At 44.2% G+C, this 72,089-nt stretch overlaps 1 protein-coding gene across 1 annotated transcript; it reads right to left on the minus strand.

The window, feature by feature from the left end:
• Positions 1-8,539: 8,539 nt before the first annotated feature.
• Positions 8,540-43,329, minus strand: rtn4r (reticulon 4 receptor). The gene is made up of 2 exons (XM_062543971.1): positions 42,983-43,329; positions 8,540-10,679 (listed from the first exon to the last, which is right to left on the minus strand). Exons 1-2 carry the CDS (start codon positions 43,002-43,004, stop codon positions 9,265-9,267), a joined length of 1,437 nt encoding a protein of 478 aa, XP_062399955.1. The 5' UTR covers positions 43,005-43,329; the 3' UTR covers positions 8,540-9,264.
• Between the last annotated feature and the right edge of the window lie 28,760 nt (positions 43,330-72,089).

The following is a 72,089-nucleotide window of genomic DNA, read 5'->3' on the forward strand; positions in this document are numbered from 1 at the left end:
GTACAAACTCTGTGCATGTATGATGTTGCAAAAAAAACATGTAACAAAAACACTGTTTGACATCCCCTTTCACAACATCGGCTGATACTAAAACATTCAGAGTGTGGCAGAGCTCCCTTTTAACACTGCAGTGTCTTGTCATGTCTGTTCTGTTTGCATAAATACGTGGCAAGCAATAATTTTGTTTGAATAGTAGAAGTGAGGAGGGCGTCCTCATACAACTTCCTGACAAAGAAAAGCAAGGATCATCAAGCACGTAATTAAAACCACTAGTACCTCTCAGACCTTTACGGTTCTGCAGGGGAAAGAGAAGCAGACTCCGTCATTAAGGGCTCTTCACACCTCCACCTCCTCTATTAGCAGCCCTCGTCAGGCAAACGGTTCAGAGCACCTGTGGTCAGAGAGAGAACTTAAGAAATAAAAACGGCTCCCACTGCTATGGTAAACAGGGGAAACTGACAGTCATTACCTGATAATTGCATCTTAGCACATTTATTTATGGATGGTTTTGATGTTGTTGTTATTATTCTCCCTATAACTCACATCCCTATGAGTCTTTCACCCAAGAACATGTTCTATTGGCATGTGATAAAAAAGAAAATGAAGTTATTGAATCCATGAATCTTTTAAGTATTTCAGGAGTTGTTAAAAATCATTTAAATATAACTGTTTTGACTTATTCTGTACTTGATTGTCCTCATTTGGGTAAAATGCATGTGTGTTATCATCATGGTTAAACATTCATCTTTTGTCACTAATTTCATCAGCTTAAACTGAAGAACCGGTCAGATACAAAACTGTTGAAGAGTTGAATAGTTGAATAGTTGCCTAACTATTTCATAACTGTGCATTCATTTTTTATGTACTGTAATAGGAAAGGAAGTGAATGTTGTCATGTAGCACAACAAACCATCTTTCAATCCATGTATTTGTCAGGCTGTGTGGCTGTGTGGGTCTGTGTTTGCATATGTGCAACTGCGGTTGTGCGGTTTCATGTGTGGCCATGTGTTGGTGTGCATGTGAAACAATTACATGCATGTATGTGTGTGATCATTTTTTTCTATTCTTACATTCCCTTTAGCAGGTCCATTGAAGGTCAATTAGCAACACCCTACCATGAGACTGATTGCTTTCAAATGTTAAAGATTTCTGTTCAGATGTTTTAGTGTGACTCACAGAGTGTTTTTTTTGTTTCTGACAAGGTCGATTTGTCACGGCGCATCACAAACAAGGCCTGGAGAGCCCAGATAGTGCTACGGGTTATCTGACTCAACGCACATAAGGTTATGGGAAATCACTAACCCTTTCAAGAGTGAACATTTGGAAGGACTTCACAGCAGAGATCCCAAACCTGTTGACTATTGGCAGATAGTGAAACGCTCGACTTGCCATTTGGATGTCTTTCCTTGGGGATTTTTTCAAACTAGCCATGAAGAGACAGACAGGGTGTTATTGACATGTAAATAGGGCTGAATGACGCTTAGTAAAGGAAGGTTTTAAGTGAAACTCCCTGTGTCAAATAGCTGGAACATGGAAGGGAAGGAGTTTGTGCAGTGTGCGCATACCTTTCTAGTGTTAGCTGCCACAGCCATGTCAATGGGAGCGGGAGCTGGAATTTGGTTATTCTTTTCACACGTCCCGAGGGAATCTTTCCGTGTGATATGTGATGAACACATTACAGCACATCAAAGGGATTCCTGCTGGCATCTGAAGTATTTGTGTGGTTATGCATAATTGATGACACACTGCATTTTATTTGCTCTGACTACTCCGTGCGTAACTTGTTGGCAGCGCCGTGTGAACGTTCAATGCTCCGACCGCACATGCAGTCAGTTCACACATAATGTAAGCTTTCGACACTTGAGTTAAGCATCGTTTAAGTTATGGCGGATGTTTTGATCCAAACGTGGCACAGGATGATTTTTCAAAAATTAGCATTTAAATGGGACATTTTTGTATTTGTGTTTGTGTTTATTTTGAAGATGGCGAGAGAAGAGTCTAATGGCGCTGCTACCCCTTTTCCCTTTAAAATGTTCCATTACTTTGAACTGAATGTTCAAGACCAGCATGTGGATCTTCTCTGCTGTAAACTTAACTAGTTTTTTCTCCTAATCTGTTACCATTTAGATTGATTTTATTTTTTTTTTCAAAACATCTTAGGTGTTTCCTAAAGCTATAATGATTGTCATAAAAATATGACATGCATGGTATGAATAATCCCAATACTTCAATCAAAATGTGTATAACCCACAAGGCATATTTGATGAAGTAGACCGTCTTCCTTACTGTGAAATGACAGCAAAGTTATAGAGCAGAAACAGATGATGACCACATATTCAGCAGGTCCTTATAGATCATGACCGAAAATAAAATATGCATTTACAAACTCCACTGCTGCGTTTTCTGATCAGTGTTCTGTCTCTCGCTGTTAAACCACTGCAGAAACAGACATATCATTTTTGGCTGCTGTCCCCTGCAGTGTCCTGTCCATTTTATGGAAAATGACAGCAATGCTCCCATCAGCTGGTCTTCCAGGGGATTGTGGGATTGCTCGTGGTGTTATTATGAGGCTTATCTGGACTTACGGCTGGTATGGAGATCTCTGCCAAGCTTCATTGATCTGTTGTGTATTTGGTAGGTATAAATGCCGTTGGTGTGTCCATGTGAGTTGGACATTTTGTACAAAAGGACATTTTAGGACACGAGTTCATATTTAGCGTGTCAAATCAAGAGTAAAGACACTGTTTTTATGCATAGATATTTTCCCTATCTCTCAATCCTATTGGCCATCAGCCTAATCTACTCCAAAATCTCTTTAATCATGGTTTGCAGGCATCTGTTTGGGCTGTTTTCCACCTTCAACAATGCTGGGCCCCTGCATTCCATCTCTGGTTGGCAGACCTGAATGATAAGTAGTTATTAAAACCACTGTATGAATAAATACTGTACATACCATCATACATACCGACTTGAGATGTCATTGTCTGACCATTCAGAGTTAGACCGCCAGTTGCTGTGGCAACCTTGAACAATTTAAATAAAAATGCTGAAATGGGCTAACCTGGCTACCCCCCTAGCACTTCTCAAATGAGACGTGGTCTGGCAACCAGATGTTCATTTTCTCATATTTGAAAAAAAAAAAAAAAAAAAGCCCATCCGTTCATTGGGCACCACGGATGTCTATCAAATGCGTCTGTGCATAGCTCATCATGGTCTTGCTTTCTCCCCTGTTCTGTGATTGGTCTCCTATCTCAGTCAAAAATTAGGGCGGTAGTTTCCAGACTGCCTTAGCAGCGTGAAGGAAATCACCGCGCAAGGCAGGATGGGAACACCCAGGCTAGAAATGGGCACATCTATTGGAGTTTTAAGGCACTGATTCCTTGATGATCCCAGTGGAGCCTGTCATTCATGTAAATATCTTAAGCTGTTTGTTTTATCTAACTGTGGCTAAGTGCAGCCGGCCTGCACCCTGTCAAAACTTGGATGTCAGTATCAAACATACCTTCTTGACCACACTTAAGAGTGTTAAGTAATTCCAATGGACTCATTTTAGGTTCTTCATCTATTTTACCACAGGCTACAGGGCTGTCATAATTTGTTTTTGTAAGGCTAATCTTTATTGCTCCCTTAAAATGAAATGTTCCTGGTGTTTAAAATGTCATGGCTATCCTTAGCCCTGGCTTAAAGTTAATCTCTCTCTCTCTCTCTCTCTCTCTCTCTCTCTCTCTCTCTCTCTCTCTCTGTCTCTTTTGTTTCTCTCTCACATACAGAATTGCCTTCAAGTGCAGGTACCTCACAAGTCTTAAACTACTACCCATTTTCCAAAAAATGATTATAAACACTGCTTATTTTATCCTCAGTGGGGCCACAAATTGCCTCAAGTTATCGTAACGACAAAAGCACACTTTACCGGACTAATCTCTCCACACAAGGCACAGCAAAACTTGCTCACTCTTTATCCCAAACTGATTGAAATGACTAAAGGTTAATGGGTTTACATTCTGATCCCTACAACCAGCAACAACAGAATGCATCAGTTCTCCTAGTTATTTTAGAGTTAGCAATTTTTCCACAAGCCTCCGTGTTCAAACACCCCGGTGACATTGATGAACCATCTGTTCCGTCTGTGTCACCTCGGGCAGCCCCAGTGATGGGCATGGCTGCGAGCCCTTTGACACCCAGAGCCCTGTGATAGATGCTGACTCAGCGATCGCCACCTGATAATTATGCTCGGGCCACGACAGGCAGGCACATCTGCACACACTCTCTGTAGGTCAGAGCACAACACCTCTGGACTGGACACAAACTCTCCTTTCTCTACGTTCAGAATACATAGCCATTTTGTTTAAATTATGCTTTCTGGGTATGCTAAAACATGTAGCAGGTGCATATGTGGTGAGTGTAAATTACAGGTGATGTATGTAGCGAATGTAAATTACAGGTGATGCTTATACAAAGCCTATATTTCTGTCTATACGATCTGCTGGTTCATACACATACATTACCATCAAACCTATTTTGTATTAATAGCAATCGAAAGAAATCCCTCTGCTGGGAGTGGTTGTGTTGTGTGTAGTATATCAGCATGGCCTGGATGGATTATTACATCAGGCGCCTCTGGGCCCTAGAGCCCCTCCACCCCACCCACCTCCAACCGACGATTCTATCAGGGAGCTTATAGCCTTTCCTGAAGTCCCACTGCCACTGAGGAACACTCTGTAAATATTCAAAGACCTTACATACAGTATGGTGCACACTGCACAGCATCCATTTAGTATCATAATGGTTCTGGTTGAGGGCCCATTTATCTCTTTGTAAATTGCTGGGAGCCTTTTAGGGTCAACCTTGTAGTCAGTGGAGTTTACTTTATGTTGGTTTTCCTGGACCCTGACCCCCTGTCATCTGTGGCCCCCCTGGGCCGATGACCGGGAGGCCCCGTGTATTAATCCAGGCCTGAACATGGCTGTCATGTGGATGAAGGCATGCACCAGCAAACAATGTCAAAGACAATCTCTGACAGCTAGTCAGGCTTACATGTAGCCCCGCTAGTCAGGCTTACAAAGAGCCCCTTTGGATATTGTTTTCTTATTTGACATCATTTAAAATATTTGTTTAAACAGTTTGCGTTTCAGCCGTTCTCTCTTACATTCGTTTTTGCTCTGCATCTTTTTTTGTTTGGAAGAATTTAATTGGCAGGCTGTTGTGATTGTTGTAACAGTCATAATTTGTGGTGGCGTGGGGCCTCTCACAGCCCCTGAGGACTCTCGAGAGTTAAGAGGCTGAAAAAAAAAGAGTCATGTTTGTCATGTGACGTGGGGCCAGAGCACGGGCTCCCCTTGTCTTGCTCTCTGCAGAACACTTATGTGATGCTCTTGTGCCGAACCATTTAATGGCATAACTGGTCAATGTGTTTGCTGTGGTTTCCAGACCGTTTGCCATTGTCACTTCACATGACGATAATTGGTCTTTGAATCTACTTGATAACTTGAGAGCCCTTTGGTTAGTCATGCATGACCCTGGGATTGCAGCACGATGTCACTTGGAGAGGCTTGTTTGAGTGGAAAAGCAGTCGTATGTTAGCACTTGAAATAATCGGCCTTGGCTTTCTGCATGGGGAGGCAAATGTGACATGCCACTTGCCAAGTGAGGCTGATGTCTGTAGAATGGAGGGACTGCCACTGTTTGCTTGCCATTGACAGCACTGACTCAGGCTTCTCTACTTTAATGAAAGCTCTCTAATGGAGTTATGCTACATGACTGATTTGTTTTACCTGGTCAAAGGGTTGGGTATTAGATCATTGATTTTGCATTTGTAATTGCATAATTGTTTTATTGGAGAAACTGTAAGTACCCGTATTGGTGACAATGTGAGAAATATACAAACATGCCCATACACTCCAATCACATTTTTTTGTGCAATCCCACAATTTCCGCTCTGTCAACTTAGAGATATATTCTTTGATATTTGAGTTTACTGAAGCACTATACTTAAATTGTGCAAATGATTTTCTTTGTATGTGCAGTCATTAGACATAAGATTAAATGGTGTTTTGTGCTGCCGTATTAAATCCCTGAAACAGGGCCTGATTGCGCAGATGGGGTAGTCTATGATTGAAGCTATTTTTATTCCTTTTTTTCCCATTGTGATTGAGAGATAAAAGTGCTTTGAACCAGAACCAGACGAATTGAGTAGCTGTGCCTTTGCGGCAAGAGGGCTCCAGTTCCACAGGCACGGCCCAAGCAATCGCATGTGGCTGTGGACTCACTGGGTTGACCTTGCCGTTGCCATGAAAAGATAATCAAGGAGACTCGGAGCATGTTTGTGTGCCATAATCATAACCGGATATATTGGTGTGTGTGGGCACTGGTGTGTTATGTATGTGGAGGGGGGTTTCGATGAAGGTTTTAGCCTCTGGGCCTTTGCATGAATAACATCAAACTCATCTAAAACAATTGGCAAAACCTTAACATGTCAAAAGGCATCTGCCTTGAAGTATGGAGAATGATGGTCTATTTCTGACACAGAGAGTGTCCATTTATTTTCCCTCTTTGATTTCAACTATGCTCATTCACACCACATTTCCTCGCTGTCATTGTGACATTCCCCATGGTTTAATTGGTAGCAATGAGATGCTCCGGGGATTTGAGGCAATCCGGGGTATAATCCCTTGGCATTCTGTGAGATAAATCCAGGATTTCCGACAAGATCTTGACTTAATTTGCACTGATAATCTGCCCAGGGTAATTCTAGCCATCAGATATGCCAACAGCCGTTGTCATGTGCAGCGCTGCATCTCCAGCCGAGGTGCAGATAATGGAACGTATAGCACAATCATCTCCATTAAAGAGAAGAGTTTGAGCAAAGCCTTCTGAGGACATCTGCAATTATCCCACCACTTGACACTCGCCCAAAAAAAAAAAAAAAAAAAAACACACTGGACACAAGAGTGTTTATCTTTAGATGCAGATAAATATTCCCAAATGAAGCCAATCCCTTCCGGACAAATGTTTTAGTATGCAGCGAGGGTGCTGTAAATAAAATCAATTTTAGCCTTCCGCAGATCCCCTGTCAGGTGCCCGTGGCACAAAATGCAAATATCTCCGCACTGCACTGTACCAGCGCTGTGAGGGAACTGCTAAGGGTAAAAGTGCAGTGATTACCGGGGCCCAAACACTCTCACGCTTTATGGACTAAACTACCAACGCCATTATGCACTTTCACCTACATATTTTTGCACAACAGGAGCATCTTCCGTCTTCATTATAGCGCAGATATCTATCAAAGTGCTGCTTTCGTATGAAATAAAGGTCAGTCCAGAGAGCGTTACATGGAGTTGGCGGCGTCTGAAAGAAATAGAGTTGCTTCCTGACTCACCTCACCTTTGAGGGGGAAAAATCCATGAGGAATAAGACTTCCTGAATGTCAGCGCGAGAAGGTGGGAGAGCACCTGTGACTTTGGAGATGGTGACCTTTCCTCTCCGGTAAACATGAAAGGCAACGTTTGCCGCACAACATGCCACACAAACACACACACACACACACACACACACACACACACACACACACACACACGCCGCTTAAATTCTGTCTGGAAGCACTGGCGGCCTATGCGGGCTGGCTAAACCACGAGGTGCTGGCCAAAGCCATTCATACTGGAGTGTGACAATCTCTGGGCAGCCAGAGTCCCATGGAGTGAGGCGGCAGAAGTAGCTAAATGTGGAGAACTGGGATTTGATACGAGGCCAGATTTGTCAAAGCACTGGGTCATCATCCGCAAACAATGAACATATCACAGCGGGCTGACCATCTGCTAGCGAGCTGAGAGGAGATTGCACGCCGCATATAGTAGGATAGTCGGTGGTGTAAGGCAGCGTGTTTTCCTCGTCTACATCGGATTACATGGGCATTTTTTTTCTCCCTTTTTTGGGAAACTACAAGTCTTGCCATTGGTAATGGATGAAGTGGGGGTGGAAACCTCCACTCTCTGCTTCTGTTGTATTTGTCTACGTATCGACACAGTTCTCATCACTGGCCTCAGCTGCTCTTCAGAAACCCATTGTGAGACATCAAAGTGAATTTTTGAAGCAGCTCAGCCTAAATGGATTTCAAAATAGGTTACACAAGTGTCTGCTTTCTAAGCCTGACTCCCAAACAATGAACGGCATATGTTAATAAATGACTTGAATGAAGACAGCTGCTGAATAAGATAAACCGGGTATCAAAGCTGTGTTTTACAGCTCAACAGGTCCGACAAGTATTTTCAGAATAAATCAAATTTTCCCAGTGACAGGAAATAATCACCAACTTTCTGCACATCATTTCAATTTATGAAATATGTCAGCAACTGAAATATTAATCCTGTGTTTAACTTTTTATATATATAAATGTTGTGATGATCAATATAAGGCAATGACCTACTGAAAAGTGAACTACTATGTTTTCCGTTGTAAAGCTGCAGACATCAATAGGGGGTAGCTTTTATAAATACCTATTCATTAGATATAAATGAATATACTCCATAAAACATCTCTAGAAAATGAGATATTTTATTTATAATATATTTATACTTGTACAACACTAAAATAAAATGCATATCTATAATTCCATCGCAGTCTTGGTGAACATTTAGACAGCATTCCTCAACAAATGCCATCTTTAACCATGGTGTGATGAAATCAGAACTCATATTTGGGGAGAATAAACTTTTCTTTTCTTTACTGAAATATTTAAAAACATAAAAAAACGCAACAGTTTTGAACAAATGCATCACTTTGAGTAAAACGTAGGGAACAGAGATCCTGTCACCTCCCAGCTCTTACAACGCCAACATTCTCTGTGTGCATTCACTACTGAAATCCTTTTTCTTCATCTCCGTCGTGTGCTTTTCCTCTGGGCTGTCAACTGTCGTCTTTGTCTTCCAGTACAAACTTTGCGAGGGAAGTGGGGAAGGGAGAACTCTCCAAAGTGTTGCTTAGACACAGTACAGTAAAGTACATACGACAAACATGTGGGCACCAATTCTTTTATATACATTAAATCTGATGGGTTCTGTAAAGGCATCCATTTCTTTGATTTATCCTCAACGTCGTCGCCGTCGTTGTTTGTTTTTTTTTTAATTCTTTTGTTCTTTTGTCAGTTTACGCAGCTGTGGCTCAAGCCCGCATTCCGTCTCACAGTCTCTGCCTGCGCGTAGAGCTTCCTGCAGGTTCGCCGTCATGAGCATGATGAACAAACGACTTTTTTTAAATTTTCTTTAGCATTAATTAAGACATGGTCACCAGGAGCCAGAACAAGGGCAAAAGGACAAGGCTCAGGGTGTCCACTGTAGATCCCTGACCTTTAAGACACTGAGTGTCTGATTTGGGCTTCTTCACACATTTCTTTTTCTTTCTGGAGGGGGCTGTGGAGGGCTCCAGGGTGTCTATCAGCTCAGGCTGTACGTTTCCGAGAGACTGGTCCAGGCCGTTGGATAATGTCCCCAAAGGCCCATCATTCAGGCTCTGCTTGGTGCGGGTGTCGTTTTTTGTTCGCTCGTCTCGCGACTTAGTCTTTGATATGTTTTCCTTGTCCTTCAGGGGGTTGTTGGTGATTTGGCGACTGTTGTAGGATGAGGGGTCAGGGATTGTTTTGCTGGAGATGATGGACGACTTGTCGTAGCCGGTCAGACAACACCTGGGAATGGGCTCCCCCAGTATGTCGTCTGACGAGAAGAACTTTCCAGAATGGCTCTTGGTGCTGAAGATACTGGTTTGGACCTGGGACGGGGAGTCGACACATCCCTCCAAGTCGCCTGTTTTCAGCCTTTTCAGGTCCTTGCCTGCCAGTGTGGCTGGCACGTGGCACTCGAGCTCAGAGCTCGAGCCTTTGAAGCGTTTGAACCACTCCCAAAGGGTTCTGGCACGGCAGTCGCAGATCCATTGGTTGCCATTTAGTCTGAGGTATTGGAGGGAAACCAGGGGATCCATCGTCTCCCCCGTTAAGACAGTTAAGTTATTAAAGAAGAGGAACAATGAGGTCAGTTTGCTCAAGTGGCTGAAGGCCCGCTGCTGTACAAAGGTGATCAAGTTCTGGTGCAGGAGCAGTTGGTCCAGGTTGTTGAGTCCGCGCAGCATGTGGTCCGTCACCACTTTGATCTTGTTGTTGTACAGGAAAAGGATGGTGAGGTTGGCCAGGTCGAGGAAAGTGTCGTCGTGCAGGGCGAGCAGGTTGTTGTCCTGGAGGTAAAGCTTCTGCAGGGAGAACAGCCCCCTGAAGACACCCACGGGCAGCTGCGACAGGCCGCACCGGTGCAGGCGCAAGGTGTGCAGCTTGGTGAGGCCCTGGAAGGCGGTGGGGCTGATGATGCGCAGGTTGTTGTTGTCGCTGATGTCCAGCTCCTCGAGCCGCTCCAGGCCGAAGAAGGCGCCGGCCTCGATGTGGCTGATGTTGTTCTTGAAGAGGAAGAGCACGGTGAGGTTGCGCAGCGAGCTGAAGCTGGTGGAGCGCACCACCGTCAGCTTGTTGCTCTCCAGGTAGACGCGCTGGCTGCGCACCGGCATCTCGGCGGGGATGGACGGCAGGCTCTGCTGCTGGCACGCCACGGTGGGACGCGGCTCGCTGAAGCACACACACTTGGCCGGGCAGCCCTCCAGCAGTGGCACCAGATTCAGCCACACCGCCAGCACCACGAGCCTTCCACCTGGAGACAGATTAGGGCGGAGAGAGAGAGAGAGAGAGAGAGAGAGAGAGAAAAAACACACAGTGGTTCAGTGCTGGGTCAAATAGAAGTCTGTCCATTTTCTCACGCAATCTATCCATTTTAATAGCTATTAAGTGTCCATGAAATTTAAATGCTTATAATCACTGAAGATATAACTAAATTACCAACTTTAATTATTGTGGAGCAATTATGAGCTGAGAGATGGCGGATTATGATACATAAGACTTCACAGAGACAGTCTTCACCCACAGATAAAAACGAAAAACCTGCTAATTGACTTTTCAAAATGTGAAAAAGGATTAATCTCTAAGGCCTAAGTTTCATTTATGAAGATTATAAAGAATCCCGAATTTAGGTTTGATTCTTACATAGGCTCTAACACAGCACATGTGAGGAAACAGAAATCTTTCATTTTGTACGGTTCTTTGTGATATTGCCACAATTTAAGACAACAAAAAACATTCTCCATTTCCATTCCAGCTATGGATTCTGTCAGTTGGAAGGACAGAAATGCCAGTCAGCTTGGACGCTAACATAAAAAGCGTTTCAAGTCAGCGGATGTTCACCATTGCACTTTATAATGCATCCAAAATGGCCGTCTGCAATCTGCTCCACATCATAGCACTAAAAGCCGTCTCTGTGCCAGGGGACCTATTTCTACCGCTATACCAGCGAAAGCACGAGGAGTTGAGAAATCGCCCAGAGTCCCCCAGAAAGTGATTAACTAAACACGGGGAGGGTGCCTCGCGCAGAATTAGCTACCGCTAATAGGGTGGACGGAACTAATCTCGTTCCAGCATGGTCGAGGGTTGACATTTAGCCTGTTGCGTCAAGATAAGTGTGGTTGGTCTTTCATGCTTGTGTGGTGCAATGTGTGTCTTTTTTTTTCCATTGGCGAGGAGAGAGGAGGAGAGGGAGATGTGAGATGGGAACCTCCTGGGAGCCCAGCCTGTGTGGGCATGTCGTCTGAAGTGCTTTTTAGAGTGTTGCATGGAGATAAGATGACCCTGCCCTAGCTTTGGACAAGACGTGTGTGTGTGTGTGTGTGTGCCTAGAGAGAGAGAGAGAGAGAGAGAGAGAGACAGAAAGAAAGAAAGAAAGATATAGAGAGAGAGAGGGAGAGAGAGAGAGAGAAAGAGAGAGCCCTTCTTTGATGCGTTGGGGTGAAAAGGGATAAAGGGATCAGCCCATGTTTCTTGACCATAATTGCAACTAATTTCCATGGTCTCTGTGACCTAATATGAGTAAATCATGATATTTATCTCTCTGTCAAAGGCCTTATTATTCACTCTGCTGAAGGATCTGCTGGCAGGAAACATGATAGAGCTTCACGAAAAAGGGGGGAAAAAAACACAGTAAATATTCAAAGTGAGCCAACGAAAAAAAAAAAGACTCTTTTTAGATTTCAAATGACACATCTAAACACACCAGATCTCTTGAATATCCCACCCTCCCTTGTTTACTGTACCTCTCAATATGCTCTACCAAAAAAAGTTACTCAAAGAGCACCAGTAATTTTTTTTGTTCCTTTCGCCTTGACTTTCATCAGCCGTCATAGGCTCCCGCGTTTCCTGTCTCTGTCGCTCATTCTGGAGCCTTGTTTAATGGAGCCTGGGCGGGCGTATGACAGCACCCCTCTGTTGCACATTCTCCCTCCATACCCACTGTCACGCAGCTGGGCTCCTCCGCAGCAAAGCTGTCATATATCCCAGTCATTTCTGCATCACAGCCCTTTTTTTCCCCCCTCTTCACTATTTCCTTTTTTTATTTTGTTCATGTCCCTTCTTTTTTATATACAGCATGCTTCACGAAACCTGGGATCCAGCCTCTACCTTTCTTCTCTCTTTTTTTCATATAATGTATATGCCAGCTCCCGTAAGTGCGGGCGCGGTGTTGGTGCGAGGGGTTTGTTAAGCGCCTCCCGTCTAGCTGCACTTCAACCCTTTGCACCCGCTCCTATTGTCCTCTATTGGGTGCCAGTGTAATCCCCCAAATTGCCTGCCAATTATTTCCGCGCACCGTCTCATTCTTAAACTCGTGCCCGGTGCCTTGGCCTCCTCGTGCTCACCCGGCATCGTAGACCATTTAGCTGTTATTGACCCCGCACACACACACACACACACACACACTGCATGGTCTTTTTCAACTTTTTTTTGAAAGACTTCACTCTTCCAGGGTGGGACTTCCTCGCTAGCAATTTCTCTGGGATCAAACTGCATGGCCTCTGCATGACTTCACACTTGTCTTCTCCCTCGGCGTGTCTGAGGCAACACAGACGATTTCGCCACACACTGTTCCCACATCCTCACGTGTGTGTGTGTGTGTGTGTGTGTGTGTGTGTGTGTGTGTGTGTGTGTGTGTGTGTGTGTGTGATGAGGGGGAATCATGTGACAAACCCTATTTGTTTTCAGGGCCATGACTGTCAAGACCCCCCAAGCTCTACTCAGTAGCTTCTGATAAGTATGGCACTCTGCGCGACAAGACTATTGGAGGAACAATCTTCGCCCACACCGAGTGAATTGTTCTCTTTATGTCATTACAGGCAGGCTTAACAGCGTACTCAGTTTTGCATGAAATGCATTGATTGCGGCTCCCTCCTCATTTGAAAAGCACTCAGCCATGTAAAAAGAGACAGGGGGAGGCATGCAGAGCCAACAAGCCATTGATAAAAAAAATAAATAAAAAAAAACAGTCGAAATTGGGGATACCTCTCTCTGGCGTCTCCTTAATTATTTGTCGGCATCGAACAAACGACTCCAAAACACGAGAGAAGGCGTAAAAGGCACGGGGAGGGGAGGTACAATGCAGCAGCCACACACTTGAGATCATTGTGGAAGGAGAGAAACGAGAAGCGTTGGGGCTCCTGTTAGCACAGCGCAGCAGCGTGTGACAGCTTGACTAAGAGCGGATTTGCATACGCCCTGGCAGAGAGCGGAGTTGCATACGCCCTGGCAGAGAGCGGGCAAAGGGTGAGAGCCGAGCGGCATCCGGAGCCCGCGCCAACACCGCGCTCCATTGTTGATGGAGACAAGAACAACGCTTGTTTGCGGACCTTTTGGGGGGTGGTGAAACGCGAGACGGAGGCTACAGGGGGCTTTAAATGTCTACGCTGCCGTACATTACACTCATGACAAACGGTTGGATTTACAAGAGAGGGGACCAGACAAGAAGAATGACAAGGGGGTTCTGTGGAGCAAGCAGGGAACTGAGGAGCCCAACTGAAAACATCCAATGGCAGTCCAAGAGGAGGATGGGATCTGGAGTTTACCAACAGCTCATCCAATGGCAGGGAAAGAGGAGGATGGGATCTGGAGTTTACCAACAGCTCATCCAATGGCAGGCCAAGAGGAGGATGGGATCTGGAGTTTACCAACAGCTCATCCAATGGCAGGGCAAGAGGAGGATGGGATCTGGAGTTTACCAACAGCTCATCCAATGGCAGGGAAAGAGGAGGATGGGATCTGGAGTTTACCAACAGCTCATCCAATGGCAGGGCAAGAGGAGGATGGGATCTGGAGTTTACCAACAGCTCATCCAATGGCAGGGAAAGAGGAGGATGGGATCTGGAGTTTACCAACAGCTCATCCAATGGCAGGGCAAGAGGAGGATGGGATCTGGAGTTTATCAACAGCTCATCCAATGGCAGGGCAAGAGGAGGATGGGATCTGGAGTTTACCAACAGCTCATCCAATGGCAGGGCAAGAGGAGGATGGGATCTGGAGTTTACCAACAGCTCATCCAATAACACAGAAAGGGTTACTGCCAGTGCTGTAGTGATGATGGCCACAAGTACTGGCTGCTAGCCTAGGCCTACATGGGTATGCACATGAAATAATAACTCAAAAATGATTCTGTATAACATCACATCCAAACAACATTCTGAGTGTGGTTAGCAAAATACCTACAGTAGTTTCCTGTGTATTAACCTCATTAACCCTTTATAAGCCGCAGGACAGTGTTTTATGGAAGTTAAAAGAAACAACACCATATGAATACAATAGTAACTCCCCTCTGTGTATTAACCTCATGAATGAAGAAACTCAACGTATAAGCCGCAAATAGTTGGGAAATTACAACACAAACACAACACAAACGATGCATCTTGTATTTACAAAAGACCTACAGTATGGTTGAGTTATGTACTACCATATCACCAAGCCTGGCTTTGCCATGGTGATCAAGCTGCAGGTGTAGCACTCAGGCTCAAGGCCAAGTGTGGTGGTGACTGCTCTCTCCCTCCACTACAAACTCCAATCAGCTATCAGCTTTTCATTCAGTTGACCTCCACTACAAACTCCAATCAGTGATCAGCTTTTCATTCACTTGACCTTTTTAAATCTCATGGATGGGATAGTTTTCAGCAAAGATTTTAGAACAGAGCTCTGTTCTAGAATCTTTGGTTTTCAGTGTCTCAGATGCTAGTCAGGCTACTGGTTTCACTGTCAAAACCAGATGCTCTTGAAACATGCCAACATAAATACGGAATGAGATATTATAAAACATTTTATGCTATGTCACTACTAAGTTATATAATATGCTGTGTGCTGAACTGAAGTACAGAAGGAAAAACAGAGGAAATGAGAACAGACTTCAATTATTCAACTCGCGCTGACAACGACACAGACACGAGCCATAAGCTTAATGCAATAACGGTAACAAATACCGCACCCCTCTCGGGTTTTAAATCGCCTTTTAGCGCAGGCCACTGAGAGCCACACTTTCCCTCTTAGCATGAGACAACACCTAATGGATGTATAGCCCCCGGGCCCCCGCCTCCCCTCCCCTCTCCCTCCAGCCACCACAAGAGCGGCCCTGAAAACCTCTCCCGCCCCATTAGCGGACACCGTATCTCTGCTGTTGTGCGGAAATCAGCTGCACTGCTGGATATGCGCCGCGCGCGTCCATTATTCGGTTGCAACCTCGGCACGAGGGGGGGGTATCCCCCCTTCCCCTCCACCACCACAACCAAAGGGACTACAGATGAAAATGAGCTCTTTTGCTAACTCTGGCACATTTACATTTTGAGTGTAAACAAAGCATGTTAATTGATGTGCATTGTCCCTTTTAAATAAACAAATAAATGAAACCAGCACCAGCACCAGCACCAGCACCTAAGTTCTTTTTTGATTTAACAGGGCCTGTTTCATTCATTTAGTTATCTATTTATTTTATACAGTAGGAATGGCGGGGCGGCGTGTGAGATGGCTGCTGACGCTGCAAGGCTGTTGGTCCGGACTGCAGACGAGGACACTGATCAGCGCGTGGAGTGGAGCGGAGCAGGACGAGGACACTGATTGGTGCGTGGAGCAGATCAGGACGAGGACACTGATTGGTGCGTGGAGCAGATCAGGACGAGGACACTGATTGGTGCGTGGAGCAGATCAGGACGAGGACACTGATCAGCGCGTGGAGCAGAGTGGAGCAGGACGAGGACACTGATCAGCGCGTGGAGTGGAGCAGGACGAGGACACTGATTGGTGCGTGGAGCGGAGCGGAGCAGGACGAGGACACTGATTGGTGCATGGAGCGGAGCAGGACGAGGACACTGATTGGTGCATGGAGCGGAGCGGAGCAGGACGAGGACACTGATTGGTGCATGGAGCGGAGCGGAGCAGGACGAGGACACTGATTGGTGCATGGAGCGGAGCAGGACGAGGACACTGATCAGCGCGTGGATCAGAGCGGAGCAGGACCTGCCGGCCTGCTGTCTGACATCACACTCGTCCCGGCAGATGGCTCATACATAACACAGGGAACCGGCCGCACGAGGGGGGGGGAGAAGGGGTGGTGCTACAGGGGTGTCCGGAGATAATGGGGTGGGGGGGGGGGGGTAAAGAAGGTAGATAAAGAATGAACAAGATCGAGATTAGGAGCTTTGAGATCGACCACCAATTATGACCGCACTTTTTTGGACAAGTTGTCTCGTTAGAAAGATCAAAGTTTGGAGGATGAGAACAGGGGAGCTGGCGGTGGTCCAGATTCACGGGAATCTCGTGGCAGAACTGGGGGTTCTGGGGTAACATTAATCGAAAGGGCATGAAAATAACTGGGGATTTTGGGGCAACATTAAACCGAAAGGGCATGAAAAGCCCAATGTTGATGAGAGTGTGGTTTCTGTCTTGATGAGCTGCTGGGAGAACGGTCTCCCTTTATCTGAACCGTAGCCTGCCAACTCTCCACACCTCTGGTGTAGCCATAGCAACAGGGAATACAAAGCTATTTAAAAAAAAAAAAAAAAAAACCTTCCAAATATTTTGATGTCCTGTCTTCTTAAAACTTGGCTGGCAAGACTCTATGAGACCTCTGTTACAGTAATTTGTTCCTGAATGCTCCACCGCATAGTTCAAAAAAAACATTAATAGACTGGTGAAAGCAACAGAGCATCATCCATGTGATCTTTCACTTGGCAAAGACGAATGTGTGAAGTAAGTACTGTAAGTGAAAGAAGGGAGGAAAAAAAAGAATACTTTAGAGATACGGACATCTGCTGAGTAAATATGAATGGCTAATCTAAATATATCCCTGGGCCTGCTGAGGAGGGGAGATGGAAGTGTCCTAGTTTTGTGCACTGTGCCCATAGCTCCACTGCAACATGGTGGGACGGATATACTTCTTGCCTTTTTTTTTTTTTGTTTGAAAGGGGAGCACAGGGAGGAGAGGAGGTGGCTGCCTAATTAATTTTAGCTTGTGCAAAAGCTTTCCCCTTAATGTGTGCCAGATGTAGAGAAACGCACACACAGAGACACACACACACACACACACACACATAGACACAACCACACATAAACAGACACGCACACCCACACCCACACAACTGGCTTGTTGGAGGTGCCCAAAGCACAAACACGCCACCTTTTTTTGACTTTGCAATTAATTGTGTTCCAAATGAAGCCATCAAAATGTAATCTCCAGCCTACAAAAACAACGTACTCCCATTGCCCCAGACTGAAATATAGTGCATGTTTTTAAAGCCTTTATTAGCGATGGAATTCAATTGGAAGTTTGCGGGGTTGCCAACCTTTTGAGGGTAAAAAAAGGCATTACCCTAGAATGAAAGGAAATAAGCCCCTAATGATTCACCGCGGCTTCAGCGGCATGCAGCTTGAGCTTCATCATCAACACAGGCTTTTTTCAATGATGCTATCATCTCCCTTGTGAAGTGCTTTGTGAAGAATTGAGAGTGATGATTGTGTGTGTGTGTGTGTGTGTGTGTGTGTGTGTGTGTGTGTATGTGTGTGTGTTTTTGTGTGTTTTTGTGTGTGTATGCGTGTGTTGTGTGTGTGTGTGTGTGGGGGGGGGGGGGGGGTCTCTGGTGCAGAGGGCCAACATCTGATGTGAAACATTCATTCATACTGATAGGACTTCTTTTATTCTTCGCTCCCTGCTTCGGAGGTAACATAAATGTGACAGGTTCACTAACATCGAGATACGTGACATGCCCCACAGACTATTATGGCACAACGCATAACAAGCTTCCCCCATCTTGATCCTTTATTGAAATAATTAACCCCTCAAAAAGTCTTGTTTGTAAATAACAACGCTGTCAAAAATACTGTATTGATCTTTCTGGTTCATGATTCTCTGTTTTCACCAACATCTGCTATACGCTGCTGAATGTATATATCAGCATACTTCCTACTTCCATTATGAACGCCCACCAACTACACATTATAAGTCATTTCAATGAGGCAGAAATATGAATTTGTATTGATTTAGGGGTAAACCACCACTGACACGTTCCTTATTGCCTTGATGTGTCAAGTAAGCTCTCCTCGCGTCGCCTCAGGTTTTGCAACCTTGCACTCTGGCGGAGCAGCACGCTGACTATGCTGACAGGCGGCAAATGTGTGTCATCCGCCATCACTTCAAGTTGACGGAGATTGGGCTGGACCCAAAAGGTATGCTCCGACAAAATGGAGCTTAATGCATTTGGTACAGCGTGTCGGCTCTGCCCTTGGAAGCTAATCTATATGTTGGGTGCGAGGAGGAGGGCACAACTTCCTTCCTTCGCCCTGCAAGTTTGTAATCATGCAAAAGTTGTCCGCGCGTCGAAATTCAACACACATCCCTCTGAGGCTGGCAGAGTAATGAGTCTCTGCACGCAGAGCAGAGCAGAGCAGCGCACCTGATTAAAGCGTCATGCGGAATGACTTCATGTTCTCTTAATTACCTCACGGTGAGTGAGTGAAGACTGTAAAGGATAGAATGAGGAATGTTCAATGGTATTATTCATGAAGTACTGAAGGTATAGGCCTACAGTTATCCACATTGCTCTTCAAGGCTGAATACGGGAAATGTGCAAGTCATGGCGCCAGCATAAGTATGCTGGAGGAGAAAGTGGATTTTGTCTGCTGAAAGAGTCCTTTTCACTCAATGTTATTGACATGTGCTGTCTTTCAGGGGTTTAGTTTCTGGTTGGTGTGTCTAGTTGGTTCTACTCAGAGATTGATATTTGAGCAAATCAAATGAAAGCCCTCCATTCCACGCTCCTGAGACGAAGTGTTGATTGCCTGAAAGAGGGAAACCTAGTTCAAGCCCCATTGCTTCCCACTCAATGGCGTCATGTGAGGTTTGGTAGACTACAAGTCGTCTTGAACACAGCCACACAGCACTCTTCAAAGACCAAGCCGCTGCTATTAGCTGGTTTGTACGCTAACGTTGGATTGGAAATCACACACAGACACAAAGCACTTACAATTCTTCGCATTATGTTGCTATGACAAGGTCATTTTTGGATGTTTTAGACTAAAAGAAACAGTGTATTTAAAAAAACAGGAGTGACAAGCTGACTTCTTAAGCACATAACCTACACTAGACAAATAACTGTAGGAATGAAAGAACAAATAGCTGCATTCAACAAGGTGTAACAGATTATAAGCAAGGATAAGGATAACACATTTTAAACAATGCTGATTGGTTCCACGTCAACTAATACAACTGAATTTGGACAAATTATACTGAAAAACAAAACAAAATACATTGCTAAACAAGCATCCCCTGCACACTGTTTACAAAGAAGCTACAAGCATAATCAGCAGAGAGAGAGAACAATAACCTATTTTATGCTGGAATCAAAACAAAATAACGTCACAGACATGAAGAAGAATTGGAAATGTAGAGAAAAGATGGCGGTTTCTCTCACACCAGCATCACAGTCAGTGAAACACCACAATTCTCTATAGGAAGACTGTATAGGAGGGGAGAGAAGAGGGCCCTTGATGCCCAGGGAGGACTGAGGTACCCCACCTCTCCGCACTCTGAACTAATTCTGTGCAGCCTCTCAGAGATCTATCTAGTTTCCATGTGTAAACACCCTTGAGGCGGTTTGACCTGGAAAGAGAAAAAAAAAGCCTCAGCAAACTGCACTGCTTTCATCTCCCTGCATTCACTACATGTAAATCCTGCTTAGGCTTTTTCATCTCAAGAAAAGAGAAATGGGCTCAAGCATTTGCAAGACTTCTACCTTGAAAAAAAAAAACATGCTGTACTTATCAACATTAGACTGTGATGAAGCACTTTTAAGCTACTCTCAGAGTGCCACTTTATATGTACACTCCAGCGTCATCTGTTCACTTTGGACTGTTTTACTTCGGATGGTAATCTCCCTGCACCTATTAGTCCCCACGAAAAGCGCTTTCTCTCTGGCTGGATTGGTAACCTCCCACGTCACTGATGGAGCAGAGTCAATCAGCTCCATCAAAATCCCTGTCTGGGCAGCCTCGCAGCTGCGAAAATGAGTGTAAAAAATGAATTGGAAGGATCAGATAAAACGATGACCTCTTTATGCAAAACAGCTCTGAGAGCCCAAAACTGAGCGGGTGAGTACGGGAGGGGAGAGATGTGGGGTGGTCAGGGGGGAGGGCGGATGGGGGGGGTAGAGAGAGAGAGAGAGAGAGAGAGAGAGAGAGAGAGAGAGAGAGAGAAGAGCTGTGGAAATATCCTCTTCTCACCATGTATATGGCAGCCAGAGAGACAAGCTTGAAGCCCCAAACTTGAAGGCAATCAGCGAGCTGCTGAATCCCTTCCAGAGAGGGATGTGGACGTGTGTGCCATCTGTTCGGCTTTTGATGTTTGCTGCTGTCAACGGCGTAAGCCAGCAATTACAAGGCAGAGCACAGGGCTGGACTATGTTGCGGGAACAAGACCATCACTCTCCTGCGATGGGTTTTTAAAAACGCCAACATCGCGGCTGGGGCCATCTTGGGTTTTTTTGGGGGAGAGGGAGTGGCAAGGGATTTGGGCATTCGGGGAACGGGGCTGAGTGTGTTATGGTGCATTTCTGTTCCCTTGTAAAAAGGTTCCACCATTGCCCAGGGGAGAGAGAGTTTTTGAGGTGGGACTGTTTTTCAATGCCATCCACCCCCCCCACCACACACACACACACACACACACACACTCCCCAAAAAGAGGAAAGGAGGAGGGAGTAAGAAAGCAGAAGCTGAGTGTCTTTAATAAGTGCACTTCAGACAATCTCCTGGGCTGCGCGCACATCTTGAGCGAAATAAAGAGAAAAAGCCTGTGCATTATTTACCACCTGCGTCTGCTCTGCGGCATCCACACCGACGAGCTCCCGACTGCAGAAAATGGATTTGCTGCAAAGGGGCGGCAGAGAGAGAGAGAGAGAGAGAGAGAGACGGCCCCGAGGCAGCGGGGGCCCTGTGCCCCCCATACGGTCTACTGTACCTCCTAAGCCTCTGTCTGCCTCGCTGATAATAAACTGCTTTACATTGAACCTCTCCCCGGATCAGCCACCACTCCTATTCTTCCTAAAGGTCATCAGCTGCCTGCATTCAGTAGGCCTGCGCTCACAGGCAACGATGCCCATCTGTTTTGCTTCCCCCCCCTCCTCCTCGTATCTTGCATGTGACAAGCGGGCGGAGAGAAAAAGACGTGAGGGTGACGAGTGGTGCCACAACAGATAGGGGGCGGTGACGGATGACGGGGGGGTGCGGGTAGGGGAATGTTCTGAGGCACATTGCGTCGTGGGGTGGCCATCTGATAAATGGAAGATACACCCGCGGAGTCGTGTCCATGACAACGGCGGGAGCCAAGCGACGTGGCTGGGATGAGTTCCCTATCAGTGGCCTCCCAGTGAAGGAGCCAGCTTCACGGGAGCGCAAAAGAGAAAGAGAGAGAGAGAGAGAGAGAGAGAGAGAGAGAGAGAGAGAGAGAGGGAGAGAGAGAGAGAGAGGGAGCTCCAGCAACATGATGCTGATAGGAGAGAAAGATAAAAGCGGTTGCCTGCCTCCCTCCTTCCCTCCCTCCCTCCTTCCCTCCCACCAGAGAGCCGGGATTCGGAGCCACTGTTTCTTTGCCCTCCAGCATTTTCACAGGGGCGCACAAAGTGCACAAAACCCCCCCGATATGCATTTAGCCATTTGTCACAACTAAAATGTGATTACAGTCCAAAACATCATGGGCCTCTTCAGGAGCACCAGTCAGTCTCCGACTCTTTTGTATCCCGTCTTGAGAGTGTGCCGAGTGAGTCTCCCCTCTCATCCTCCCAGCTCTGCTGTAATTTGCCCTCCCCATTGCTCTCCCATGAGTGTGTGCAATATGTGCGCAGTAATGACCCAAATGACATGGGACTTTTCCTGCTTTGTTGCCCGGCTAATGAGTCACATTTTGCCCAGGAGAGCAACAATCTGCCTGTTTTTTTTTTCTTCTTTCCGTCTTTAAAGGAAAAAAGAAAAAAAAGAAAACAGGCGGCATCCATCAGTTCTCCCTCCCCTTCTCCCGGGAACGGTGTGCGCGTGAGATCCTGTTTCCTATGAATTAAATGTCAGTTCCACTGGTGGGGTTGATGGCTATGTGAATGTGAACCCCACCATGTCCTCAGTAAGCCATTAGCTTTGCTCATTAACACCCATTAAACCGGTTTTTAGTCTTTACCAGAGCGGGACCAATGCTAGTCCTTTTAGCTTCAGGACTGTTATGATGTTATGGCTCCTTTTGCTGTGGTGGGGTTAAGCTGATAGTGAAGTATGATCACCCATGTCTATGTTTTAATGCATGGATTAAGGCCTAGCAGTACACCGCAAATCCCATCAATATCGCCTTATACTTTTGATCCTGATTCGCAACATATATTTTCCCATGGGGAACAAAATCTAATATTTCCAGTCAATTTCAGCAGAGATTAAAATAATTCAGCATTCTTGACAACAATTCCGTACGACCGTATGCCAGCAAAATAGCAAGGAACATGATACACAATCCGTCGCTTATGATCACGTCTCGCATGAGATCACACTGCAGCAGACGTCTCAGGAACTCGGTGGACATGAACTCGCCTCCCAAACAAAAGCACTGGGGCTGTGGCAAAGTCAACGGCCATCTTTGCCTTCCCCAGCACAGCAGCACACGACAAAAGCCATTCTGGTTACACTGCTGAGCCTGGACGTTTTCCCATTACGCGGTGAGTGTCATCATCAAGGACTGTCACGCTAATTGCCTACTGTGTCAAAGGAAACGCTAGCACAGTGCACTTTGTCGAACCTCCTCCGGCCTGTGTTTATTGACACGCTTACACGCTCAGACGGTGCCCTTTTTTTAATTAATTCCCAGTGACCTTCCCCACACAATTTAATGCTTCTAGAACACAGAAGGCCAAAGACTTAAGGAGCTTTAGTTTCCCATTCCAGGTACTGTTAGCTGGGTCATTCCCACTATTGTTTCTGCTTTGTTTTCGTGGTCGAGTCTCGGAGGATGTGAAATGAGATTTTTAACACTTTGTCCTCAACCTTGTAGGTTGTCAGGGCATCTTGACTCCCTGTGCTTTAAGAGCGTGAGCTCTTGCCACCGCTGGGGTCAACAGACAGGCATGTTCTGTCCTTTCACACCGGTGCCCCTTTCAGTAATAAGTCATGGATGTTTGATCCCTGGCAGGGAAATGGAACGACATATTGCAAAAGCAAAAAGGAGGAATACGGGAACAAAATAAAGGTTGTCGGCTACTGGAGGTGTCTAAGCAGCACGGCACCATTATAAGCTCATTACACGACCCAGAGCAATATCCTGCAAAGACGGGCTTCGCTCCATTCCAACGGGTGCTCAGCTGCACCGCCGGCTCCTTTTTTTAGCATACCGCGGAGCCATCTGCCTTAAGCATCTCGCTGGAGACGACAGGCAGGCGCACGGCAAGCCACTCCTGCTGTAGCTAGGGATCTGGGGGGGGGGGGGGGGGCACAGTGGCGCAGGTACAAGGGAGTTAAGCATGGGATAAAAAGAGACTGTCGCCCCACGAGGATTTGATCGGAGGCCTGAACTGACACAACCGGCAGAGGGGCTGATGCAAATCGAAGCAGTCACTGCCTTGTGATGCCAAGCGCCAGGCATCATCAGCAATGCATTTTTAATCCAGACGGAAAGATTACGCTCCAAATGACTTCCCTCAATCAGAATGCTATCCTACTGCCAAACATTATTTATACATTAAGATTAATGTGAGAAACTTTCAACCCTCCAGAGGGATCGAGAAAAGAGCAAAAGAGAGAGAAAGGAGAGGAGAGGGAGGGAGATAGAGAGTGAGTCAGAAGAAAAGGCCAAGTTTAGAGGTCTTCTTTACAGGGCTATGATGCATACTATAGAAAAAAGCACAAGCTTGCCCCCTAGTGTTCACCATGATCCCCCATGACTTGTAATCAAATATACATGACCTCCTTCTCTCACAGTAAAAGGGCCTAAATATAGCATTCTTTGTACATGCTAGGCATAATTATATGATTTTTCCCCCGCCTTGCACCTCCCCAAAGTCTTGGCTTTATTTCTAATTCAGCATGCTGCCACTGACAGCCTACACTATTTATCCCAGACTGGGGTAGTCAGCCGGATGGGTGCAGGACTCATGGCCCTCTCTCTCTCTCTCTCTCTCTCTCTCTCTCTCTCTCTCTCTCTCTCTCTCTCTCTCTCTCTCTCTCTCTCTCTCTCTCTCTCTCTCTCTCTCTCTCTCTCTCTCTCTCTCTCTCTCTCTCTCTCTCTCTCCTCGGTAACAGATTGGTCTTGGTGCCGCTGTGTCACTCGCGGAGTACACAACCACAGTGTGTAATCACACTTGCCGGTTTGGGGCTGGTGGTCTTTCCCGTGCAGAGCAGCAACACGTTTGTAACACTGTTCTGAGGTTTCTAAAAATAATGAAAAAATAAAAATAAAAAAAACACACAGCCACTCTCAATAACCAGATGCATCTGCAGTGTTGAATCATGCATCTGTGGTTCCTATTTCTTACAGGGGCAGAATGAGAGCAGGTTGAGAGGAGGCGGGTAGCGTTGCGTTGCGCTGGGTTAGAGTGGGGGAGGGGAGGGTAGGAAGGAGTCGCGGGGGGCCGGTGCAGGGGTGGGGGTGTGCGCATGGGAGGGGCAGTGTGGGGCGTGAAGAACGGCCAACGCTCATTAATGAGACCAGAGAAACCAGCAGGCATCCTCCCTCCCAGCCCTCGCCCGCCCGCCCGCCCGCCTGCCCGTCCGGCGCTCCACACCATTTGCATTCACTGGCACATCTCTGAGAGGCAGCGGCGCCCACTGGAGTGAATGAATGAGCCGCGGCTGCAGCTCACTCCCGCCATGCGCCGCATAGAGAGAGAGAGAGAGGGACGCACTCACAGAGCAGACGGCTCCTGCCATCTTATCCAAACATCTGCTTTCTGCTGTCTCTCTTCAGAGGAGAGGCGCTGTTGTGTACAGTAAACACAACAAATAAATAATAAACGAATTAAATAAATAAACGGTATACATTATATAATATACATAATGTATGCCCACACACAATGCTATGCCTATAAGACATTTGTTTCTAAATGAATCCACAAGCATGCCTGTTAAGGAGACTATTCAGTCTCCAACGGAGTCACTAAAGAAAGAAATAACATGCCTCTCAAAATATACCAAATGATGGTCCCTGGGAAAGAGCAGTGCCAGCCTCATAAGTCATCTTAAATACATAGGCAACACAGACACTTCCTGATATCCTGCTGAGTGATGAGTGGTTTCAATTTGACCGAGGAGGGGTTGACATCGGAGCCATCCGCTATGTGAGGGCATGTCCTCCAGACAGCATTTATCATCATCTTCACTGCGGCCCTAAAAAGATTTTTCTTCTCCCCACTGGCCATCAACTGCCACCGAGGGTGATGTGGAGGAGATATATGCCGTGCTCCGTATTTATTGAAGTGAGTCCACACGTCAGTCTCCGGCCACGGGTCAGTAATCTAGCAAGATTAGAAAAACAAGCCCTCCTCCTCTAGCTCGCTTCCTGGCATGGCTGTGCACTGTGTCGTTTGGTTAAGGACCCCTTCTTAAACCTGACAGCGCAAATCCCCTTTGCCGTTGGCCTGTTACACTGATGAGATTTATATTTGTCCAGCGGCTTTTGCCATCAGGACGAAGGCTATTGATGGCTGTGAACGCAAATCAATGGCGAGGCTCAATATTCAAATGAGCAGTCACATTTGTCCAGTGTTTTTTAGCTGCGGGGGTCAGATGTAATTTGGCTGGCATGCTCCTGACATTATTTAAACAGTTCCCCTCGCATTGCAGCAGCGTTCACAAGCCCAAAGCCTGACACCATTTTCCTGTAGTGTGAAGAAGTTGTGCTCACAGTTTGGTTTGCCACTGTGGCTGCAAGGAGTGAAAAGAATGAAGAAGAAGAAGAAAAAAAAAAAACACCACGGTGGAAAAATTCTCCTCAAATCTCCTCTATTTGATGTCATCCCCCAGAGATAGCTTTTTGGAAATTAGTTTCCAGCCCTGGCTTGCTTCACACGAAGGCAACGATTTTCCTTTCTTATGACGATCACCTGTAAGCATTGATCACAGTGACTGAGATAACAGCCTATCCCGTTTAATTTACAAACAAAGCCAATAGTGGTATTGACAGACAACATTGCAAAATAGAGAAGTGCATAGTTTAAACATTAGCCTAATTAAATCAAGCCAATGCTGAAGTGGCATTTGTTCGGGCAGTTAGCAGGAAACCACAGACCAACCTGAGACACGGCTAGGGCAGCGATAGGAAGAAGAGGACAGCGTTAACATGCAGCAAGCCTTTGAAAGCAGGCTGCCCTCCTGCCTCTGCCTTCCAGCCAATCTCCACCTGACGGAGGATAAATCTTGACAGAGCTTGAGAACTTTAAAGCACAAGAGAGAGCCGGCTTCAAAGTGTGGGACTGCCCCGAAGCCCGGACTACTGAGAGGTTAGACCAGAGGCAAAGACCCCCCCCCCCACACACACACACAGATACATACACACACACACACACACCTCAAAACGCTCCAAATATTACTGACATAGGATGCACTGGAGAGAGCTGATCTCTTTAAACTCGCTGCTAGCCACTCAGGCTGTCCTCTCATCCTTCACAGCCTTGGTGCATCTCGGGGTGTGGACAATCCCCATTCAGTTGCTCATAATAGCAACTCAACCTTCACTTCCCTTCCAAAAATATGACTGTCCTAAACCCTGTCTGCTCATTATGATTTAATAAAGTATGGCAAACAATGCTGACAAACCCCATGATACCCAAACCCATTATCTAAGCATTTCTGCTTTCCCTAGTGGAACAAATTGGTCTGCTTAAGTGCAATCCCGATACAGGTTGCTGTAAAAATGGAAGAAGCACCTTCGTAATATATTTCCTCGTCTGAAAGTGCAATTTAATACCCCTGTGTTTCTTCTTTGTCCCACTGGACTTTTATGGTCTACATTCACATCAGCAGCATTGATCTAACAGGAACAAATCATTCCCTGTCCCAGAAATGACCAGTTAATTAGGGCCTGACATGAAGGTCATGTCTGTCAACATACAGCCTCAGCTTAGTGTACAAACAGACAGTGGAGACAAACACAATGATTGGCTGCCCTTTTCAGATGAAGTGGGATAGCCCGTTCGCTATGGCGAGTGTTGACCTTATACCATCTTCTGCTCTGCTGTTGAGCAAACGGAGCACGACCACAAATCCCGCTAAGCCGTGCTTATATTCCATATTCCATCAGGCATGCTTTTCTGCTAAAGAGATTTGTTTGTTTTGTCAAGGTATGCTCGCATAAGCATGTATGACAAGGGATTTAACTTGGTACGACATACGGACCTCGTAAGACAAAGACCAACATTCAGCTAACCTGGTGAGAGCGAAAGAGAGAGAGAGAGAGAGAGAGATAGAGAGAGATATAGATAGATAGATAGATAGATATAGATATATAGATACATAGATAGATAGATATAGATAGATAGATACATACATACATAGATAGATAGATAGATACATAGATAGATAGATAGATAAGATAGATAGATAGATAGACAGATAAAGAAGACAAGTTAAAGAAGATCTGCTTGCAAACACTTCTGTTACAGACAGTTGCAGTTTCAACTATCCTCTCCACCACCCCTGCCGATTAGTGTCAGGTTAAAGCATCCCAACTTTGTAATGGGATAAGTCACCCTCTATTCCACCCCCAAAGATAAAGATTTTATCACATGTCCTCAAGCTTTGTTATTCTTGGAGGGTATGTGGTCAAATTGCCTCTCTGAAGATAAAAGGTTTCAGAGCTTGGTGCCAGTCCAGTCCCCTGCACTTCAGCTGAATAGCGGACGGGGGACTCGGCCCAACCTGGACAGATAAGATATACGTTGGCCCTCGACCCCTGCTTTCATCGTGCGGGGGAGAAAGTGACGGACTGATAAGGGAGCATCAGTCAGCGCAGCCTCCATCAGTGGTACCCACAATATAGATAGCAGCCAGGGAGGCTGCAGGGCAGCAGGTGATGGGCAGTTGCCAGGGCTCCTCAAGAGGTGTGGAGGAGGAATTAAAGGGATCTCATGCTGAGGGGGTTCAGGAGCTTTCCCTCACATCTCAACGGCCTCTTTGAACAAATGAAAGGCCTTCCACATTTTCTTTCCCTTTTTTCTGAAAGAACATTGCAAAGGAAAATGAATCTTTTCTTGGCCTTGACTACAAAGTCTTTTTCCAAGTAAAGGTTTATTATTATTATTATTACCATTATTATTATAAAAAGACATGTTTGGCCACGGCGCTAGAAACAATGACATGAAGAGCTGTTATTAACTATTAGGTATTAACTATTAAGGTAATACTGTGAATGTAGCCTACCCACAATTCCTTAAAAAGGACAATATAGCCCAATGCAAAAAAACAAAACAAAACAAAACAAAATTCTTTTTTTTTAAACGCACAGTATTATTTAATTACATCAATAATAGTTGTGGAAACCAAAAATGTCCTATCCATGCAAGGTCTTCACCTGTGGTGAAACCGCATTATGGCAAAAAGCAATTGCTTCACTTCTAGTCCTGAATTTGATCTAACAGTGAAGCACTACTGTTGAGCTAAAAGTTCACCCAAAGGCTGTTACCTTCACTTTCAACATCCTGACATGGTCAAATGTGCCTGGACGTTTCATTGTACTCAGCTCAATTTGTCAAGGCCTTCAAGAAAGTAGAGCCACTGGAACGGTCACATCAGTGAGCCAAGACATGGCTTCTCCTCTTCAACGACATAACAATGTGCCAGAGAGGTATAAAAAAAAAAAAACGCTTTATGCTCTACTGCATTTTGAATGTAACCAATAAAGCCTAATATTGAATGTGCTTATTGTGAAATAATATCGAGGCTGGGATGTGGTTGTGATTATTATTGCTACCGTATGGCTAGTAAACCATCAATTGATTAGCACATTTTTTTCCCCCCCAGAATACATCTTGTACTGATATTCACTAATGATAAAAACAGTAAAGCTTGTGGTAACTTGCTATATCACAAATCAACAGTGTAAAAAAAAGCATAGATATTGTTTCCCTGTCAGCATGCTGTTTATTAGTGAAATAAAGAACACTGGCTTAGCAGTAAAGATCAAGGAGAGTTATTTCACAATCTGATGTGACCAGAACTAATTTCTATCTTCAACACTATTACAATGAGAGGTTAAAAAGTTGTTGCATCGCAATTTTCCTCAAATGATACCATAACAGTCATATAACAACAACTACAATTCTGAAAGGATATGAGTGTAGGTTGGATGGTGTGGTGTCATTACATGTTTTTGATTATGTGTTGATGCTCTAATTAAACAGCACTCTAGCATTCAAGCTGTGCACTGTCAGTTGTAATTTTAGCTGTTATATAGCACATTAAACACTATAATTCCTATGCCAATCATTAATTTGAAGCTTATTTCAAAACTATATTTGCATATTTAAGCATTATAAACAGCCAATGATGTTCACCCCATCTGTGTTAGATGTGGTGCCTTTCCGCTCAGCTCCCACAGACAGTACAGTACATCTGGGTACAGTTCAGTAACACAACAAAAGCATAGCGTTGGAATGAGGTGAGATACATTCCTATGTGCATCTGTCAGACAAATAAATCATGGCAAGAAATTCATGTGCAAATGTTATTGCAATCAATATTCAGATCAATGATATTGTGGGATTACTACACAAGTGGGAAATCTCACCCACCGTATATATCATAATAAACTGGCAGATTGACATCTTGTGGAATTAGTTGAGATATACTGTATATGTCTGGGGATCCATAGGAGAGCTCCTCCCGTAGAGGAGAGGCCATCTCCTTGTAGAGACATGAGATAAAAGAGCGGACGAAGTGCAGGGGAGGCCATCAATATTCAGCGCACTCTTGCTTTTGACTTTCCTCTTCACAGCGTCTCTTTCAGGGCCTTCTCTTGTGCAACACGCGCCATCTCATCCTGCTGTCTTGCTGCTGTAGCTTCCCAGGGTCTATTTCATCCCATCTTTTGTTTGTGTTGGGGTGGTGGTGGTGGTGGTGGGGGGGGGTGGGGGGGGGGGGGGGCTGTGAGGTACTGAAACAAGGTGGAGGCGCTATGTGTGTGTGTGTGTGTGTGTGTGTGTGTGTGTGTCTGTGTGTGTGTCTGTGTGTGTCAGGGGATGATTGAGAACATTCAGTTGTTGTTTTTATGAGACAGTGCAAATCTGCTGTTTAGAATGTGAGATGGAGGATGACAATTACTTTAAAAAAATAAAAAAAAAACGGGTGGCCGAGACGGTTCTGTTTTTCCCCCCACAGAAATGGCACAGCTATAAAATATGGATGGCCACCGCCAACAAGAAGGCATTTGTGAGCAGCTGCAGCGAACTTGTGTTTCTCTGTGAGGGGGCGCGCGCTTTGCCAAAATAGACCGTCTCTATTTCCCAGGATGATGTGGGAGGCCGGGCACCAGTTTACAGAAGCTGTTTGTGTTTACATTTGATATGCGGTTTCTTAGCCCCTCCACAAAGCGCTCCCGTCGTCATGCCTCTCCATCCTATTTGCAGACCCCTCCGCCTCCTCCTCACACAAAAGCCAAGGCTCCCCCAGGCCGCAGGGCCCATTCGCCCCGATTAAACCCTGACCTAATGCTCACAGCTCTGTCTGGCTAGCCTCACAGCAGTCCTGAGTGCACGCCTTAACTATGCCTAAAAAGCTGTGGCCAACTCAATCACACGAGTTATCCAGAAATTAATGTTGATACATAGTCTAAAAGATGACATCGAATGAATGAACGGAGCATTTCACCTTGTTGTCTGATGTTAACACAGGAGGTATGCAGGTTCTGTATAAAGGTCTGTCACGAATGTGCTCAGATGCTATACAGATATGCAGATTTGAAGTCCATTTCCAAAACAAAATAATTAGGCTGGGGAATAAAATGGCCCATTTTAGCAGACATCTAGCTCCCCCTCATGGCACCCGCATGAATAGTTTACTGAGCTTCACGTTGATTGGTTGCCTTGCAGAAAAACATCGTTCACAACAGACTCCAGCTACTTCTTCCTGAATCTCCAACAACGTGACGTGACGTGCAGTATAGCGTTGGGCGGTAAATCAGAGGAATGATTCCCTCCACTTTTTAGTGGACATTTCAAAAGTACGAGATTCACATACAGTATGATGGAGGTTGTTCCCAGTCTATGGTAGCTTTGTGGCCGTGAGACAAACTCTCCTTATTCAACAAAGCCTAGGCCTAAGTAAAAAAGCATTTCCATTCTATATCACCTTTAACACGTACACCGTACCTAATCTTCCACTAGTTTTCTGTTCTTAACCTGTTTTCTGCCCCCGACCCCCCCACTATCTACTTCCTTCACTCCCTGATTTTCCCTCTTTGCGAGTCTGGTATTTTTAGACTGTTTTATTCACTCTGAATTTTAATTTTGCCTGGCATCCTTGAAATTACAGGGAGATAAAAGAGATCCAGAGCTATGTTAATATCTCTTTGAAGATGGAGTCAAATTGGCCATAGAATCCCTGGCTTTTTTCTTTTATTTTGCCTCCTGTGTTGAATACACTATGAGGCGAGAATGCCGCGTCAGCTCACCGTCGGGCAGAAGTGAGAACAGTCCACATCTCCATCTTGTTTTCCTCAGCAGGCTTGTATCTGAATTCCCATTACCACACATCAATCTAATCTCAAACACAGCTCGACCTACCCAATCCCACTAAATGGAGTTTTTCATAAGAGGCGGAGAGAGGTGCCACACCAACCCAATAACTACCAATGAAAAAAAAAAACTAAAAAACACCCACATATTTCGTTTTGCCTTACATTTCACTCTTTTCCCAGCATCCCTTGTATTTCTGATGGAGCAGAGACTCGAACACAGCACTGCAAAATAAGGTTATTGGACATCAACTCAAGACTCTGAGGCTAAATTGCAGTGTCCTTCCCTCCCAACTGCATCCTGTCTCTTTTGATCAGAAAACTGTTTCAAAGAGTTCTTCAGTTGAGGACATGGCACAGTAAACTGGGGTGTTTTCTCTCCTTTTCACCCGTTCCTTTGATGCACACAGGATTATATCTGCCCAAATGTGAGGCTTCTCATTAACAGGATGTGGGACAAATCACATCCCATGACTTCGTTATGCAATAAGCTATTGATGCTGCCACCAAATATCAATATTTTCACTAAATCTTAAACTGTACATTTTGTATTCTAAATGGACTCATTCGCCAATTTACTTCTGCCTCGCCAACTCACTTAATGCATAAACACACGCATAATCATTGAGGTGTGTCTAGAAACACTGAAATATGCATTTCAAAAAAGACATGTTTGTTATTTCTTGAGAGAGGCATATTTTTTCAACCATTTGAAGAAATAAAAAAAAGATTTTTAAGAGGCTCTCAGCTAAAAATCTATTAACTTTTTAAACTGTTTGAAATTCATTGTGAAATGCAGTGAATAAATACGAATAAATACTTCAGCCTTCTTCGTTTACACTGATGTCCTGACTGTAGATTAATCTTTTGCAGTGTAGCCTATTGAGTATTGCAGAATCACCAAATTGTGATACTATCGTTATCATGGGCAAAGTATCACGACAGTATCGATTCGTCAGTTCCCATCCTGTGATTCCCGCCTCTCCTCAATAACCGAAGAGGTGTGCCCTTCTGAATGTGATCGGTGAAACCACGAGCAAAATGTCCAATTACACAGTGTGAGTGTGAGGAGGCTTTTTTACCAATACATCTACCCTCTACAAGCAGCTTGAAAACAACGCTCCCGGTGTTTTAACTACCTGGTATTTTTGTACGATGAATATTCAACCGTCAGGCCCTTTGATCAGCAATGCTGACAACCAATTCTCCCCCACCTCTCGGCCCACTCTTCACACTCTCCACTGTAGTGTATTAATTTTGCAGTATCTGATTGCCTCTCAGATCGCCAAACCTGATTATTATGGTAATCTCCGCTGTCTGGGCCGATAAGGGATCAGACAGAGACATCCCAACCTGGAATGTGATCTGTATGTGATCTCCTGTTCTTTTGCATCTCTGGAACACTTCAAACTAACATGCAGCAATGCAGGGTTTGAAAACAGCCTCAACACTGTTTAATATCAAGCAACTCCATGAGAAAAAAAAAAAGCTTCCTCCATTTTGTCTCTTTACTTCACTTCCTGCTATATCTCTGATAGAGATGGAGTACAGCACAGTACAGAGGTTTCGCTGAACCTCCCTTCTCCCAGCGGAACAGTCTGTGGTGCTACAGCAGAAATAGAGTCGGCCCCTAAACTCCGACAGCCTGACACTATCAGTGCATGGCGCGGCACCTCAATCTGCCTCTCCCATCCGTCTGAAGAGCCGTTAAATGTACCGTGCCGCGGATTAAATAGTGAGTTAATTACTCTCCTCTTGACCTGCGAGTAAAACGAACCACAGAGTCTCAGCTATCTGCGTAAAGCGCATTAGCTCAAGGTTTCCGTAATAGCTTTAATTAGTCATAAACCGTGCCAATCCACTGTTAATTGACCACTGTTCTGATACAATGTAATCAGCGGAGCTTGTGAAATGTGCCAAGCACTCCATGCAAATGTGGATGAATAACATGTGGAAACAAAAGGTGTCAGATAAGAGAGGCAGAGCCTCCATGCCAATGGCAAAAGCAGGATGTTGTCAATGCATCATCTACAAAGGGCACTATAATAAGCACTGAGAACTGGGGGAGTTTTGATATTTCATATTTCAAGTCTCCCTTTCTTGAATTGGTAGCTTTGAATTCAGACTCTTTCCCTGATTGTAGCTGCGAGCAGCGTGATACTCTCGAGACCTGCGATTGCATGATGTTGCTGCATTGTTCCACCTTGTTAAATGTCTCTAATCACTCCATTAGGCAAGCTTGTGCTCACCCTGAGAGTCGAGGCCTGTCTGCCCTCTCTCTGTCTTTCCATCTCTCTGGCTGTCTTCAACTGACCCAGCTGAAGCTAAACCACCGCTTTACTTTTTAGTTCGCTCAAAGATGCATGAGCCGGCAGCAGGGCACTGACGGAGTCTTAAATGGAAAGCGGATGATGACTAAGAGCATCTCTCCCCCATGCCGTGGTGGGTGTTCCCTTTGCATATGTATTCCTCCTCCTCCTCCTCTCTCCCTCAGAAATTGCTTAAGACGCCGTGCCATCATGGCTTTGTTATTTACAGCGCCCTTTGAAAAATGTCTTCGGCATCTTATGCACTCTAAACCTATTTGTGAGTCAGAGAGTAGATGGGTGGGTGACAGTTGACTACATGTGAGCAAGTGTGTGTGTGTGTGTGTGCGTGTGTGTGTGTGTGGAAGAGAGGAATAAACACTGAGGTCCGAGAGGAAGACTTCCTGTGACTTTCCACTCTGTTTATCTCAGCTTATTCACGTAACGCCTTCTTCAAAGCGTGGTGCGATATCGCACAGCAGCTTGGTACGAAACCCGGCTTGCTCACACCTTCAGAGGAGGCGTACGGGGTGGCATAGCACACGACCTGCAAACCCGTCATAGAGCAAACAGAATCAAAGAGTCGTGGCCACTGGGAGCAACATCAAATTCCCCATCCACATAAGGAACAGAGGTCATTATCATCCAGGCTTTGAGGTCTACTTTGAAATGGCAGACTGCAAGATAACAAAAACAAGTGACATACTCTTATTATGTCTTAGTTTATAAGATGGAGATGGAGAGAGACACGTCTGAAGGTCAGCCACACATGATGCCATAGAATAAAAATTGTACTTTATAGATCTTTCTGTTAGCCATAAGATTGTTTTTAGTGCCAAGTTGTAGCCATTGAGAACATTACTTCTCAATTGTTTATCATCTCTAGCCTGGAATTTGGAAGGATAGGATGGAACACAAGCTATGAGTCTGGCTATGGACACTAGACGGTTCAACATAAGCAGTGGCCTGCTGGTCCAGGGCGACTAAAAGGCAACGTTGAGCAAAGTAAAGCAGGAGCTCATCATTACAATGTCATAAATGAACAGTTTTGTGCAAAAGTGACTCTTCTGAACTAGTGAATATACACAAGGGGCAAGCTCAAATCTCATGTACTAGCCAGTGGGGGCCAATGCTGGCCAGTACAAGGGGCCAGTGATGGAGTAAATGTTTCGCTGGACACTGGACAGTGGCTCAGACGAAACCTCTTAAATTGGTTCTGTCCACACAAAACGGTCCAGGCGGTTATGATCAGTGCAGCATAGAGTAAAGCATGCATCATTGTGAAGTAGGAGAGCGAGCCACCTTGCCTCATCTCAGTGTTTTCATAAGAGGGTCACATGCGCCTCTGTCATGGCCTGGTCAGATTACACAATTTCAGCCCGATTTTGGCCCGAATTTGTTGTGACCGACAAGTTTACAGCGCCGTACAGCCCGACAAAAAGACTGACTTGTCAGAAATTTGACGGGAGTCGTATGACGCGACCGATGCTTTCGGTGTATGTGGCCACTCTCCCGACCAAGACGCGGAGAGGTTTTCATGGTTCTGAAATCGTATAGTGTGACATGGTACTGTAGATCGTAAACGACAATCGTGAGCGACAAAAAAATCGTAGAGTCTGACCAGGCCATCAGGGTCACTTCTTCTGACGAGAACACCACACAAATGGCATCCTCTTTCGCACCACCCCTTGGTAGGCAGCATGGTCGCTGCCCGCCTGGTACAAGTGGGTTCAGCCGCGTTGGGAAAATCCATATTGTTGCATTAACGTCAGATCCACAGAGACGGATCCATATTCACCCCCCCTCTCCTCCCTCCACCCCACCCCGCTCATCTCTCCCACCCCTCTGTGCCGGGGAGATTACTGATATCATTATAATGGACGTTCTGGCAGGGTGGCGGCAGTCACATTTAATTTGGCATGTCCCGATATCTATACAAGATAATCAGGCCCCACGCCACAGGCCGCCCGCTCGCCGCTGATCGCAGCACGCACCTCGGGGACTCCAGGCAGTCGCGTCGCGGATGGAGAACGCTCTTGTCAGACGTGCATTGTGATAAGCAGCCGCCCAAAGGATTCCCTGCCTCCGCCTCACAATTGATTGGCCACTGAGATCCAGCGCCTGCGAATGTGACAATTATCCTGGGACAACTCTTCGACTTGCCAAAAGAAGTTTTTATAACGTAGTTAATATAGTTTTTTTTTTAATTATTTATTGTTCTTTGATGTGTGTATGACTGTGTGGGGTGGGGTGGGGTGGGGTGGGGTGTGTGTGTGTGTGTGTGTGTGTGTGTGTGTGTGTGTGTGTGTGCGTGCATGTGTGTGTGAGTGTGTGTGTGTGTGTGTATGTGTGTCTGTGTGTGCGTGTGTATGAGAGTGTCTGCATTCCAAGTGTAAAATGTATATTTTACCAATTTAGCTAAGGCTAGATTCAAGCCATTACACCCACTTGGAATGGTTTAGTGTGTCAGACTTCACACCCTAATTGTTTAAAGTGACTCTGCTATGCTTGATCCAATCACTCTGCTCTACGTCTTGAGAGACAGAGAGTGCGGGTTTGTTTGAGAGAAAGGCTACACAGCAATTGACTGAGAAATTACTGCACATGAAATTCTTACTTGGTTGCCTTTCTAGAAGTGCTAAATCCATTGCTCTGTGGAGTGAATCAATCGACTCGCTGTTTGATTTTTTTGTGGCTTCACCCGTTATTAGAATTGATGTTGTTGAGGGACCAAGAAACCAGCAATTCATGGCAATAAATCTGCATGAAGTTAGCAGTGTCATTTCTATGCTGCGCAAATCTCACGCTAGGTACAGGGAATAGGCTCCTGCTTGTTTGAATCCAGTCAACATATCAGAAGAAACAGTAATTGCTATAATTGTACAGCGGTGGATGTGCCTGCATGTTTGCCTTCATCACAACCCTGCAGCATACTGATTGCAACAGCACAACAGGGAGACAATACAATAAACTCAATGTTGACAAACATGTGTGACATGCCCCCTTATACTGAGCTAAGCCTGACATTTTTGTAGAAGAATGTTAGGTTAAGCTCCTGTTGGCCTAAAGGAAACTATCTCTGCCTGTGGTAAGGATCCATCTTTTGAATTTACAGCACGTCCATGGGTTTATTACTCTACAGTATGTGCTGCCTCTCTGAGATATCCTTGTGTAGGCTATTGCACAACAGTCCTCTGACAAAGCTACGCGGCACAGTAAACTGACTCAGCTACTATTTGTTTTTCTTGAATAATCTATTACAAATTTTAAGCAAGTCTTACACCAGATGGCTTTTGATCTCCCACAATTGGAGCAAAAGGATGGGAAATCACAGCAAGGAACAAAACAAATACCGCATTCTCACCAACGCAGCTGCATTTTGCAAACATTTGCAATGCTTTGTGACATCACCAGTTTTTTTTGTTTGCTCAGGTCTTCAGATGCTCTCCAGATAGAGCAGTTGTTTGATAACCGACCCCCAATAACCTCGGCTCACCTGACTCGGATGCAGTCAATTGGACTAAGTTGGCGTGGACTTTTCTGATTTTGTTTGCTTTTATTATTTATTTGACATTTGCTATTTGTTTATCTGTCTTGTATGTCTTGGTGTCACGGGTACGCTGGCTATTACGCCACTCCGTCCGGCATCTTGTGTCTTGTTATTTTGTGAATTTGTTTGTTGTGTTGTCATGGGTACGCTGGCGACTACGCCACTCCGTTTCGGCACTGTCTCTGTGTTCTGTAAAGCGCTTTGGGTTGCACTCAGTGCACGTTAAATGCGCTATATAAATCAAATTACTTTACCTTACCTTACCTTACCTCATACAGAACAAAAATAAGAACAGGAACACGTGTTTGTCTCAGCCTGATATACCAATGTTTGTTGAATTTGAGAGATTCAATCGACGATTATTGAACATTAACAGCTTGATTGTGGTTTGTTTCTCAATGGACTGGAAACCAAAACCCAGCAGCACACACAAGTTTCTGGCAGAAAATTCGACTGTGAAATCAACAGTGCGGGCGATAAAGAGAGAGAAGAACCCCTGACTTATGAGCATGACAAAGGCTCCAGTCATCCACCTAATTTAAGGGCGGCTTCTCCTCTGTCTAATTAACAATTTACTAGGCCATCAGTCAGCCTTTCCATTGTGCTATAATCAGCGCAGCAATTGCAGCCGTTCTTTTGCCCCCCTTCCCACGTGTGCTGCAGATTAAATGATAAAATTTTCATGGGAGACATGCATTGGAGCTGAATGGATGGATGGCAATGACAACTCTTGCTAGCGCGTGGATGACAGAGAACACAAGCTTTTTCCTCCCCTTGCTTTGAACATCAATTAGCTTTCATGAGGACAAAATGGATGTAAGTCTACAAGAATGAGAGAGGTGGGCTCTGGCTGTTAGGAGGGAGATTTATACGTGCTGTTTTTCTTTTTTTTTTTTTCAAGGGGGGAGTGAATGCGGTGACACTTGAGCTGCCCCATTAGTCGCGGGTAGTCACTCCCCTGGGATCACTCAGGCCACTGACCGTGTCGTGTCTATTAGGGAGTGGGAGCCTTCCTGTGCGCCCCCATCTCTCCCCCCACCGCTAGAGTGTGCTTGAGCCTTGTGCCATGGTGGGACACCGTGCCACCCGCACCACCAATCAGGACAGCTGTAAACACACACGCAGTTATGATCCTCTTCGCGCCGGCACTGTGCTCCTTTAAAGGATTACGATACGGTTTATGGCGGAATGGATTTTGGGCAGTATATAAATAAATCTCCTGATGTTGCATAACACAATTTCAGCCAAAGCTCCGGGGGATACGGCCTCTACCTTGAAGAAAAAAAAAAAAAGTTGGGCCGTCTTTATTTATTTTCTCATTCAGTTGAGCCGTCGCGCTGTTGGAAGACTTGCATTATGTTGACCTTGGCAAAAAATGTCCAACTGTCAAATGCTCTCTCGTAGAGAGGATTAAGCCACATTGGTGTGAATTCCATATTCTTCCTTTATCGTCTTAGATTTTAATTTCTTTCATAGAAGCCAATGCAATTTCAAACCATTAGCATTTTATATCCTCGTGGTCATAGACTTGTCTCTCTTTGGCTAGGCCATGAATAGAGGAGCCATGATCCAGAGAAAGCACTTGGCATGTTTCTTTCATTTCAACCACAAAGGATAAAGATTAATTTGGTGTACTTGCAGTGTGGGATATTCATACCCAACTGTTTTGTCATGAATGCCTGTCAGATCCATTTGTTTTGCGCCAGCATGAGAATGTGACATTCAGAGCCAATCATCCATCACAAAATGAAATGAGTCCTTGATGCTGACAAGGAAACCTCAAGTAGCCAATTGATGTTCCATTACACACTATTTTATTCTATTCTAATGGGCAAAACAACTCAATTTGGGCTCTTATTTTATGTTTAAGGTGTGTGGAATTGCATTGGAAATTACAGACTTCACTAACCATGCTTAGAAGATTGCCCAGAAATCAATAATGGCAAGTGTCTCTCAACTTATACTGCCAAGATTCGCATGGCTGTGGACATATGGATATGCCAGTGCCTACTTCCTGGTCATATTCTTATAGTCACAAAGTATTATACAATGTACCATCACAAATGCAAATAATTTATCATCCTTACAGCAACACAAAACAAGCAGGCACGCAAACTCCCTATAGGCCAGAATTGATATAATAATTTGGCAATCAATCAACGTTAATTGCATACAGATGCTTGCAACATCTTGACAAACATTCATTTTGTGTCTTCACAGTCTTCTCGCAGTGCTGATGTCTCATTGAACTATGAAAGTAACACCCCTACGAGATGGTACAGTATATTTGACAGTGGCACTAATCTCTCAATAAAGACAGAACTATGCCAACATCTAACATCCAGACAGCCATCGCAGACCACTTGGTAGGCTACAGACACACCAGAGCAGAGGTGCATTTAAATTCTGCTGACATTTGCAAATGTTTATGGTGGACATGCTTTTCTTATCCGTTAAATTCGATGTAACGGTAATTGCATCGTCAAGGCCATGTCCAGCTCCATTGTTGTTCTCAGAGAGCTACGTCCTCAGACTGTTTACGAGTGGTTGTCAACGTTCGCCAAAAAACAGAAACCTGTTTGCAAACTTTCGCCTATAGGTTTGTGAATTTGAATGCACCTCAGTTGTGCATATTTAGGTGTTTCCTTAAGTATTGCATACAGTACCTTGGTGAAAAATGATAACAGCAAGAGTGATAAGACATTACATTCCCCCTTTAACCCAGCTAACAATATCCAGTGCAGACCATCTGCTTTATGTGTGCACTGTTAGGAATTGAGCAAGGTGTCAGCTTAGACAGGTAAACACATGTTGTATGGGAGAAGGTGTTCACTGCAACACATTTCAGGAGGGTTTATCAAGCCCCTCGAGGGGAAAGGGCTCTGCCGCAGCAACACTGGCCTTCTGCCAATCAGGGCTCCAGCGGAGGCCTGACCTCTTATCAAAGAGCAGCCTCAATTAGAGTGTCCACTGAGAGTACATGCAGCACTACACCCACACACCACCCCAACACACTCCACCCTGCCCCACCGCACCTACACCCACACCCGCCTCGCGACTCTATTGATTCCTCTGGGAGACGTCATGGAACCGGTGGAGAACTCCTCCTCCCCACCTTTCATACACTCATCTGCTGACTCTTTGTCTAATCATCTTTTTGGCTGTAGTGGAAATATACTGCCTGTGTGCATGAGTGTGTGTGTGTGCGTGCATGCGTGTGTATGTGTGTATTTATAGAAGGCTGTGTTAGATTGGGACCCGTGACCATTTTTGTGAGACTGCAGACTCCCACCTGGCGCAAGTGAAAAACATCTCTCCCATCTGCTCCCCTCAGCCGGACAGATTGCGCTATTCACAACAGAATGCGAACCAAGCACTGACCTGTGTCGCCTGGGTGAGAATATTAGAAGGAAAAAAAAAAAGCCCCAATGGATTGTACGAGCACAGACGGCGTGCGTATGAGGATCTGCATGCTCTCACCTTTATGACGGGCTTAAATGAGCTCAGCTGCTTTTCAGTGAGTCGGCGGTCGGGGCGTTTCACCTTTACCAACGTCCTTCATTCTCACAGTGAAAAGGCTAGATATTATATTGTGACAAATAGCATTTGGGACTTTCTCTTACAGAAGGAGGGAGGAGGTCATTAATTTGAGGTGGCGCTGCATTTGTTTATGCCTCTCTCTTCTCTTCTCTTCCCTCCCTTCTCTCTCTTCTCTCTCTCTCTCTGTCTGTCTGTCTCTGTCTCTCTCTCTCTCTCTCTCTCTCTGACTCTTTTGTTAGCTCACCGATGGAAGCAGGCAAAGATAAACACTCATTCATTTCCGATTCCCTTTCAGAGCAGTGTGGAGGGAGCCCAAACTCACAGCTCATTGTGAATTTATGGAGGTCTATGATGCCTGATCCTATTAATCTGAGTTGTATGCCAACTAAAGATCCTCTGGGAAGAGTGACAGGAGGCACAAACCATTCATTTTATGTTATGAGCGGTGATTTGTGACCTTATGACATACACATCCAGTCTGGTCTGACAAAAATTATATAGACATACATTATGCTCCTGATGCAACCCATAAAGGATAATGTATTTACAACATCTATTTTTCACTAGCTGTGTGTATTGCACACACACACAGACACAGGACTCCGTGTGCAGTGCATTGTTGATGCATAATTAGAAGAGTCAGATTATACTGGGATATTATATAAGATACCCTTCTTAATGAAACAAGCCTTAGGTACTTTATAACGCTTACAGGGTTTGAGAGTGCAATGCGAGAGTTGTTGTGCTCTCGAGGCTGTTGTCCATGCTCAGTTGTCATAATTCCAGTCATATGGAACACACTAACCATACCATCAGAACTATAAATACCACTTAATCAACACTTCCATGTTACTAGCCCATCCCAGTCATCTCTTCACAAGCCTACATGGCACATAAAATGGCAACGCAGGCGACTTATTTCCTCCAAAATAGGAAAACAGAACTATTCCGAGTCATTACCGCCTACTTATATTAATTCGAATGCAAGATGTTGTCCGTCTGGGGACGATATTTTACAAATCTGCAATGACGTTTTCGTCTCGTTTATAACAACTAACGTGAATGATGCTGGTACTAAGAAGAAAAGAGGATACTAACACAACAAAAGTCATCGGACTTTCTCATGTCCAACTGGGCGAAACACGACGAACAAACAACGAATTAGCCCGTCTAAACGAAGAAATAACAACTCCAACCAATACAACCAATACTCAACACCAGACCAATAGAACTACATAGCCTGTAAACTTACAAAAACAAATGCGACATGAAAGGTTTACACGACAGCTACGTATACAGTTTCCTCACACATGTATTAGAGACTGGTTAGGTATTTCTAATAGATTAAAGGGGTGCGTTAGGTAGCCTAGACAAAGACTGTGCTATGACTATTTCGGGAGAGACAAACTCATCCTGATACATAAACAAATTATTAAATAAATGATGTGCTGTAGGCTAAATGTACTCACCTTCAACGAGAACTGTGGTCATGATTGATCAATTAATCCAGTAAATTAATAATTCCAACAAAAGGTCCCCGTTGAGGGAGACAGTGGGTTTTTTCTCTCCAGGTTCTTGCAAATAATTAATTGCAAAATCCCAAGGACGGTTGAACACAAAGCAAAACCAACCCTTGTATTTTAAAAACTTTACCCAAACGTGGTCTTCAGGGAGCGGGATGGAGAACTAAGTCTCCTCTTAAAGCCGCTTTCAGACATTGAGGGAAGTCTGGGAGAAAGAAACAAAACTGCAGGAAAATCCAAAGAGGAGGCAAGAGTCAGACAACGGGTACGTCCACCAGACAGGCGGCCGCAGAAATCACATCAACCCAAAAAAAGTAACGGAAAAAGAAACGTCCTATAGATGAAACGCAGACATTTGGAAAGGAATCCACCAAAACCGAGACATACTTCCAGCTTTCCCTGGTTTGGAACAAACGCAGCTGTATTCCGGTGTGCATGTACCCTGTGCTTGAGGAGAGTGAGTGGCTGGTTGCTGCGCACTGTACAGTAAGCTTTAGCATAGGCTAACAGAGGGAAAGGGCGGGAAGGTGCAGCGAGGGGCTCTCGTGCATAGAGAGAGCGAGGAGAGAGAGAAGGGAAAGATGAATGTTTTATGGGTCTGGAGCAGGGAGTGAGCGCCGATAAATGTTTGATGGAATTCTGGTGCTTTGGCGAATGGGAAATCTATTCGGTTAATGTTTGCAAACGCACGCTTGCCCATATAGAGAATATGTGTTAAAAACAAATGGGTAGACATGGGGGGACATGACGTCCGGTAAGTGCAAATAAACGAATGACTTTCAGTAGTATGTAACAGAAGTCCATCAGGTCATAAGTGTAGTCTACCAACGCTTGTGAACAATTATTTCAGAGCTTGTTCGGATGCGCTGGCCTTTCAAACAGACAACCTACCTAACCCACCAACCCACATAAAAAAATATTGTTTAAGACAACCATAGGCCTATCATACAATAAAGTGGACCCAAGGAAAGGTAAACAGCAGGGATACGTTTCCATCTGAAAACTACTGTGAAGCCTCAGCTTGGCAAATCGGCAGAAAATGTCTGCCATGCATTATTTTGACTTGGAAGCAGTTTACAATTAGGTTGCTTTATACATGATGTGATAAATAAAGGTATGAATAAAGGTAGCTGAAAACATGAGCAAATCACTATTTGAATGTCTTTGACCAAATGATCAAGTATCTGGGCAATTGAATCAGTACTACAAACCTATTACTAGTGACAAAACGCCCCCCAGTGGTACCAATGCGACAACAGGAGTCTCTAACATCTAGCGCGTGAAAAGGAAATGAAAATCTTTTAGCGTGGGCCTTTTCCATATGAATGCAATTAGCTCTGTATGCAGCCCCCGAACGACCCTCAAACAAGACGTTTTTAAACATGGTGCTTACGCAGAGACAGTAAAAAGGGGAACAGGCATACCAATTATGTATTCACTGACTATTCATAGACTCTAAGTTCATACTTCGAAGATTAATTGAAGAACAAAATTAAGACGGTGTATGCATGGCACTTATTTACACATTTAAATAACAGACCGTCCAGTAAAGTCTTTAGGGAAGTGGTCGCGCGAATGGGCAAATGCTCCGATAAATAACACAGTCAAATCAGCACCATGGACAGCGCTTCATCGGCCACTCAATATAACGTTGATGACTGCTCGACCAATTTCCCTTTCTACTTATCGTGCGTTATCAACACACATTATATAGCTCATGAGACCAAACGGTATCTTCACGATAACAGGTTTCACGGAGTATGAATGCGACTGTACCCCACCTTTTGATGTGTTACTGCACGTCCTTATGACTGGCTCAGGTATCTCCATATGGCGAAGCATGCTGGTAGATATAAATCTCTGTGTAATGAATATAATGAAAGACGTCAAGCTGTCAAGTTTCAAAGCCAGTGACTCTGGCTGGATAATCCTCTCACTAGGAAGCAAAGGCCCTCACAAGCTGAAGATAAATGACTGCATCAGATGGAAGAGAAATTTGCCATTCATTTTCCAGGAATGAGTGCATAGATAAACGGACATGAACATTGCAGACATATACTGGCATGTATTTTAATGTATCAGGTCTCCAAACTACTGACACTGGGGAGTGGCAATTCCAAGAAGATGCATGTCTTGGACACGTTATTTGCTCTACAGTATGTATCTGCCCACATCTGTGGAATTACTGACGGTAACACGGTCAACAGATTGAAAATGTTGGAATGGAATATGTCATGCCCTTTCCTGTATTATTCACTGTCTGAAAGCTCCCTCTCTCTCCCTCTCCATTGGATACTTTTAAATGGTATTCATTTGTAGGATGTGCTCTCAGTAGACCATAAGGCAAGACAAGGGAAGTGTAGGCTGTACAGTATAATTCATGCAGAGGCAATTCAATGTGCTTTACATAAATAAAAGCAAGAAGAGTAGACACATGAAGCACAGATACAGTTTAAAAGAAACGGAATGAAATAGAATGATTAAAGTGTAATTGAGAGCTGAACTCAAGCATACTCTATGTTAAAAAAATGTCTTTCTTCATTGAGTATTGATGCCATATGAAAATATAACTATTTTGGTAAAAGTTGCACATAATGATGCTAGTCCAAACTGAAGATCGATGCCATTACATACAGTTCCACTGCTAGTGTCAGTGGAGCTCTCTTGACCCCTGTACTGATTTCCTCTTACTTTCAACAGAAGCTCTGCAGCAGCTGATTGGTCCTCTTAGCTTTCTAGGGTTGTGTCCTTGGCAATGAGTCCATGGCAACAAGTGTTGGGTGTTCATTGCTCAATAGAACTATACTTTGCTGAATGTTCTGATGTTTTGTTGTTGATTCATTTAAATGTTACTGTTGTTTTTGAAGGTTACTGAAGTTGTAGTCATTTCAAAAAGTGTTGTTTTCATATCTGTAAATGTCCTTTTGCAGAGTGTAATGTTATTCTTAAACGGCTACCGTTGTAGTGAAGTGTGTCAGTTAAGATGGCACAACTAGATTGTGAGTGTGTCATGTGAATATTGAAAATGTTTAAGAGTTACCCTGATCATTCTGATTGAATTAAAACAGCTGTCATCACAATTTCCAAAAAGTGATTTATCAGTGATAGTGGAGGTGAAAGCTAAAGGCCACCATTGGCCATGCTGTGTATGTTAAAGTATAGAATCTCTAGAGGAATATTCCCTGTTCGCTCTAAAAATGAACATAATCCTTCAATTGCTGTGTAGTGTTCCTCTCAACACATTTGAGAGGACCCCGCCCGCTCTCCTTCCCTTGAAATGTTGCAAGGCGAAAGCCATTAACGATTGTGTATGCCTCTGTGCTGCACTCATCCTTGTTCTGTATCACTTTTATCAGAACAGCCCCGGCATAATGCACATTGTGTGGCCGACCCTTCCATTAAAGAGAGGAGTCAGATATCCATTCATTCCTCCCCACCAACACTGCCATTAAGATCCAGTGACAGCTAATTCTCCTCTGTGGCCTAGGAAGACAATATCCTTGATAGAATTGTTTTCAGAGTCTGTTCATAACTCATTAACTCATTAGAATAAAGATAATGGTAAAACTTGTTTACATCATTATGTAATTAGAGTTTCTCTTACTTTTCGCACCCCCACTCGCACCCCCCCCCCCCCCCCCCCCCCCTGTTTTTTTCCCATTTGCTGCCTCTAATTGGATTTCTAAATGTGACTGTGCATGCTTGGCACATGCAGGAGTGTGTGTGAAGACATGGGTTTTATGGGCATTGCACTTAGGTCTGGTGTTGAAAAGCTGGCTACATTATTACTGCATCAGAGAAAGAATGACTAAACAAATAAATCAATCGGTGAGTAAATATTTGCACGCATACTGTACATGCATATATGAATGTGAGAGGATATGGATAAAGAATGTAGGATATAATCCATCAGTCTGGTAAATCCAAGGCCTTACAATGCCAATTTCCTGTGGATGTGCGTGCTATTGGTATTTATTCACAGCATCTTAAAGCCACTCCTTATCCCCTGCTGACCTTGAGATGCGTGAGATAATGCTCGGCCCAGCTTCGACCGTATAAACAGTCTGACCTGATTCTAAGTGGTCGTGATGCAGGTTGACTGTAAAACGCTGTGCCAGTTCCCTTCATGGGTGATTTTCATGAGGGGAGTGTTTGTCTGAAGTCATGGGGCTACATAATCACTGGTTGCCAAACATTTCTCTTCTATATTTTTAAGGTGGTATTATTGAAGCGTTATAGTTTATTCAAATGAATTATTCATATATATATATATATATATATATTAGACATGGAAAAAAGATATGTGACAAGATATAAAGATAATGACTTTGACATACAGTACTTGTTTGGCATACTTTATTTCAGTTACAGTGTTCAACTATTTTACTTAGAATAGCCTACGGTTTTCACACTGTGCACGATAAATTCCTGACATATTTCCGATTCTGAACTCTTGCCTGCCTCCGTGTGAAATATAATATTAGCTTATGGACACTAGGTACATTTTGATCAGATCAAGGCACCAAATGTTATAGAAAAATGACCCTGTCTATGGCCTTTCATGCTAATGTCATAAAGGAATGAAGGAGGGCAGGAGGAACAAGTCTCCCGCCCTTTCAATTTCCTCAACTCCCTGCAACTCAAGATTATTTGGGCTTCTCATCTAAAGCGCTTCTGCCCCCTCAGGAGATAAAGCCGATTACACCCAGGATCAGAATAGAATTAGTTCATTTGGCTTTCCTTATCCCTATTCATTTTGATCTCCACAACATTTGATGTTTGGAGGCATTTAAAACTTGATATCTCACCTATAACCACAGGAGAGATGTAGACACTGCGCGAGTGATAGAGTAGCGTGGCTATCATCACTGTCCATTAAGCGTGCATTAAGAGTGCATTGTGGGCAGTGATCGTGGAGAGAGAGAGAGAGACAGAGAGAGAGAGAGAGAGACTCTGTCCTTACAGTACTTAAATTCTTGGGATTAGCACATCTGGCAGATTACATGGACATCACATGAAAAATGTAACAGAGGCTCTTGCTATGCATGTTTATTTATTATTTATTTATTTTCTATGTGTTGGGCAATGTACAACGCTTATCATAAATATAATCTGTATGCGATTTACTGAATGTATATTTTATACAAAGTCTTGAGTATTGACAGACAATCTGCAGTTTCAATGTAAATAGTAACAAGCCCTCTGATTAAAGCTGTGAGGACAAGGGCCTGTTGTTTGTGTTCAGTTAGTTCATGTCCAGCAAGGACAGTGTCAATGAACTTTACATAAATAAATCAGGTCAATTCATGTTACAGAGACATCTATAGGAACAGCTCACTTAAATAATAAAGAAAGGTGTTAAATAAACAAATAGAGTAGTCCATAAACATTGGCCACTCAAATACACATAATGTACAGTATGTTTATGTCAATCGTAAAATAGTTACATTTATATAATCATCCCTTCTCATTTCGCATATGTAGGCCTATATAAAAAACTAAATGACTCTGCCCTGACATTTTTGAAGTGCTCTAACTGTATGTGTGAGTTATCTGTAAACACAAGGGAGGCATCTACCTACGGATCGTTACCCTCATATTTTATAAGCGCCGTTAATGAGAGGTCTCAGTCCTCTATCATTACACGGGCTTGTTTTGCAGCTGTAAGCATTTGAACAAGTCTCTCCATTTATGTGCATTGTCAGAGTAATCTCACAGCCACAGCTAAAGTCCATCTTTCATATACAGTACATGTATAACACCCACCAAGTCTGTGAGGAACAATGGTTTTCAGGAGTCAGTAAGGGAGGAAAATGGCCTATGAAATTGAATATATAAATAAATAAGTTCTGAGGCACATCATCATTGAGATAACAACATTAAGACCATCACAGCTATACGCTTCATATTATTTGTTTGGCATGGTCTCTGAAGAGCCTTTCAACCATTCAGACTCTTCTGATGTCCATAGCTGACAAGCCAGTGTTCTGGCTGTAAACATAGCTCTGCTGTTTTGCAGCAATATGCAAAAGACAATGTGGAATGACATATTGTTTTCCTTGCCATCCGTAATAGAATTTCACACTGCTTTTGTCTGTGTTGATTTCCCACTGGCGTATTCCCTGAGGGGGAAGCGGGGGCCTTGTTTAACACTTCAACCATGATCTCCGTTTCGCGCTGCTTGTTTTCTAACCTGTGGCAACAGGTGATCCAAATTACGATGTTTTTGAAAAGCATTCTGCGCGGAAAGGGCACAGCATGACTGTGAGGTGTTGATGCATCCATGGCACATTTGCGTTCTTTTGAACATTGCCACCGCAAGACCCCTGCTCCCCCAATGGCAGGCATGTCACAGCAGGGCATCGTTACCATGTCAACCTCTCTGAATCAAGCATGGCTTTAGCACTTTAACACAAGGAAAAGATTATTAAGTCCTAAATCATACAGTCTCTTCTTGAGCCAACTTTATGTCCCTGGCTTAAGCAAGAGTATTTTCCTCGACAATGCATGAAAAGAAGAAGGAAAAAAAATCTTCTTTTGAATTATGATGGGGATGTAATCGCTAATAGTTGCGTAACTGCTCATTTTTCTTGAGATTCTTTCTATCCCCACTGCAAAGACCCTAAAGCTTCTTAGAGACTAACTCAAAGACTATATGAATATATATTTGGGAATCTTAATCTGATTTGTGGCACAAAATGGCAAGGCGGTATCCACTGCATCCTAGCAGTCGTTCCTAATACTCTTTCACCTCAGGAGGAAAGACAGTTGGATATTACAACACCCCGTGGCTTTCAAGAATTACAGCACGCCTATTATCAGGGAAAACGTTGATCTGTGCTGAGAGTAGGAGTCCTTCTGCCAATGTTTGCAACCAGTGGCGGGTGCATCTGCACTGCTTGCCTTTGCATAAGAAGTTGACGTAGGGTCAAACTGGAGCGGCTTAAGGATTTTTCTGATTACACGTCTGAAGCAAAACAAGGAGTGCATCCAAGAATTTGACATGGCTGACTATAATTTATTCTGAGGAGGTGCCACGCGTGCTCAGCTTCTTAGCTTAGCGGGCTGTTTGTCAACACTCCCACATAATGTCAAAAGGGACCTCGAATGTTTACCGTCTCCACCTCAAATAAAAACAAACACGCTTGGTCTCATTCATTAGAAGCCTTTGGCAGAGGACGGCAAACTCATTCTAAACAAGAAGAAAAAAAAACATTGCTCTGCATCTTGAGAGATCAGACTTAAATTCAACACAATGCCATTTCAACATCACAACATAGTGCATGAGGTGACTGGATATCTAGGTGTGTTTGGGTGAAGATTATATTCATGGCTGTGACTACATCAGTGATTCTGTAGATCCTGTCATGGATGTGGTCACATTTCCGCACACACGAACATGCATGCCAACATAGAACACAACACACACACACACACACACACACACACACACACACACACACACACACACACACTGGTTCTGGTCATACTGTAGTTGCATGACATGTAATTAGCATCATATGTACAGGATCTCTTAAATGGAAAGTTTGCATTATGGAAACATTGTAGTTTAGTAATATATAACGTAGCATAAGTACAGTACATTAAAGTTACAAAAACATTCTCTTCTCCTCTCACTGTCCGCCTCTTTCGTCAAGCTGGTCAGCTCTCGAGCTGCCTCTCCGATCATGCAAATCCGAGTGCAATATCCCCTTCAGTTACCACGAGGCTCAGATAGAGAGAGCTTAAAAACTTAGGGCACGGCAGGGATTAATTTCCGCTACATAATAGCACACACCCGTAATTATAGTAAACAGTTGTTCTGTATGCAGCGCGGGCATCGCCTGCTACACCTGACAAATACCGAGGACCTTGCTGCGGCCGCCCTCTTTAAGGAGTCCATTAAGAAGCTTCCATTTGTCTGTAACTAGGCAATGAGTGATGAACACGCCGCGCACCTGACAGCCGTGCCCTTCATGCTGCCCAGCGTCATAAATTTCCGTCGCCGAACCCGAGTGTCTCTGGAAGCGCGCGGCATGCTAAGAACGGCTATTCGTCAGCGCTCAGGTGAAGCGGCTGTGGTGATGCAGTGGCGCGGTGGCCCAAAAAAGGAACGATGGAGAGTGTTGAACCAGCACACAGGCCCACCCATGCAGCGCGTGGGGTGACTGGCTATCTAGTAGTAGTAGCGCTAGAGTTTGGGTGAAGATCACTTTCATGGGTGCGGCTAGGTCTCCGCACATACAAATACGCAAGCCAACATGTAGAACACAACACACACACACACACACACAATGCACAATACAACACACATACACTTACACACACACACACACACACAATACACAATACAACACACACACACATGCATACAGAGACATTCAGACAGACACACAGATGTGTGCTAGGGCCCCCACATTATACAATACAACACACACACACACAGAGAGAGAGAGAGAGAGAGAGACAGAGACACACAGACACACACAGACACACACACATACACACACACGTGCCCTCACATTATATTACAGAATGCCCCTGCAAACGACTGCCAAGCCTTTACTGACGCAAAGAGGTAGGTGGACTGGCAAGGCCTTCTCATCCACCAGCACCACCATCCGATCTGTGCCCCGGCGAAAGCCCCTCCAGGCCCCTCCGAGGGCTCCCTGTCAACTGGCTCCCTGGTTAATTGCCCGGGGTAAGTCTGTCTGTGGGGCGTCAAGGCATCGGAGAGAGGACGCCTCCAGAAAGGTCAGTTGGGGCCCAGTGGACTTATAAGAAGGGTCCAATTAATACAGGCTCAGCAGCGCGGCATTATTTATTTACAAGGATAGAGAGAGAGAGAGAGAGAGAGAGAGAGAGAGAGAGAGAGAGAGAGAGAGAGAGAGAGAGGGGAGGAAGAGGAGGAGGAGAAGGAGGGCAGGAATCAATGGAGGAACTTAATCACTGCACTAGACAGCACTCCTTCATCGGCTTAACCCCAGTCTTCAGTTCCACAAGAGCGAGAAAACGTCACCGAGCTCCCTCTGCTCCCTCTGCTCCAGCATCCGATGCTCGTCTATTCACACACTGTACACTCTTTAAAAAGGGTTCTTGGAGGTGCAAAATAGAACCATGCGGGCTTTAAAGAACCCTTAGGGGTTTCTTTGATAGACCCTTCAAAATGGTTTAAAGAACCATTTTAGGGGTGCCATAATTGATGCATGGTTTTTGGTTCTATATAGCACCTTTTCTCTAAGAGTGTAGTCCTATCACTGAGATATCAAGAGTAAGCAAGTAAACTGTTGTACGGAGAACACCCCGAAAATGGCTTAAGTGAGCCCTGAGGTGTGTTTCGTACGACCGCTGTTTGTCTTTTTCTCCTCCTAATCAAGTTAGAAATTCACACCTGCGAATACAAACAGGCCTTTCTAGCCCCCGTGCATGATAAGCTGTGTTTGGCTATGCATAAAAATGAATGGTTCAGATTGGATTATTATCGCTGTTCATGTTTTATTGCTATTTGGCCAGCCGCAGGGGCTGAGCATGGATTTCATTTCACTATGAAATGTGATCTTTGGAAAATGTGCATTAGCGCGACTTACAACCCTCATCAGAAACAGTAATCACTTCTCACCTCTGCAATTAATCCTCGATACCTTTCTCCTCCCATCTTTTTTTCTATCAGCAATAATGATGAAATTTGATGGCATACTCATTCAATTTGGATGAGCTGCGGAAAATGTCCAGGCTGCTAATAACATGCCGCCATTGCTGAGCCTTGATCCTGTGATTCCTATATTGAGAGCTCAGTCATCATCATCACCATCATCATCATCATGATTATCATCATCTCCATATCAAGATTACTATTTCACTATTTCACCTCCAACCGACATCAAAACATTTGTAGGAATGAAAAGGATGTGTTTATATTTGCTGTATAGGAAGATTACAATACATTACATACTGTACACCAGGATCTAAATTCTACCACCCATAAGTCGCCACTTGCTAGAAATTTATCTCATCCGTCTCAGTGCAGTGCGTAATGACGGAGATGGTATTTGCCATCTGTGAATGTCAGTTCTAAGCATAGTCTGTTTCAGCTAGGTAGCAGCTTTGGCATATCTGTAGGTGAATTTCAACAGCCAGATTGCCATCAAGATTAGAGACATGATCACATCGAGAGAGCCGATTTAAATCGTGTTGACTAATAGCTGAGCCTAGTGATTAAATATTGACATGTGTCAGAAGAAGCTTAGCACATCACCACACTTAAATATTCCACTTCAATTTGAAATAAGACCATTTTGGTATACCTGCACTGAACGTCTAGAAATTCATGCTTCCTCTAAAAACCTCTTTTGGAAAGATTCAAGGTTCTATATGTGTTTTTCTTCCACTGTGCATATTAATTTGTAGTGCCAGTTCATAATTAACCCTTTCTTGACATTTCACAATAAATCTTTGAGCTGAACATTTTTAATACAGTAAACAATATCTAATGGAATTATCAATAACAATGAGAGGATTCCCCCCCAATACAATGAGAGGATTTTCTGCAATTTGCTTAAAGAAGAGCCCGAGGGTAGAATGCAGTGGTACACAGTGTGAACCAGTGGGCCTCATGAAAAATGCATATCGGCCACCCACACGTAATCTCTCCTCCTACATACCAAGATATTTATTTCAGGCACTCTTTTATCTGAACAGCTTTAAGTTGGCAGAGACTTTCCATGATCCTCTCTAGGAAATGATTAACCATATGTTGGTACAAGTTATTCCGTGCATACTATTACCATAAATTCCAATCCATTACATTTTCCCAGAGTCGTTTGACTGTAGATCACATACTGGAGCTTGTTGGCTCTAAACTAGACAGATGCAGACGCAGAGGTCTATCTGCTGTGACAAGGTTAGACGGATCACATGCATGGTACATCTTTCTGCATGCATTAAATATAAACACGAGATGACACTTGACGAGGACTGATGGTAAAACTGATGGGACATCCTGTTCTAAAGCTGTCGACGCCACACACTGCAACTGGGTGGGAACATATATGCGGCTGTGTTAAGAAGCAGCTTAACGCGGGAGCTGCTGAGTGGTGGCGGCATGTGTTGAGCTCCACAGCAGCACGAGTGCACGACTGGTAATATATGGAGCCATGCATCTTGTAATGGACGTCGTTATGTCATGTGTGAGCAGTCACGGATTTCTGCTCATCCACCGTGTTCACCAAGTTTTCCCATTTGACGTGTATTTCCTTCTGTTTGAAAATATGACCATCGTATATGCTACAATAATGTCAACATCACTATGATAAAACTATAGAAACCATCAGGTGGGGAACAAATTGTTGATGTGAACATACTTGACAAGATGCCAGATTGTCTTTTAGGATTCTGTAGTTATATCTGGCAATTTTCTCATAACGTAGGTGGTGGTTCAGCAGGGGTTACCGCATTGAATCAGCAAAGTGGTTGGAGAGGTGTTGGGGGAACACCTTGAATAAACAACACATATACTAAGGGGCGGCATATATTGAATTTTCTCAGCATGGTCATTGTACAAATCTGCATGAACTGTGCCAATAAAAGAGTAGCCTGTTGAGCAGGAAGTAAAGAGGGGACTATGAAGTGAAGTAGTTTTAAACAAACAGCTAGAACACCTGCCAGGTGAAATATAGTAACAACATAAGCAAGCTTTTAATACCCATCAGAGTAAATTGCTGTTTAAAAAAAAGAAAGAAAAAGAAAACAGGCAATTGACGAAAAAAACGTAAAATAAATACACAAAATTAATCAATAATGGTGTGGATAAATAAAATCTCGAATTGAACTGCATCCTGACTGGATGGTAACATGATGAGCCTTTGCAGTAATCCTGAGGGTGATGTAGTGGTGGTGGTGGTGGTGGTGATCATGGTGGTGGTAATGGTGGTGGTGGAGGGGCCTGCGGACTCTCAATGGTAGCAGAGCGTTCTAACATGAAAGGCAGGCTGGCGCGTGACCTGTGGGACTGGGGATGGGATTTGGAGGAGAAGGAGCGGCCGCTTTTGACTGTGCACTGGGCACATCGACCGCGGACCTGAAGGCGAGTGGTCAATACATCCAGACCCAATTAAGCTGGGCTCTGTGTGGAGACCCGTCGAGTAATTGTGATGCCTTTCAGGAGTCATTTGATACAGTTAACCTAACATGCATGTGTGCTGCGGACACACACCTCCACCTGCGCTGGGCTTACATGAGGAGGGTGTGTGTGTGTGTGTGTGTGTGTGTGTGTGGGTGTGTGTGTGTGTGTGTGTGTGTGTTTTCATGTCTGTGTGTGTGTGTGTGTGTGTGTGGTTGCATGTGTGCGTGTCTGTCTGTGTGTATATGTTTGTGTGTGTGTGTTTGTGTATGTGTGTGTGTGTGTGTGGTTGCATGTGTACGTGTGTGTGTCTGTCTGTGTGTATGTTTGTGTGTTTGTGTGTGTTTGTGTGTCTGTGTGTATATGTTTATGTGTGTGTATGTGAGTGTGTGTGTGTGTGTGTGTGTGTGTGTGTGTGTGTGTGTGTGTGTGTGTGTGTGTGTGTGTGTGTGTGTGTGTGTGTGTGTCTGCGTGTGTGTGTCTGCGTGTGTGTGTGTGTGTCTGTGTGAGTAGTTGGCTTGGCTACTGGCGTGTTGGAGAGGTATACAATTTCACATCAATCTTACATCAGCACTCTGCTGTTCAAAACAAGCCCTAATAGACATGCAACACTGCATCATAGATATGACAGAGTGCTCACCTGATGGCGTGGCTACACAGGATGTGGTGCAACACATGGCCACCAGTGTTGCGTAATACAACAATTAGGCAGGTGGGGGGGCTGGGGGGGCGTAAATCTTCTTCCTGCGTGATGACACACCAGGGATGTGTTTTACATGCTCTGGCTGTCTTGCTCTTGTCTTTCTTAATACTCTCTCTCTCTCTATTTCCCTCTCCTTCTCTCTACCTATTCGTCTCTCTCTCTCTCTCTCTCTCTCTCTGTCTCTCTTTTTCTCTCTATCTAACCCTCTCTCTCTTCCTCTAGTGCCTCATTTGTCTGTATTGCTCGTCTCTGCTTACCTTGAACAAGCGAAAAGGTCATCCTTGTCCCTAAAGCGTGGCGTGAGCATGCTCGTGGGAAATTAATGGCTTACGCCTTCAACAGCAGCCACCCCGTCCATTGTATAATATTTTTTTTTTGGGGGGGGGGGGTTTACTTAAAGGACACCTTTATGGACAGGGCTGCATGAATATAGATTGCTGACAGGCACTTAGGCTGATGTATATGGAAATCAAACTTTTCTTTGTCAGCTCAGCGGACCCCGGCGCAAAAAAATATGCTCCAGAGGCGTTGGATGGAGGGTTATGGCCGTAGAGTCCTCTACTCCGCCACGCAAGGAAAAAAGCGCTTATTTATTTATTCCCTTCCCGCGCGCGGAATGCGTGGGTGCCTCCGGCGACTCACTGGCATATTCAACGCACTCCGGTGCCTTTTACTCCTGCTTCACTTCTATCAGAGATGCGCGACGGGAGATAGAGTCACTTAAGCGCAGCCCATGTTGTCCTTTTCTGTGGTTTAGCGCGTGGGCCCGGAATGCTCTTGGTCGCGACGCCTCACCGCGAGCAGACAGCTCGTATATGCGGAGGCATGTCGGAGGCCTGACCTCAACGACAGAGCACCTCGTGCAGTTTTAAAGATGTGTTTACACGCACCGGGGGCACTCGCGGTCAATAGCATCTCTGGTGGCTCTCATGCAGAGCCTGTGCTTGAAAAGGACAAGAAACGGTGGAATAACATGACAGTTTTGATGCATTCATATTCAGACGGCATTCATGTCCTCCTTGTATTCTACACCAGCCTAACCAAAGGCCTCTCTCCTTTTGAATGATAATTCAGTCAGCTATGGCCGTGACTGTCCAGTTGTAGGCTACATACCACGCATCGCAGAATTGCAGTTCATTCAGAACATTAATATCGCTATATCAATTTGCTGGACTGGCAGATGAATTTTGCTTGAAATCAGACTCCCAAAATGTTTTGTTTGTTTTTGGAAAGGTATTTCTTTGCAGTGTGTACAACCTGCATTTATCTTTTTGGTAACTCTCCTTGGCAAGTCTTGATGTTGAATGTATAATTCATCTGCCTGGGTCTAGAGTGATGATGCCCAGTCAGAGATGCACAGATGTTCAGCATGGCATATCGTCACACCAGCTGCGTGGCTCTCTCTTCTACATGGAATCTGCCAGTGTTGGTTGTTAAATAAAATATCCCCTTGAGGGTTCCTCCTGAAGTTGATGATGAGCCAGGAGTTTCTCCCAAAAATATGATTTTCTTCATTACGGCTTTTCCATGCCAACACATAAGCAATTGGCTTTTGGCTAATTCACTACTTTGACTGAGAACCTTATTAAACACTGAAGAACTTGAGCTGGTCTCTGACCAGAATGAAAATAATCTAAAATAGTAATTGATTTCCAGCCAATACTCATCCCACACAACATGAAACCACATGGGTTAAAAGAATATCCATCACCAAAACAAGTTAGCTGTTTGGTAGTCAGTTATCATACCAAGACTGCAGTTATCATTCCACCATTTTGATCTCCAAACCATTTGACAGGGAAGGTGTTTTTAAGGGTGCTCCACAAGGACTGCAGCCCAGCATGGCTCATATATTTCTCTAAAAGTGGTTTCTGTATTTTTCCTGCTGTCAATTACAAAAAACAGCACAACCCTGAAATATGTTGACCAACCAATGGTTTGAATTATCTATCGCCATCTTGGAAGCCCTCCTGGTTTGCCAATATTTGTAGGAATAGTGGCCTAGCCGAAGGCACCTGGGAGAAGGAAGCTTCATGAATACGCAGAGGAAATGCTGCTGTCGGAACCGCTCCTGACTGACAGGAAAGTTCTGATACTTGTGGCTCTAAGATGTTTACGTCTTTCAAAGTGTCAAGGCATGATGCATGAAAACACACTCGTCGCTTTGCTCAAATACCACCTGCCCGCCATGCTGACATGTGAACTTTTGCCCTTAGATGGGAGCGCTCATATTTGTTTTAATACTGTTATTTTCCGGTGAGCATCAAGGTTTTTTTTTTTTTCTCCCCTTCCTTTCCGAAAGATCTTTGCGGTCAAGGCTCTTATCGTTTCCTGCTTTTTGCGCAAAAAGATTTCTGGCACTTCCTCTCCAAAAGAAGGCTTTCTTAATGGTTTAAAAGGCTTTCTTAAAAGTCAAAGTCAATACTAGAGCACAAGCGGTGACAGGTCAAAAGCGTGACTTGTTTTTATTAAGCATCTCGAAAACATGGAGGCTCGTACGAGGATCCTAACTGCTCTGCCAAATATCTATTCTCATCTCTGACAGATGGCCTCTCGTGACACCAAATGTGTCACAGGTTTATTCCCCGTGCATTGTCAGTCTCATTCCCAGCACCATGCTCTCTCTATGTACTGAGTGGAAATAAATTGCAGGTGTGTGAACTGTTCAGTCTTCAGTTTTGTAGCAAACGTAGGCTACAATTTGAGACTCTACTACAGTACAACTGTGCATTAAATGAAGCAACAGCTTTTTTTCCCCTTCTCTGCATTGAGGTTGCTATTGTACAGGCTCACTCACAGAACACACATCCAAATGAGTTCCCTGTTAGTTCCCACATGGGGTGTTTGCAAGGTGGTAATCAGCAACTGGTTCAGGAAAATGGATTCTTTGATTTTTTTTCCCCACAATAGGTAACTATTCTTGCCAGCAGAGCAAAACACAACCTTGTCGAAAGCATTCTTATGTAAATGAACTTGCCATTCTTGATTATTTAAATGTCACCTATTACAAAAATGAATAAAACACACATACACACATGCACGCGCGCACGCACGCACGAACGCACACACACACACACACACACACACACTGAAGCACCGTATTAACTAATTGTGTCACATTATGTTTGCCTGGTGGCTGTTTGCGGAGCAGAATGCAAGTAGCCAGGATACATTGCTAACTGTTATTTTGATGGTTTTTCACATTAAGGGAATAGCATACAGCCCACAGTCTCACAGAAACACACAAACTTCACAAACTGTTATCCTCATTATCATGAAGATTTGTGTTTGTCTATTTTGCCATCTTTGGGGGCATACTTTGAAATTAAATCATTTATAGACAATCCTATTATCTCATAACAGTTATCCAAATTATTACCTGAGACTGAGTTCATGAATTCATAAATATTATTCAGAAATAAGCCCTTACCAAACAAGAACAACTCTAGGATGCATCTAAAGTATATGCCCACTTTAGCCTTGTTTGTAGGACAGGAACCAACATTCTGGATCCGCCCTGTGCCCAAAAGAAAAACAGTTTTTACAGCTTAAGGACAAGATAGAGCATAGGCTTTGAAATCCACTGCTATGCTCCATTTTCCCCACAATTTAATGGATGATTTACTTCGCTACCCTCAAGTCAAATAGTCCTCGTGTAACAAAAAATGCAATTAATTCCGAATTTGAATTTTGATTCATTTATCTTTTCAGTCCTCCTCCGTAACAGCTGTAAAGTAGCACTCCATTTGGTTACATTTAAAAGAATGGAATCAATCTATCGATGGCTAACTGTTGGCAGATGTGTGAGTAGATAAAAAAGCAGTCCAGTCAATGTAGGAGAGGGGCATACTGTATGTGAAAGATCAATATAACAGACCAAATAATGTGGTATAAGTCCTTTTTGTCAGTGTAAGAGAACTCTAACATTCAGAGCAACTGAATGAAAACATAATCTCTTAGTTTGATTGCACACCTCCCCCAGCTCCAGAGCAGGTACTGTACTGTACTCCAGAGCCAGCGCTTCTCAGCTGTTTATTCCAACTGTGTGTGGCTCTTCCTCTGACTCATCTCATTTCCTCACATCTTTAATGAAGCCATATAGCTTTAAACATCAGTGGGAAAACTGGGACATTTGTCCCTTTAGGCTTTGTGAGTCACTTTATTTAGGTTGCATATTTTACATCTAGCCAATGAGTTCAAGCAAACACAGAAACACCTCAGTGTACTGACAGATTGTCTATAATAAGTCTCCATATGTTTGCTATAAATGGGCTTGTGTCCAGATGCTTTGAACATCTAGTGTGCTATATCGGTCATGGTCTCTGGTAGTGGTCATAGCACCTACAGTACAGTCTGTTCCCAGAGAACTGAAAGGAATACAGTCCCTCTTTGGACCTTCAGTGACTGCGTCAAGGTGAGGCCCTGACAGGGAGGTGGTTCACTTCTCCAGCACAATGTTCAGTTACCCTCTTGATTGTTTGGAAGAATGCTCATGGCTCTTTCTGGTGAAGACATTCTCTGCCTGAGGGAGAAACTGATTGGCCTTGCCTGTTCTGAGGCTAGCTAGGAGGATTTGACAACTGTGAGCTCTGAGGAAACGGGTGACTGTGCCTGACACAGAGTCTCATCCACTTGTGAATGTAAAGCACAAACCAAGATGGCAGTCCACTCTTCGAACAGCGCAGATCAAAAAACGAGCTCTCTTGAAGCACAGCTGTTAGACGAAAAACATCGTTTGACACGGTAGCCCATATGAAACAGAATCTCCGCCTCTGCTCTTAAAAAAAGGCTCAGTAGTTAGAAGATAAAGGGCAGTAATCTCTCCCAGTCACCACAGTAGTCCTAGTAAAAAGAGTTGTGACCCTCGCTGCGTGCCGTCTAAACACAACGATCACCTCCCCCCCCCCCCCCCCCGCTTTTTCGACATTAACAAAATAGTTTGGTGCGGCATTCTAATGCCATTGAATTAAAATAAGTGTTCCACTTCTGGCCAGGGGATTAGAGCCCTGTAAATGGGAAGATGGGGCTGGCCTTTCCAGTCCAATGTGCTGTGCCGAGGACAGGGGCCAGTGGCTTTGTCTTGGTGCTAATCTGTGGCCTCACTGAGGGGATTTTCATAGTTGAATACAGTGCCAGTCCGGTCGTCGTCTTCCTGCCGTCATCATTTCATACTTTAATGCAGTGCAGGCCCAGTTGCCACTCTCTCTCTCTCTCTCTCTCTCTCTCTCTCTCTCTCACGCGCGATTGTTGAGTGGGGACTTTTTTTTGCATGCAAATCTTCATATCCTCTGAAAATGGCAATCTTTAAATGAACCGGGCGAGTTGTCATTAACATGGCACGCGTTAACCCTTTGGTGGCCAGCGTACTGGGGAAGGCGGCAGGATAATCTGCGTGAGAGTTAATGGCACGCTCTAATGCTGGCCTATGGCTTCACTTCTGAGGCCCAGTGCTCAGCGAGTGTAAAACTATGTAATTGATATTCATGTAATCCTTCTGGCCCATTTCAGAGGGCTACAGATGCTGTTCGGAGTGTACATGAGGGTGCATTGATTTTGGTCCAAAGCAACATGTCAGGAAAGGACCACGCCTGTGCTAATCTGCTTAATCTAAATGTAATTGCTTCTGTCTCTCTTTTTTTGTGCCCTCCTTTCCGACCCACAGTAGGGTTTCAGCGGAGTTGGAGCATGTTCAATGAAACAGCATGTTTCGCGGTGTGTGCTTTTAAAATTGCCCATAATCAATAGTAAATGTGGTCTGATGAAGTGCTAGACTGTGTACTTGGAACAAAAACATTGTTCTTTCATCTTGTTGTTGGTGTTTAGAAAGTCTCTGTTGAGTTGAAAGGAATCAGAATAGATGCGTGTTTTACTAACCCCGGGCAACAGTGTTAATGCAATTGCATAACATCTCCATGGTGGCTTTATGACAGCTGAAACAACCAAACTCATCTGTGCAAGCTGACACGAAGTTACACATGTCAACTGTTGTTACACAATATGTAGTGTCTTATGCACAAGTCTGAATCAGCAGTTTGGCAAAGTGAATCAAAAGACCTTATAAAAACAATTCCAGCACCACCAGTCACGCATCTGAATTTAAATGAGCAGCCTTGGCCAGTTTGTGGACACACACACATTTGTAGTGTAGTTGCTGGATTAGCATAATCAGAACATGGATCTCATTATTTGTGACTTAGGAGAGATGAGCGCCTGCCTGCGTTCCCAATGAGAATGCCAGGCTTAAGTTCCCTTATAGCCTGGCAAGCACAACTCATTCACAAAGTGAATAGAGTCTGGTCACTAGAAGTTGGGAATCGTTCACAATGCTAGCATGGTGACGGGCATAAACATAACGTTAACTTTGAAATCATTGGGTCCAACATAATCAATCACAATGATCAGGGAATACTGACATCACTTCCTAAACTTACAAACTGACATAAAACAGCAGCACGCTAGAGAACTATTGTGTTTCAGGGTGCATTCACACTGGGGCCGTTTAACTGGGCAGTACCCGAGTGTGACTACTCCCCACTAGCCCTGACCCAGCTGATCTCTGCTAACATTTCAGTTCATGTCAAACACCAGATTCTTTTTACTAACATAGCTTGGCAACATGGAAAAACAGCAGTATATTTCCTGGTTTTGGAACAGATAAAAAAAAATGGCCAAACCCGTCGGTCCAAATGAACTTGGGTCAGGACCAAACGGTCTACTTTGAATGCATCCTCAGACTAGTATCTGTTTCTTTTTCCATAACACCAAAAAGGAAGTGCCTCCTCTGTGAGTCAAGCATAATAACATAGGACTCTGATGCCTACAACTACAGTACAATTTTGTCCATGGTAAATATCATGATACAGAAATTCTGAAATAGGCCTACTCCATTCATCACAAGACAATTGGTCTATGACATCTCATGATGTTTGTACAACAGAAGAGGAACACATATTCCTGAAAAGGCAAAAAGTGTCTGTTCACAGTATTTGTATTCATTCAAAATATTGTGGTGTCTGGTTCAACATCTTACCAGATGAACCTGCCTTGCCAAGTGCACAGTGCCACAAAACATAATATTTCTTGTCTTAAAAATCACATAAAAACAAATAAATAAATGCAAAACATATTTCAGTTCTTAACAAACATAACAAACTTTGTTTTATGTAAACAACAAAAGAGAAAGTGAAAAAAAAAACCACCATGTAAATGGTTAACATACACCTGCTCAAACAATCAAGTATTTCTACACTGACTCAGTCTATTGGGGACACACATGCATTGAATTGCTTTTTTTTCTGTCAGTCCACGGTTCCTTGATAAATTGAACCGCAGGCTAGTTCTTTTATGGAGGAGCTTTACAATCACAACATAATGAGAAAATTCTCTCTAAAATTCAAACCCAGAAATTGGTAGTTGACCTGCACTGGTGTCATATGCTACAGAATAAGCTACACCTACAGCAACAGAGAGCTGTGTGGTGGGAGCAGGCTTCATTCACTCTCTTACACTGAATAAGGCACTACGCCGAAATGCCTTAATAATGTGCAATAAACGCTTGTGTATGCAAAGTGCAGCCTTTTTTTATTCTTTCTTGCACCTACAGTATACTTTAGAGTAGGTCTATATGACGGCCTGATTCCAGTGAAATCAAGTGGTAGGGAGGACTGAGTAATGAAAATACCACACGTCGATTTTATTTCTACCCGCTGTATCCCCCCGAGGACAGGGCTTTGATTCTTTTGAGATCAATTGAATTTAATGCACTTAAATGGCAAAGTTCAAAACAAATCTGAGGTATTGTTGTATGTAGGATCTGAGTTTAGACAAGGTTTCCAAAGCACAAGGTAAATGCAGTGCTAGAGAGCATGGCTTGATGTTCTTAAAAAAAGAAGAAAAATACATCTTACACAGTTTAAAATCAATAATCAGGTCAATCCATGATGGATGGTGCTGCATTTACTAATTTCACCTCAAGAAAAATTACTGTGCTCCTCTTTACAGCGTGGGGTATATATGGGTAAAAATGGCACGCCAGAATAGAGTCAGTGCTCCCAATCAGATGCTCTATGCTCTGGTCCATTCATCTCTATCTCACTGCCCTCATCCACTGTCCAGTTTTACTTCAGCAAGTGAAAGGTGACAGTGGTATCACAAGCTGAATTGAGATCTTCTCTCTTGAAATTGAGTTTTACTAACTTAAGTACTTTGATACTTACAGAAAATAAATACTGTCTTAAAGCATTGAATACTATTAAAGAGTATTACACAGCTGAAGAGGTATTTGTCACGTAATAGGTTTTCAGTCGCTGACAGGTAGCAGAGACTGTAACCAAAACCCTCTTTTTCACCATCAGAGTATGGATGAACGGGCACAGAAATCAGAGGAGCGATTCTATTTGGTAGCCCTTGAAGAGTAATCAATGCGGTAGAGAGCACTGAAACAAAAAAGACCGTCAGTAGGTTAGGTCAGATGAGAACGTAGGACATGTCCAACTTTTCAGGTCTTGACGCTCAAATGAACTCATTAGAAGTTAATTAATCACAGCCATCGATCCATTGTCACTTTCGCCTGCGCTGGGCTCCGTATGCAGGCGGCTCAGGTTCTGCACAAATGGCTCCGAGAGGGAAAGACTCTCATGCTAAAGGATGGCTGGCATGCCCAGATTAGCTTCGGTGGCGCCACTCATCACACCGCGCGCGAGCAGCTCCATGCAGCCACGTCCCCCATAATACCAAGGGTGGTGGGATTCACTTCTCCTGGATCACATGCCACACACAACCAATGCTCTCTCGACTCTACTGCCCAGTACACTATTTGTGTCTACTTTAAAAACACCACAGATATGTGCTCACTGCACATCTTCAAGTAGGTAATCATATTATTATTATTTTTTTTTAAATTGTAACAAAATGTAGTACAGTATATTTTGGAAAAAAACATTTATTTTAATTATTATCATTTACATTTAGATAATATTCTATTCTATGTAACAACACACTACACACACACGCACACGTTTTGAGGTAGGTCAATATAGGCATCACCATTTTCATTTGACAAGTTTCCAGGTGAAATGTAGACCATTGGGGTGTTTTTGTCTCGTCTTTTAGTACAGTACGTGTTCCCCTAGCTCGACCGCTCTACCTCCTCCATTCTTCTGGATGCATGCAAGAGTTTCTGTAGAGCACCGAGAGGAGCGGAACTCATAGCTCATCAGCTAATGGTCATCGGATTCACTAGCTCCAGCAACTGGCACTCTCTGAATTAAGGCAGGTCTACTGTATTGAGGCCAGTCCTAGGTCATTCTAAATCACCTGCTGAACTAGCCTAACACCTGCCGCCACTTCAGCACTCCATTTCTTCCCCTTCGCATGGCCATGCTGGATGTTCATCATGCACTTGTCATATTTAGCTAAATTATTCTCCTAATGATCTTTTATATTTCATTAATTCAACACTAACATGTATTTATTATACGCATGTTGTTATTATGGTAATTGCATTGTTACATCATATTAATCTTGTTTGTTTTTGTTTGTTTGCCATTGCACTTCTCCGTTATTACTTTATAAATCACGTTGTCAGCTGCTAGCCTGGTTGGGGAAGCTGCTACAGCACTCACCTGGTAGTACGCTTACAGAGTAGAGGTCCCCCTGAACTGAGCTGTTTTTCCAACAGTGGACAATAGCCAATGAAATGCGGTTCCGATTCACAACTCTGATTCAGAGATCATTGTTGTATGCCTTTCTGGTAATGCACCACTAAGTTCTGATTTGTTACGAGAGGAGAAATGTGTTGGGTTTGTTTTTTTTTTTCTCTCTCAGCGAGCCCTTTTGTGCAAACTGGAGGGCATGTAGTTTCTTTAACCGTTAGATTAATACTGCAGGCTCTGAAGACTGTCCTTGGAGGCCAGTACACGGAGAGGTCATCACTCACACGGCAAGAACGAAACAACCAACGGAGCTTCTTTGCCTCCTTCTTTACGGATCATTTGGCTTTTAGCCTTGCAAAAAAAAAATGGACAGAGACAAAATCCTCTTCCTGCTGATGCTCTGCCGAACCCCAGAATAGCAAGGTACTGCCACCGCAAATGTGTAGGTTTATTTCACAACAAGCTTTGTGCATCTTGTAGGAAGTGGATGCAGAGAGACTGCAGATGGAAAATATGTCCGGACCAATGTCTAGACACAACACTATTTCTGACTATTCTCTCTTCCTGGCAACGAATGTTGTGGAGGTCAACATATATCAACATGCTACCTTGATTAGAGTAGTTTTGTATTGGCTTTCTTAAAAATCTGTATCAAGCTGGATTCAAGTTAGCAACATTATTCTTATCAATGAGTGAATGAATGAATGAATGAATGAATGATGAATTCATAATTGAATGAGTTCTAAATTCAAAAGATCATTAAGCTGTCACACACTGCAGACCTGATGAGATCCATCCAAGAATTAATAACATTATACACTGAACCCTCTGCAATTATAAAACTATAATTACTGCCCCGATGTATCAGCAAGATCACAGTTATCTATTCTGTCCCTACATATTGAAATTAGACCCCATTAACTAAAATACTATACTGGCTAATCTGTTTGCTTTGATCACTGACAAAGAAATGAAATTACCCATCGCACAGACGAACCCATACCTGTAACAGTTCCATCAGCAAGAGCAATCCTTGCCTACTATTTCAATTAATGTTAATGCATTCCTATTTATAACCCAGCGTTGGTTCATTATATTAAAGGGTCCCCTCAAGCTCCAAACATTTAAAAATCGGTCATCTGAGGGAAGAGCATCAACTATGCAACAAAAGAATTCTGAAACACATGATTACAGAGAGAACTTGGGGGGAACTTGTGGGTGCATTTCTTCTTTTTCCTTTTTGCCCCACAGAGATACGAGGAACAGAGTCTAACGTAACACAGTGTGTCTGACACAGATTCTGGTTAACATTCAAATGACCCTTGCTTAGGGCTTGCACATATCAAGTCTGCTAATATGCAATTAAATATCGGCACTGAGGTCCAACAAGCTTATTCCTTAAGATGGCACATACACCAGGACACCATGTCTTCCATGTCGAATACCAACATTCATGTATTTGAAAGCTGCATGGGAAAAACATTAACCCCATCAGGCTTCTGAGCCACACATACATTCAGATGTCACATAAAAATACATTAACCCCATCAAGCTCCCGAGCCACACACACATTCAGATGTCACATAAATACATTTCTTTATGTCCCCACTGAGCATCTGACATTCAGCTAGAGCTCAATTCCATCTCCTCCTTCCTTTATGATCTCGGCTGATATGGACTGGATGCCGGCGGTCTGTAGGAGCCCCTATAAGATGCACGGAGCGCGTTTTAACCTCTGGTGCTAAAGTAGAGCTTTTCATTTCTCAAGACCATTGAAGTCACCGATTTATACGGGTGAAAAGCCCGGTGAGCCCCCGCCCCCCCCAGGTCTATAAAGCCAATTAATCCAATCCTTTTTGCCAACCTCATTTAACAGAACGACATGCAATTATACATTTCCCTGCTGTGCATGGATGTATGTGTCTGCGTGTGTGTGTGTGTATGTGTGTGTGTGTGGGGGGGGGGATGGGTTTGGGGTGGGTGGTTGCTGGTGGTGGTGTTAAATCCCTGTCCGCAGCAGGATCAATTATTTCGATTAATTTAGCCTTTTCCCCCTCTGATTTCTCTGCGGGATTTTTTTGGCCAGACTCCGCCGACGCTCAAGGTCAGACCTCCCCTACCATGAGGTGTGTGTGTGTGTGTGTGCCAGGGTGCCAACATCCTGCACCGTTTACTTACACATCCCACTCTAGCTCATCTAATCTCCAAACAGCGTGATCGGAGATCTCATATCGGCATGGCTTTCCACCGTCTGAGGATAGGAATCCAGCGATTTTCCCCCTCTTGCGTCTACCCCATTTCATTGCCAGAAGCCAATTAAATTAATAAGGTGTTGGTGGAGATTCACATCCTGTGTGTGTATGTGTGTGTGTATGTGTGTGTGTGTGTGTGTGTGTGTGTGTGTGTGTGTGTGTGTGTGTGTGTGTGTGTGTGTGTGTATGTATGTGTGGGTGTGTGTGTGGGTGTGCGCGCGCATGGTGCACAAGGTGAACCCACACAGAGAGGAATAACAAAGGGCTGGCTCCCTGTCTTTTATACAGCCGCGTTATTGATCGTCTGTCAGAGGGATCTTCTGATACCCAGTGATAATTTGGCCTCAGCATGTTCCAGCTGTAATGATTCTGTGAGTGTATGTGTGTGTGTGTGTGTGTGTGTGTGTGTGTGTGTGTGTGTGTGTGTGTGTGTGTGTGTGTGTGTGTATGTGGGTGTGTGTGTGTAGCATACGGTTATATGATGCATTAAGTATAACAGCCTTACTAGCGATTCACTTACTTATTCATTCCTTCCGTAATTGTGATACTCAGATTCCAGTACTGAGGAGGAAATGTTACTGTCATTCACCTGCACTCCCCCGTGACAAGTTATTCTATTCTCGGGGAACGTAATCGCCCCCTCTCCAGTGAAACACAGCGTGTCACTTTGGATCCCTGCTCGCCCGTCTTGAAATCTAGATGCCGTGTCCGAGGACAGCGGCGGGCGCTAAAATATGAGTGACACTTGAAGAGTGAGCGCAGGTGAATGCTCTTAGCCACAGATGAGATCAGTAATGCGATACAGCCCCTTGCTCGGCTAATGGTGTAATAACTGCAGCTTTGTTTGACAGCGGTTTGACTCGACTTGCCTGTGGACAGCCTGGCAGGCTGATATCAACTCACCCTCACTTCTCCACCATCGACCTGTTCCCGAGCCATCATCTCGCCCGTTTTTGTTAAGGGCTTTTTCCCCCCCCTGGCTTTTATTTCACAGAGAAACACATGGTGCAAATCTACCTTTCTCTGCAGCATCAACAGCTTTGCGCTGACCTACATACACAGGCTTCGGCTACAATAACTGAAGAGGATATTGCAGTATTAAGAACTAGCAGGGTAATTTGATAGAGGACACTGAACAGTGGTTACATTTGCAAAGCCCTAAACACAAACAACATTTTTTTTTTTTTTTTTTCATAAGATGTACCCAGGACACCCGCAGCTGTTGACGTAAAATGATTGATCCAGTGATCGATGACACGGATCAATCTTTAAAAGTCAAGCTGACATTTTGTCTATTTGAGTTTAAGGAGGTGATTCGGAGAGAGGAGAGAGTGAACGGGCGAACTGACCTTTCAGGTCAAGTTGGCTGACACCAACCACCTTGTGATTAGTGGTAGTTGTACGAGAACCATCCGTGCGTCAAATTTAATATCATGGGGATTGCCTTGTAGTAGGTCAAGGATCATTAAGCATCGATGGCAATACTGGATGGTCAATTACCACAGTGTACCTCATTATGTCCGTCCGGACCCATTTTCACCTACATTTGCGCCGGCTTCAAGGGCAGCTGCTGCTGTTCCTGCAGCTTGAAGTCTCCGGGCGAGACAGAGAGACACGTCTTCATGATTCAGCCAGCGAAACCAGGAGGCACAAATCAGCTTCTCAAAGCGAAAGATAATGCTCTCCCTCAGAGGACACGGTGAGCAAGCATCCCCAGGCCTGGTTACATCAATCAATACGAGTGAAATTAGGCAACTGGAACAGAAAGTGGCGAGGGGGAGAGGCGGCCGTGTGTTTTTTCGGCTGGGGAAATGCCAAAGCCCGCAGCCTCATCTGTTAAAAATATGACGGTGACATTTTCACGACATCTCAGGACTCTGACAGAGAGCAAGCCTCTCTATCCGACGCCCGTCCCTCCCCGCCGTCTCCCCCCTCCCCCCCCCCCCCCCCCCCCGTTGTGCGTCTGTTCTCTTCTCTTCTCTCGTCCTTTTCCTTTTCTCCCTATTCACTGTATCCCTCTCTCTGTCTCCACCTGCTTTGCGTTGCGTGTCTTTTTTTCTCCCTCCTCGTCTCGGTCTTTCTCCTCCTCTCTCCTGTCTCGTCCGTCAGGCCTGGGCTGGAGGCTAGCGCCGTGTCTGGTGCGCAGTGTGGGCCCTGATAGATGAGAGGGCTGAGTGAGCTGTGTAGGGGCCTGCTCGCACGGGGGGGCGGGGGGGGGGCTGAATTACCGCCATTGATTGTGCTGCTTCGACACTCTGACAAAGGCCATGATCACTCATCTTGTTAAAAGAAGATTATCTTGGCTGTTTGTATCTTGTTACCCAGATAAAGATTTTTCTTTTTCCCCTCTCTCCTCCTGCTTCTCCTATTTAATGCATTAACCATTTCTGGCTTTCTTTCCTTCAAATTGGCTAGACTGAATGCCTTGTAAAGCCAATAGACCGATGTAGTTTTATTTGGCTGTGAATGGTAGGAGGTATGATTCATCTATCGACAGCATCGTTATCTTGTTTTCTTGCAAGGGTATTTGTCAGTCTTTCCTGCCTCTATACAGTACAGTACAGTACCCTCATCACTGAACACTCAATTTTCTATGGAACCAGACAAAGGAATCAGGAATCAAATAGGAAAACAGCTACAGTAGGCTATGTAAAACAATCTCCTTGCAAGCTTCCAACAATATACTGTACATGTTGATGTTTTCATTCAGGCTATAGACGTATGCATGGTTGGTGGATATCTCTCAGCTAGCAGAACAGTTTGATGTTCAAAGAACATGAAGTAATGAATATGATATCACTGTAAGAAAACACATCAAGCAGCTCCACTACGAAATCACCAAGTAACAACTTAAGGGCCTGGATCTATATAGCACTCTTTTTCATCCCATTTTCTGTAATTACATTAAAGATGCCTTAGGTGATGTTTACATTTGTGCGTTGTGTCTACCTCAGCCCCGAGAGCATATGCACCGAAATAATCAATGTGCTCAATGGATAATGCAAAATAACTGATGGACATGGATGTCCATTTTCCTGTTTAGGTATTCCATTAAGACTTATTCTACCGTGCAGGATATTGATACAGCGTTTCCCAATTGAAAACGCTGATGATTGGCTACACCCGAAATGTTTGTCTCATATTTATTACTTTGTCTCATAATATATTTCGGTTTATGTTATCAATACAAGTTCTTTCATATAATCCAGCTTTTGTGTGCGACTTCTCTTCTTTTTCTGGATTTACTACTTTTGGAGTTACGCACCAAGAGAAACACAAAGCAAGACAAAGGCGCGGACACCACTTTTACTAACTTTTGTTGAAACACATGCAAGTAAAAAATTCAGAGGTGTTTCAGCCCAATTTGACTTACTAGTCTCTCCTGTTAAGGCATTTGGTATACTTCTCTGTATCATTGCATTGAAGTGTCAATCAATCAATAGTCCACAGGGGATCAATGTCGCCACACTACTCTTGCTAAGTAACATCTGCATCCATGCCTTGTCAATGTCTTGTCAACTGGAGGTATTGAGTCACCGCCAGTACTATTTTTGAAAATGAGCCTTTTTCTCTGCGCCTGTCATCTTCTGTCCTCTCAGCCCAGGTACCTTTCTCTTCAGTGTGACTGCAATAGCGCAAGGGAGGTGGAAGATAGTGTTCCTCCGTACAGGGTCAAGAGTTCAGACAAAGCAGCTCAGATAAAACCACAGGGGTGTCTGAAGCCAGAGTTTGTAAATATACGTTGTGCTCTATATTGTTAGTTCAAAGGAGGCCTCTCCTTAGCTTAGTTATTAACCCCAAGACACACCTGAAGATGAAACAGTGTTAAAAGTAAAAACTTTTGTTAAGCTCCATGTAAGGGTGAAACTTTTGTTAGCTCCATGTAAAGCTTGTGGCATGGTCGTGCGTCTGCGTCCCGCGACATTTGAAGAATTGGAAGATGTGCTACATAATGCACACTCCAGAGGCTACTTACTGTACAAGCGGAAGGTGCAACAAGGACGATTGACATGAGAGATGAATGAAACAAACGTTTCCACCGAGTGCAAGTACGATAGACAGACATTGTTTGGACAAAACATAGAACACATTAACCTCCATTACTGTGCTAAACACGTTCCTGCTATGTCCTTTTAATCCCAAAGTTACCGCCTAAACGATAAATGAAGAATGAAACAAAATGCACATTCGACTTCTGCTTAAATAACTCCTGAACGGTTTGAGCTGAAAATGCAACTGTATTTGACATACAGTAGGACAGATGTAGTTTGTGACAAAATATTAGCTTCTAGTGTTTTACGATGTCTTTATGTGGTGGCTGCTGACT

The sequence above is a fragment of the Sardina pilchardus genome, chromosome 8 (assembly GCF_963854185.1).
Source record: "Sardina pilchardus chromosome 8, fSarPil1.1, whole genome shotgun sequence".
Lineage (NCBI taxonomy): Eukaryota > Metazoa > Chordata > Actinopteri > Clupeiformes > Clupeidae > Sardina > Sardina pilchardus.

What these genes read in the sequence shown, in the direction of transcription:
- rtn4r (XM_062543971.1), bottom strand. Translation starts at nt 43,004, where the DNA reads ATGACCACAGTTCTCGTTGAAG. An exon ending in GACCACAGTTCTCGTTGAAG is followed by an intron (nt 10,680 to 42,982) that starts GTGAGTACATTT and finishes ATCTGTCTCCAG; the next exon opens with GTGGAAGGCTCGTGGTGCTG.